The following is a 69,554-nucleotide window of genomic DNA, read 5'->3' on the forward strand; positions in this document are numbered from 1 at the left end:
GTGGACGAGATATGGAGGTACCAACCGGGGATAACAACGTCGCACCGATGCAGCCCGGGCTAGTTGGGCCAGCCCTCTTGCAGAGCGGCCTGCATCCTTCTTTCCGTAACATCATGCCACATCTCTTATTTTCCATGAATTTGATACATATTTGGTCAAAAAAAATACCCTCTCGGATTCTGTTCTGCAACGAGGGCTGGTTTAGGAGCCTGAAATACACCTCACCTCCCTGTTTCTATACTACTGTGCCATTCGTTGAATCAAAGTCACTTCCAGGAAGACACAGAGGGAAACTATTTTCCCCTACGACGTCATATGAGACTATTGATGGATTATGTAAGCAAACCGCCAAATCACTAGCTGCTCATTAGTTCTAGGACTTGAGCTGGGCAGCAACCTTTGCTGCCCACTCCTCCTTTGCTGCATCAAGATCCACCTGTGATAGGACTCATATAGTGTGTGTTAGTAGTCGGAAATGCTCCCCGAGCATCACGGGTAGGTTTGACTCGTTGTTTTCTATGTGCCATGAATAGGCGACATGACAAGAAATAAAAGATTTTTGATGGCACATGATAATTAGTCAGCAGAATCCGCCAAATTGGCCTTCATTTCGGCCAACTTGAAGAAAATAAAAATTTAACCCATAGGGCTCAAAGGGTATCAGGCTCTGAGTATATTGACTCTTTCTCATTTCTATAGTTGTACATCCTCAAGTGCTATTCAATATCTGAAATTCCCTGTTCGGGCTTGTCACAAAGTGTTGACTCCCTGTCGGGGAACCCCTCATTCGACCCCTCGGAGACGCATCCGATTCCGGTCCGATTCCGATGGTGTTTCTGGTCCAGCCCTCCATCTCGACCGCACAATCACCGATCCATCAGCGCCCTCCCGACGGTCGCCCTGGGACCTCGCCTGCGACGCCGCCCAAGCCTTCTGTGCCCGACAGCGGCAGCTACAGACAAGCAGCATATAGCCAGCTCCCTAGCAGGCGGACCCTTAGAGTTTCTTCTCTTTGGATCCTCCCCTGCTACATCAGCTTCATTTGTATTCACTTACCAATGTTCACACTTTGGATCCTCCCCTGCTAGGACCTTGATCTCAGGCCTCCGGGGTTGCCCTTACACTCCCACCATATATGTAGCTTATTCCTCAAGATCTTGAGCATGTTAAATACAGTTACTGATATCTCACATGTCACATGTCACATAAAGTGACTTAACTTTTTTCATGTCTGAAAAAATCCCAAAAATCACATTTAGATAGTGAATTCAATGTTGAATTACAATTACTTGTCAGACCCTCCGGGTTGACCCTGAAAGGGTCCAGGTTTGGCCAGGTTCAGAAATTGGTGTACCCTGACCCTGACCCATGCTCTACCCTATAATGATATATATGGCTTTATATCCCTTATTTAGTGCATTTATTTGCTACAAATCATAGCCACAAAATAGTCAGCTGATATTGGATTTGAGTGATGACTTAATCTATGGCCCAATTGCCTACAAATCAGGGCTACTTCCCTGGGGTTTTATTTGTTATCTCTGCAAGTTGTGACAATATGCATATTCTTTGTTCACCATTTATCATAGACAAATCTCACTTCAGGGCCCATTTTTTTGACAGAAACCCCAGTGTGTATCCACGCGAAACATTTGATATATTTCATTACTTGTCATACTTACATGAGCTCTACTTTTCTCTCAGAGCTGACACCTCATCCTGACATAGAGGTACTTGAACTGCACTACGGAATCGTAGTAGTATGGATGATTTGAGATGATTATATTCTTGCTATTATAACAGCTTCAAGTACGCTACTCTCCGGACAAATAATACACAATAAACAGTCAAATGAGTGATGGTCTGTCCTCGGAAAATAAATTATCACACAGTTCACAGCCCGCTCGGCCCGTCGGTGAACTGCACGTTAAATCGCGTCGGGTCATACTTCCTGTACGTCTCCTTGAGGAACTCGTACCCCGCATAGCTCTTGAACACCTCCTGCTTCTTGTCGCACTCGTTGATGAAGAGAGGGAGGCCTTTGCTCGCGGGCACCTGCTTCAAAAACAAGTCCATCCCCGCCTGGACGAACGGCGGGATGTCGCTCACGCCGGGGAGGAACTGCTCGCTGAGCTGCACCATCAGGAACGGGTGTTTGAGGTCAGGGGATACCATCACGTTCCCGCCCTTGGCGCGGCCGGCGGCGAGCTGCGACGCGAGCACGGGTGTCAGGGTAAGCGCGGCGTTGCCCATGCCAGACTTGGACTTGGCGTTGATAAAGGTGGCAGTGTAATTCAGGTAGTGCGTTAGGGCATCCTGGACAAGCGCGTCGCCCGCGGGGTCGGCGGGGGCCGCTGGGCCGGAAGAGGCGGGAGGGAGGGTCAGCGCGGAAGAGGACACGTGTTGGACGAAGCCGCGGGCGGATGAAACAAACTGTGGGGGGTCGGTCTGCGGGAGGATTTGTGTCCAGGTGAGCGGGGTCAGGCTCTGTTGCAGACTAGGAATCGCGAGGAAGTCGCCAAAGATAGATTGGGGCAGAGATGTCCCGCGGTAGAACATGAACAGCACGCACACTTGTTGTACTGTGCCGTTTGTGATGGTCGTGGAGATCGTCGTAAGCAGAGACGCTTTCGAGTCCGTGACGGTCCGAGTGTACTTGGCAGTCGCCTTCGCCAGAGCTGGGGCGGCACTGCCGTCAAAAATCGTGACACCACCAAAGAACGGCGTGTCCTGCTTCGTTCCCACGTTCACAGCGCGGACGGTGTACTTGGTCGCGATCCCGAAGCGGTTGGCGCCGCCCTTGAGTGCCTTGAATAGATCGGAGTACTTGTTCGTCCCAGTCGCGGTCACCAGTGTTCCGTCAACCAACACAATGTCAACCGACAAGAAGTTGTCCGCTGCCCACCCTTCGGCGGGAGACAAGAATGAAACACCGCCGCCCAAAAGGAGCCCGGTCCCGACATCTCCCACGCGTCCGCCAACGACAGCAACACCTTGAGCAGAAAGCTGGTCTGTGGCGGCACCCCAATGGACACCAGGCTCGATGGTAACAGACTGGGCTTTGGCGTCGTACGAGACGGCTTGCATGTGCGAAAACGAAATTAAGACACCATCTTGTACCCTGCACACGACATGAGTCAACTTGAGGAAATCACCAAGGATAAACTTACGTATTCCACCCCTTCACCGCACTGTGGCTCCCACTCTGAACCGCGTAGCGCGACTTCGCCTTGAATATGGCACGCATAGCAGTCTGCACGTGCCCTGCGTTGCGTGGATACACGATGCATGTCGGAGCGAAGAGGGTGTTTTGAAAGTTCCACGCATTGTGTTGCGTAAAGTTATACTCGGAAGTGCCGCTCGACAGGACGACCGCGTTGCCAAGAGACTTGCTGATCGATTGGCAGGCTGAGCGCGCTGCGGAGGCAGGAGATGATAACGAGTCCGCAGAAGGACGGGGAAGCGATAGTAGAGACGAAGAAGAGGGGATAAGGGAGGACGATGAATTCGAAGGTAAAGAAGACGCTAATGCCGACGCCGCAGAAAGGAATAGTACAGGAAGGAGGGTCATCGCGGGTCGAGTGAGTCGCTGGAGATCCTCGTCCTGTCGTCTCTGTCCTTATAAAGTCAGATTAGAGCTAAATTCAAAGCTGTGTGGGCTCTGGAGTCAGACACATCCCAGCATTAAGGCACCGTCGCGCCTACAGTCTCAATTGCATTTCCTGAACATCTCAACCCGAGGCCGACCGAAGGCTGGGTTGGGCCAGGGCCGCATTCAGTTGCGCTCGGAGGCCTCTTGTGACTGGTATGTGTTCTGGCGCGATGCGACCGCCGCTGCGCATCCCCGATTGCAATCAATCAAATGATGTCGCGAAAGTTTTGCGAGGGCCATTTAGCAACGATAACGGGTCCGCCATTGTGTTGTATCATCGTACAGCAACGAGGGGGTGTTGGCAACGTAGCGAGTTTAGTTTGGATAGATGTGTGTTCCCTGAAGTGAGCCTGCGCTGTTTTCGGCAGGAGTCAGTCAGCGCAGGCCTAAACAGCACACTACGGACTTACCCTCAGGGGCGTCGTGTGGTTCCTAGGTGTGCTACATGTAGCATCGGGGCTGACCCATCGTAGGAGTGTCTCACATGCTGTGGACACATTTCGGCGAAACCCAGCTGAGACAGATGTGTATCGACAGCGTGCGTCGCGATAGAGGGCGGCTGACCCGCGCGGAGGCTGAAACACACACCTGCAGATCCTGCTCTACTCTGGGTTAGTCTCCCCTCGCACTCCCAAGTCACCGATAGCTCACTGAGGCCGCATATAGTCTCTAGATCTGTCCCGGCGAGCGGCCGCGGGTCGCTTCGGGCAGAGTCCCTCGCGCGGTCTAGTCTCTAGTAAGCGCCAGTCTTGCGTAAACGTCGGGATGCTAGGTGCCTAGCGTGTTCTATCTTCAAACTACGGAGACAGTTCCAGTCGAGGTAGTTGTCGGAAGAAAAAATAGGTTGATGACGTGGCCACAGCCGAGTGACGTGCGAACTCTGCGCAAATCATTGATGGGTCCGTGATGCCGAGCTCGGTCTAACGTTTAGACAGGGAAATTGGTAAAAGAATCGCAAAGGAAGAAGAAGGTATTCCAGTATTAGTTTATCTTATTCTCTTTAGATTAAGAACTAACTCGGACGGATCACCGCTTTTTGATGGAATCAAAGCCGCCCAAAAATCTGAAAAATTGAGAAAAAAATATTCCCGGTGTTTCCAAAAACTCGGCATGACTGTGGGTGTGACCGTGACATGCCAAATTGATCGAAATAGTACAGTACTTGTTCTTCCACATATACACACTGGCAATTCAATACAACTTTTAAAAATTTGCCAATTTGATTATGATTCCTCAGGGTGCCAGTGCCTGGACTGTTCTTTCAATCTTAAACTGGTGAGGGCCATGCTAAACCTGTACATATGTTCTGTTCATATATATAAGAAGAATAATCTCAACAGTCCTTGGTCAAGCCTTATTGTTAAACTAGTTAAAAAATTTACAAATAAGAATGTATAGAATTGTATTTGACTTTCAATACAAAATCAGTAGTATTGATTTTCCAGCTATAATGTGAAATGGCAGGATTCCTCTAGTAACCTCTTTAACTTGTCTCTTTACAGATCCGGGGCCATCCCAGAATCTCATGAAAGATTTCAAAACACCATCTTCTTGTCCACGCCATAATATACCCATGAGCTACAGACAATTAGTATATAGTCAGCCACTTGATTCAAGTTGATTGATTGCTCAATGTGTCTTGCCCTGATCAGGGTCATTCCCACTTAACAGCTTTATTTCTTATCACTGGGAACATCTGTCGGTGGGGATGGGTACGGGCCACCCAGGATTTACCCGCAGGTGGCCCGTGACGAACATTAGCAGCGCAGTGATGCGATCACAAGAAACGGAATCAGGCCAGAGACATCTCTGAGGGGCCGAAAGGGAGCTTCGTCTGACATAAATTCAAAAGAATTTTTTTTTGGCTATCTTGGAGGCCAAAAAATTCAAATTAAGTACTGTACTTACGGTCGGATTAGTACTATAATCCAGACACCCAGCCCTGGGCTTAGCAGAAATCTAGATTTATACATTCTATCCAATATCCAATCAACCAGTGTATTATCTTCAAATTTGGTGCTTCAGTAGACATAAAGTTCAAGTTTCAATTTGGACTCCTAAGCAACTCCTAAGTCAATCTGAAAGATATACCAGTATTTCCAGCTCAACCTAAATATGTCTCATAGTAGAAATATCAGTACATACTTCAAAGTATTAAGTCACTTGTGTTCAAGTCACTTGTATGGACAGTCTTTGGCCATATACTAGTAATGGGTGTCCCAATTTACAGTATATATATCATATCATATTACTTGATGCACTATTGAATTTTCAAGTTTATTCATGTCAACCCGGCAAGCTCTACACATTTCCCGACATCTTCATCACAAGGCCTCCCAAAGCCCTCCGTGTCATGATATCATATGCATCTACCTGACATCGGGCAGGGGCCGAAGCCCGGGGACCTCAAAGGGCATGTAGGAATAGACGGCAATGGGAGAAGCTCACGGCGAGCTAATCTGACACCGGGCGTTTAGTAGAATTGAGTGTCTTGACAGATATGATGGCGGCGTCGGCCGGTATGCGCATAAGGAATCTAGATTCAACAAGTCGAGACGGCAGCGAGATAGCCTGATAGCGTGACGCTGACTCGCGCTAGGTATTGATTGCTTCGTCGCTCCAGGCTCAATCCATTGCACGCAACGGTAGCGCGGGCAAAGGCAGCCCCTGGCAGGCTCCCCTTCAAACTGCTAGCGCTGAATCCTGATTGTGGTCGCGCACTTTCACCGAGGGCTGCCACGGTCCAGGCCCGCGCACGATGTTCGGCATCGGTGTTGGTGCGCCGCGAAGCTACCCATGTGGGATCGCTCCGTCAGCCATTCGTCAGCGTCGCCAGTGCTGTCAATAAATTTAAACTCTCCATATATCATCCTTCACTACTAGTGCAGCGCGACACCCGTTATCGCCCAGAAGCCCTGCAGGGGTGATCAACCGCCAGACTAAAATAACACCGCGATGACTGAGCAGCCGCCTCGGGGACCGGTCGGCGAGCGGGGAGTGCGGAAGGAAGGGGGTCGGGCGTCCCTGCTGGGCCACTTAAAGGATAAGTGGCGCGGCGTGTTTGGGTCTTCCCCTGCCGACAAGTCCAAGTCCTCCGCACAGAAACCCAGCTTGAAACAACCAGCAAGTCCAAAACAGAACGTGAAAATGGCCGAAACCGTGCTCGTGACCGGGGCGACGGGCTTCCTTGGCTCGCACGTCGTGCTGCAGTTGCTGGAGAAGGGGTACTCCGTCCGCGCGTGCGTGTATCCACTCTACTCCTTCCAGCCAGTCGGCTTACACACAGCAGCATTGCCCGCGGGGACAAGGCGACTCAGATCCGCACCGCCTACGGCGAATTTGGCGCGCGGTTCGAAGTCGTAGAGATCGCGGACCTCGCAACGGAGCAACTGCCCGCCGAGAAATGGACCGGCGTTTCCGCGCTGTTGCATCTCGCAACGCCGATGCCGGGCCGCGTTGCCGTTGATCGGCAAATTCAACTTGCGATCGACGGCACGCTCAACATCGTAGTCCAGGCAGAGAAGGCCGGCGTCAAGAAAATCGTTGTCACCAGCTCGGTCGGCACGGCCCGCGGCAGTGACGGCGTCAGCGACAAGCGTGCGTGCTCCACTGATTGTTGCATTGAGCGGGTGTTGATTTTGTTTCAGATTGGAGCCCGATCACGAAGGAATACGCGCTCGGGAGTGGCAACCCGATGCTGGTCTACGTCGCCTCCAAGAAACTGGCGGAGCAGGCGCTCTGGGAGTGGGCTGACGCGCACCCGCATGTGGAAGTCACGACCCTTAACCCGACCTTCCTTCTCGGCCCGTTCACCAAGTACTTCCCTGTGCCACGCACACCCTCCCCGCGCGACACCAACTGGTCCACCGTCGGCTTCTGGTACCAGCTGCTGTTCCCCGACGGCGCCTTCCTCGGCATGGCCACCACCTACATCGACGTGCGCGATGCCGCAGCGGCACACGTGGCCGCCATCGGCCCGAACGTGCCGGCAACCGCCACGGCGGGACGGAAGCGCATCCTCGTCAGCGCGCCGAACGGCTGGCCAGCTACGAAGCTCGTGGAATATATCGGGAAAGAGCGACCTGCGCTGAAAGACCGGCTACTCGCCCACCCGGAGGCGGTGAAGACCGAGGCAGACGTCTTGACGCTCGACTGGGCGAGGGTCGAAACAGTGCTTGGCCTGAAGAAGACAGACTTCCACACGACGGAGACGACGGTGCTCGACACGGTGGACAGCATTACAGCGATAGAGGACAAGTGGCGTGCCGATGGCCATGAAATTGTCAAACCGTCTATGGGTTAGATAGGATGTAGATATCTATACAATCAACAATTGAATGTCATAAGAGACCCCAATAATCAAAGTTATTTGAATAATCCGGGATGTAAACATCGGTTGTATTTGTGTTTTATTGTATTCTTGTGTGCTAAGTTCCCAAAAGGCTTTTTGTGAATTTCTGTAAGGGGCCAGGGCAACCCCGGAGGCCTGAGATCAAGGTCCTAGCAGGGGAGGATCCAAAGCGTGAACATTGGTAAGTGAATACAAATGAAGCTGACCGAGCAGGGGAGGATCCAAAGAGAAGAAACTCTAAGGATCCGCCTGCTAGGGAGCTGACTATATACTGCTTGTCCGTAGCTGCCGCTGTCAGGCACAGAAGGCTTGGGCGGCGTCGCAGGCAAGGTCCCAGGGCGACCGTCGGGAGGGTGTTGACAGATTGGTGATTGTGCGGGCGAGATGGAGGGCCGGACCGGAGTCGGAACCGGAATCGGACCGGACAGACGCGTCTCCGAGGGGCCGAAAGGGGGGTTCCCCTGACAATTTCCTGATTACTTACTTCACCAAACTTTTGATATTCAAGTTCTTTCTAGCAGATGGTTTGTAATTAACATTGATGTGGCACAGTAGCTTTAGTAGCTCATTGAAATCCTCTTGTTGAATTATATTTAGAGAAGTGACTTTCAGTTGCATATTTGCAGTGAATTGCCTTTTTTGGATTATTGATTACAAGAGTGTATGTTGTTTATTTAGGCTAAACATCCTCTCACCCCAGTGATTGATAGTCAGATATGTGAGTCTTCTCAACTGATCATATTTAGACTCGGGGCCCAAAGCAGAACTTATTTGTAGGAAAACCGGCACCAAATGTGGTCATCCAATTGGATTTAAATCAAGGCCGCGGATTTCCGCGCATGTGACTTGGAAATTACCCGATAAGGTTTCCAAGTCAATCGGGTAATTTCCAAGTCACGTGCACCCAAATCAGGCCCATAACAATCGGCCCCAGTTATTTGGGCCTGTATCTGCCACCAATAAGTCCAACTTTGTGCTGCTTATTTTCACCAAAACCCCAATGTGTCTCATTACATCGACTGACATCTGTTTGTATTAATCATTAATCCCCAGCCGGGAGATTTTAACATAATTGGGTTGTCTTGTGATATAAAAACAACCAATATGTTGATAAACAAATAATAGATATCATATCTCATATGTGTAACCATGTAAATATATATTTAGGTCTATTGTCATTGGAATCAGTTGTAGTAGTACGTATGCAGCAGAGTTACTTATTGGCAGAAACAACTTTTGTTCAGAGCTTGAACTGAAGCAAGTCTGGAGAGTTAGCCTGAATATATTAGTTACAAAAATTAACAACATTTATGCCAGAACAACTGCTCAATTTTGTCTGATGTGAAGAGGTATTTATAAATAGTTTTAAACATTTATTAGTGTTTCTGGTTTTGTTGTGTTTCTTTTTTATTTTGAAATCTTGACAAACCATTTAAAACACTCTGAGCCCTGAAGGGAATATAACAAACATCTTTGAAAGTTTAGACATACTGAAAATCTATTCTCCATGTTTTCTTTGTTAGTGTAACACAAACACCAAAAATATTCCCACTATGGATATAGGGCCTGTACAAAAACAAAGTCTTCACTTCCGGACTACTAGTATATAGCTTGACATTGAATTTCAATCACTCCTGCCCCGCCTAAGCGACATACACCACCACCGCAACATTCACCACCAACTTCTCCAACAACCCATTGGATACAAAATGCACACGCGCCTTGCCGACAGGTGTCTCTTCCCGCCCACCCGGCATGCCCACACCGACACCTGCTTCATCTAATCAGCACTCTTCCGCGAGTACAGAACAACTTACCCTGTCCTGCACGCCAGTCCGTCAGCAGCTGAACGCCCGCATCGCTCAGCGGGACCGCGCCACTCGCCTCCACACGTGCCCGGAGCGCATCGGCAGGCGGGGGCGGGGCATAAGCACTGCGCGCCTGCGGCTCCTCGTCGAAAATTTCCACGGGCCGGTCGAGCGGCCAGAGGTACCCGCCGGCGGTATAGTGCAGCGCGGGCGTGAGCTTGAAGTATGTTTTGAGAGTTATGTGGAGAAGCGCGTCGCCGCCTTTGAGCTAAGGAACTTGTTTAGTATGTTGCTGAGTGAAGAAAGCGAGAGGAAAGCACCTGTGGGACGAGGCTCTCCGCCAACGCCACAGACGGGTCCACCTCATAATCGTGCGCCAACAGAAATGCGATTTTCCGGCCACGGGACATCTGCAGCACCGGTGGGAGCAAGTCGAGGAAGGGCTGGTTCGGTGTAAAGAGCGGGAGGCTCGACACAGATTCAGGGACACGTCCCGAGACGAACGGCGAAGCCGTCCCAACTCCCCCAAACGTCTTTGCGAACACCGCGTACGAGAGAGACATACGGCAGCCGCGGGTAACCACATCCACATCATGCTCGCATTCGCCCAAGAATGCCGTCCATTCCAGATCAGTCTGGCCGGCTGCCGTGCCGACACTATCCAGCCGCTCCACGCGCCCATCGAATGGGTAGCGGACTGTCAATGCACCACCCGTGAAGCGGACGGGCAGCGTGATATTTAGCGTGGCGACGCGGCCATCGCGACGAGCAACAGCCTGAGCAGAAGGCTGAGGAGGGAGACGCCCTCCAGCAAGAAGAATGTCAAGGCGGTCGCGCGTGGCGGTGAGATAGGTTCCGACTGGGAGAGTGGGCAGTAATGCACTCCGAATAGCGTCGAGGAGAGGATGGTTCGCGATTTCGACCGACGGTGTCAACGGCAGGTTGGGCGGATAGTAGTAGGACTCGTGCGCAATGCCAGTGTCGTGTGCTTGGTGTGTCCTGCATGCAGAAATTAGCACGTCGAGTGCGGGTGGGGTGCTGTAGTCGATATCGATGGGGAAGTCGAGGGAATGGGATGTACCAGTCTGTGGGAGACGATGAGCATGAGGAAATTATTGGTATACTTGCAGGAAACGCACCTTCGCCCGGAAAAACAACACCAAATGGGCCGGATCGAGCGGGATCCGTCCCGAAACGCTGAATGGACGGGTCTTTGCGGCGATGAGCTTCGAAACATTCTCGCGGTAGACGAATTCGGGGTCGTACGCCGCTCCTCCTCCTACACCACCTGGCATCATACCGCCCATTCCCATTGCCGATGGCGGGCGCGACACCCGCTCCACTTCGAATCCCCCACCGCCCAGAGTGGCTCCAGACAAGTTTGGGCTCGCCCTCCCGAGGTTGGGACTGGTGCCCAGCAGTCCCCCGCCTGCGAGATTGGGGCTATATCGCCCATCGATGGCACCTGCACGCGGAAGACCGTAGATTGGCTGGGGGTTGGGAGAGTGGCGGCCAGGAAGCGGGGCTGCCGCAAGGTTAGGACTATAGCCTGCACTCGCGCGGGGTGCCGCGTATATTGGCTGGGGTTGATTTGGGTTTGCGTACATGGGGAGGAAAGGAAGATTGCGAAAGGAAGGTCACTTGAATCGATAGCGTGCCGGCTCGGCGGTGCAACGTGGCCGGGCCAAGGACGCCATCTGGCCTCTGAAATGGTAGCGTTATACAGGACGAGTGTGGGTCAGATAGTTGGAGGACGGTAGGCACGTCGATGATGCCGCGCTGCGCCGCGCGTCGTGGAGGAGCAAAGGAAAGCGGGTCACAACGTGACCCGTACCAATCCGTCGCACGCAGCACCATTACTTACGACATTTTTCTCGGTTCTCTTCCGCTGAAGGCGAGCTGATGATGTACAGGCCGCCCGGGAGGTCAGGTCGTCCACGGTCCTCGTTCTGCAGGGTCTGTCACTCATTGTGATCATCATCGTGGCATATATAAATAGGGCATCTTGTCCTTGCTAATCTTCAAGTTTGCGGGTCAGTTGTAATGCTTGATACTATCCCTTTGCATTCAATCGGGCAGCACAACCAGAACAACTAATAGACATCTTTTCCCGATATTTTCGCGCCATTCCATCATGCTGCCCAACCTGCACCAATGAATAACCTGGATCCATGATCCTTCTGCTACTTTCCATGATCAAATCCAGTGCGTCACTCTCACCAAGCTGCTTCCCAATACAACACTGCTGCAAAGGTACCTGTCCTGAGACAGTTCCCATCCGTCACTGGCAGGCAGTGTGTTACCATGCTTCGCTTGGATGATCACATTCACAACTTGAATCCCCGCAACATGAATACATGCGCTGGTATTTAAGAACATAAGGTCTGGACTCTTTCCTATTCTCTTCGCCTTCCCCTTCCATGGCATTGGATGCTACTGACTTAACATCACTCATCTGGGGACAGTAGGTCTTTCTGTCTCTCTCTCTTATCTTTGTTCTTATCATATCTCAGCCGCTGGACAAATATCTGGTAAGTACCTTGTACCTCTTGGTTTGCTCTCTTCTATCTAGGCTTGCTGCCATTATATAATCCCTTCCAGTCATCTTTCTTTATGACTACCTTCTCACCATCTCAACTGAAATTGAACACATCTGGAGCAAGCGCAAGCACCTCAGCTTCTTCCTCTTTATCCCTCTGCGCTATCTTTCCCTTGCGAGTAATGTATACATGGTTATACTAACATTTGGAGTTATCCCAAGTGATGTTGGTTGCTCATTTCTATTCTGTATTGGAAATATGACCAGTGCATGGACAGAAATGTTATCTCGGAAATCTAATCAAAGATGGGCTATTGCTTATGCAATGCCTCATTGTTGGTGGTATAGTATTTCATATGAGAGATCTTGAACCATATTGATGAAAACTGCTGCAGTCATACTAGTCCTTCGCATCTATGCTATGTATAACTGTAACAAGTGGACATTTGCCATCCTGATTATAGGCACCTCTATCATCCTCTCTGTTGCTGGTGTGAGTTTCTTAATATGAGCTGTATCTTCAAAGACACTAATCTGTGAAATGTAGTGGGCTATTGGTGGGCAAGCTTGGGTGCTGGCACCAGGCATGTCTGGATGTCAATATGCACTTCCACAGACTGTGTATGTTGATTGCTCTCTGGTTGATTTCTCATATATCTAATATTATGTGTCTATAGTGCCCACAGTATGTTGTTCCATATCCAGGCCAATATTGTGTCACTTATGCCTTTTAGAAATGGCAATTGCCTGGGAGGTTGAGTAAGTGAACTTATTTTTAAAAAAGACTATGTATCAACTGATTGCAGACTTATCTGTGATCTGACAATATTTGGATTAACTATCCTACGCTCTGTCTATCAGAGTGCAGACTTCCACTCCTCAATATTCATAACCATGGTCAGAGACGGTGTCTTATATTTTGGGTTTGTTTGTGCATTTCTTAGTGTGACCCCCCAGTTGAAGATATAATAGGGTTATTGCATTGGCAAACCTAGCAAATATCCTGATGTTTTATGTCAGTTCTTTTCCATATTCAGACATCCAGTTAATCACTGAGCTCCATATGTAGCTTGGGGATGTAAGTACTACATTATCTGCGCAAATTCTTTTTAAAAGGATACAGCAATGGACTGAAGATAGTCTGGCATGGTTTACATCTACGTATATTCTCTCTGGCTTCAATTGGTCATCCCTTATTGCATATAGAATATCTGTGGTCATGATCACAAGGCTCATGCTCAACCTTCATCAGAAAGCAGATATTGGTATTATGACAGACACAAGCATAGGGATACATTCTGATACTGTAGGACTCCAGCTTAACACTATGTACTTTAGCAGAGCTGTTACAAGTGAAGTTTAGGATTAGGCATACTGTACTTAGAACTGACAATTGTTCTGGTGGTTATATACAATTTATTCTGATAATTCAAATTTCTAGTACTAGTGTTTTAAATTTCAAAGGGAAAAAAATCATGATCTACCATGTATGATTGTTGGGCACTGGTGATTGCAACGTAATTCGGCCACCAGGTGGCTCCTGGTGGGACATCGCAAACTCTCTATTGTCAGGCCAAGTTGGTATAATGTGTGACTGATAAACTGATCAAAACCATTCAGTAAATTATATACACAACATCCACAATATATACATATTCTCTATTTAGCTTGACCCACCTTCAGCTAAGATCTTTGAAGTCACTGCCACTACTGTCCAATGTTTATTTATGCCCTTATATATTGCTCTGATATCTGCTAGTATTATCTATGCAATGCTATCACAGAGGGTGATTCAGAAATTCCAGAGATACAGTGTGTCATGGCACCTGTTGTAGGGTAAGCACCTTGTGGATCAATATATTTCAATATATTTTAAATTCATTATTCGTCAAACTCGATGGAAAAGTCTGACAGCTGAGATTCAAGAGGTTTTTTTTTTGTGGAAATCGTCGAAGACGCCGACGACGCAGCCGAGGCGCACGGAAAGCCGCTCGCACGGGTTATCACGGCCTCCGCATGGTCGCATGCCCCATTGCCTAGGGGCGGGGCAATTATGTGTGAGATGGGATCCCCGCGTGCGTCGGACAGGAATGGTGTGACGTCATCGGCGTGTGTCATCGCTGATCGCAGTGCGTGGCTTGCGTTTCACCTTCATCCACTCTTTTTGCTCCTCCTCACTGACGCCTCCTGGCCCTTCCTCTTCGATACTATCAAGCCTGGTCAAAGACAGCGAACACACAGGGATGCACTCAAATCTGGAGCGAATGCAGCTTGCCGAAAGTGGAGCTACTAGTATTTGCCAGTGGCTGGCGTTGGGTGGGGATGCGAATGCGAACGCCGAAAATAACTAGCTATTTGCGTTGGAGGTGAGTCGTCTACCCTCTTCTGCCAAGACCCTGCTGGACTCAATCCACTAAATAGGGGATATCATATCATCGTTAAGTTGCGCGAAGACGGCCCCAACCCGTATCGCGGCAACGGCCCAGCCAACGTTCTTCAAGGCTCTTGCTACTTAATGAGGCGTGAGCCTCTCACGCTCACGGACGCTTAAATACTCGGATTTACCCCCTCACACACACCAATAATGCTCCGTCTACTTCTCCTCTCCGGCATCCTGTGGCTCCGCCCCGCCCTTGCCCAGGGAAGCCAGGCGAAATGCGAGGCTGTCCAGTCCTCAATCCACCTCGAAAACACGACGATCTTCCAGGTCGATTACATCCCAGCGCCTGCAACGGTGTCCATACCTGGTTCTTGCGGGACAACGGCACAGGTGCCCACCGGCTCCGCCCCGCTCTGTCGCGTCCAGTTCTTTGTTAACACAACCGCGACGTCGTCTGTCCATATGGAGGCATGGCTTCCAGACACCTGGTTCGGGCGGTTTATGGGAACAGGCAACGGGGGGATTGGAGGATGTGCGTGATGCTTTCACTGGATGCCCTCCGTTTGGTACTCAGCATCTTGTAACAGGCATCGACTACACCGCCCTGGGATACGGCACCTCCCTCCACTTCGCGACGCTGGGGCACGACAACGGGCACGACGGCAATAATGGCATTGTATTCCTGAATCACCCGGAGGTTATCAACGACTTCGCCTTCCGCGCGGTGCACACCGAGGCTGTCATCGGGAAGCAGCTCGTGCAGGCATACTATGGCAGCAAGATTGGCAAATCGTACTACCTCGGCTGCTCGACCGGCGGCCGGCAGGGCACACAGGAGGCGCTTAAATTCCCCGGTGATTTCGACGGGATATTAGGAGGCGCGCCGGCGACAGACTGGAACCACCTGCAGGGCTGGTCCGGCTTCCTTTCGCATTTCGTCGGCTCGCCCAACTTCATGGGCAACCCGAAGTTTCTGCAACCTGCCGACTGGGCCACTGTCTCCGCCTTCATCCTCGCTGAGTGCGACGGCCTTGACGGGGTGATGGACGGCATCATAACCGAGCCAGACGACTGCCACTTCGACGCAAACAAGCTGCTGTGCAAAGCCGGCCAGACGAGCGGGTGTCTCACGGCCACACAAGTCCAAGCGGTCAAGAATGTGTTCACGCCTATGTTTGGCACTCATGGCGAGCTGCTGTACCCACGCTACACGCCCGGCGCGGAGGCAGATCCAGCTCGGGCAGCGCTGATGGGCGGACCGTTCTTCACATTCGCGCATGACTGGGAGATGTTCACCACGCTCAACGTAACGTCTCACGACTTTACTAACTTCAGCCTGGTCGATGTCGACCTCATGGAGCGCGTCAATGCGGGCGGGATCAAGACGTTCAGCGGAGACCTGTTCAAGTTTAAGGAGCTCGGGGGCAAGTTCATCACGTATCACGGCCGCAGAGACCCAGTACCGTGTTCTTTCTGCCTTGCTGTCCACCTTTCTTAACCAAACGCAGCTCATTGCTTCGACCAACTCCAAGCGGGTGTATGACCTGATCCGCGCAACAATGCTCATGCCCACACTCGACCCGTTTTACCGGCTGTTCCTCATCCCGGGCATGGGCCACTGCGGCGGCGGGCTCGGGGCCCCCGCGTTCGGGCAAGGCACATCGCCCACGTCCAACGCCGTCAACGCGTCGTCGCACAACGCGCTGCTTGCCCTTGTTGACTGGGTCGAAAAGGGGAAGGCGCCGGACACGATAATCGGCACGGCCATTGACGGAAGTGGCGCGGAGCGCGTGCATTGCCGATATCCGCAGCGGAGTGTGTTGGTGGCGGGAAAATTCACGTGTGTGCTGTGAACTTGGGGTGCGAACACTCCGGCGTAAAGTAACTTTGTATTCACTGAGCATCGAAAACGACTTGGCTGCTGTTCTTTCACTTTATTGCATTGAATGGGGTACTCCTTAAATAATGGAAGCTCTCCAATAATGGAAGCTCTCCAGTCGATGGGCTTGACTGAAAGTCTTACAATATCCATGTGACAGTGAGTCCAGTGACAAATCTGTCGTGCAGAAAAGATTAGTAAGGTCTTTTCCAAATCATAAGTAAGACTAGACAGGCTGGGGCTACGCCCCAGCTTCAAATGTTGTTTCACAATTTTTTGCAGACTGAATGTGCCAATTTTATTCATGAGTTTATGAAATATCAAGGTCTGCATGCCCTCTATACTGATATTACAGCCAAGAACAACATCACAAATAGCCTTAGATTGGACTTGTTGATGGTACTTGATGTAAAATCTTGATTTTACAGCTTTGTGTCCCAATTAGACTTCACAGCTTTTCTTACCAAATTCGGGTTTCAACAGCAGTGGTCCCAAAAGTGGAAATGTGGAGTAAATAAATTGCTAAAGCTGATGCCAAACATGTGCATACATTCACACGACATCTGCTTAATAGAAGAGTAATCTAGGATCTTAGGTCTTTTGCATCTTTTTAGTCCTCAATTATATAGCTCACGTATCTCGTGTACTTCAACTACATTCAATATATTTCAACTGGTTTCTTCCAGTCAATTGAATGAACAAACTGCAGTAAGTAGATCTACAAATAGTGTACTGATCATGTTTTTTTTTTCAGAGATTGTGGCCTGAAAGAGAGAGTTGTTTGTTCAGGCTGTACATCCTTTGATAGTGAATCATGATTGATACTGTAAGATTTTATTCAATTCGAATGGCCCGGGGGGCTGTGACACATTGATGTCCGAAAACATTCGTATGATGTTCCCCATTTGGCAATTTGGCGCGCCGAAGGCACCGGAATTGTGAAAAATTACCATTTTGGGAAGCCAAAATCCACTTTTTGCTGTGACATACGAAAAAATTTCGTATAAAATCGGTCGTGTGACATGTGACATACGAATTGAATAAAATCTTACAGTAGTCCAGTACTGTATTATCACCAACAATGAGACTATTCACAGGAGAAGACATCTAAGTTACTAGAATCACATATTATAATATTTCATGTTGAAGCTATAGTAATAACATAATGATCTTATAACATAATATAATATTTATTCTGGCCACTAGGTGTGATATAATTCACATAATAAATTATTGATAATACCAGTATCATATAATAATACATTGTAATAGAATAATCGCCAGCAGTACTAGTACTTTCTTATAAAGCTGGCTGGTACCCACATGTGATACTCTGTAACTGTTTAGGCTAAAAGTTAGTAAGGAAGCTAGTTTATCTTTCAGGCTCACACTCTACACATGTCTAGAACATACTGTAGCATTTTATTCAGTTTGTATGTCACGTGTCACACAAGCTATAAAATTCGAAATTTTCCGCATGTCATGCCATTTTGCGCAAAATCCTGTCCGAAAAAGGCAGTTTTTGACATTTCTGGGCGTCTCTGGCGCCAAGAACTCTTCCCAATTAGGAAATAATTCGAATTCATATTTTTGTATCAGATATCACACGACTTTTGGCATTTGAATTGAATAAAATATGACAGTGTTGAAGGATGTATTTTGCATAGTTTGTATTGTATTTCATACCTTTGAAGAGTAGACTTAGAATATTCAGTGGTGAAAAATTAATTCTGTTGTCACAAGGTTCTGCATATTATATAGGAAGTTAATTGAGGTACAAAGCTTCATTATTCATAGAATTGCACATCCTAACATCTTTTTCCTTACATCCATACATTGTACAATATTTGACGATAAAGCTTGGAGGTAGACTATACTTAAAGGCTACAAAGAAAAGATATCCTATCTGCTACAGATACTACAGAATAAATTACCAGTTTTTGTCTCTCTTACCTACAAATGCTATATATCACTATATTTTGTTATAACTTGAAACCAAGTGCAGATCCTATAATGACTACAAATCTTCCCATCTAGCTACTGTGGGAAAACTTTTTTCCTGATGAAAGTACTCAGCCCATCCATCAGTTAAAAGTTTGCTTCAACATGGACTTCATGACAGATCCGGGATCGATGATCATGGATAGTGCTAAGTGACGTGGTGACAGTGGTCGCCTTTTGCGTTGTGCTTCCAACCCACTTGGACGTGCGCGAATCCGTGCTGACAGCGGCGCTGACAGGCTGCGCCGCTCCGCGGATGATCGATGAGGCACCAGGCCCTGACTGAGGGCGTATAAGTAGCGCGGCGGGGGGTGCTTCTGCGTTTTGCGTGCCTGCTCATGCCCCCGTTTGGTGCTGGTGCTGGTGTTGCGCTGCCCCCGATCCGCGAGCTCTTCCCGGAGTACCTTCTGCATCACAATCCCGCGTTTGCGCCGGCGCTCCCAGTTCCCATCCAGGCAGGCTCACTTCAAGTTGAGCCTTCGTCGTTCTTTCCAGAGCGGCCCCGGTCTGTCCTCATGGAACCAGCCCCGCCATTACCCATGTCCCCCCGGGCCACGACCGATACGCCATCTCCCGTGCACATCGATAGCGACGCCCCGCGAAAACACGCCTGCAACCACTGCGGGAAGCGCTTCAACCGCCCGAGCAGTCTCCAGATCCACATGAACTCGCATACCGGGGCCACTCGTGCGTTTTGCTCGCTTCTATTGCTCTCTTTGTAACTGACACCCCGCCAGCGTACTCATGCCCCTACCCGCGCTGCGGCCGCACGTTCAACGTCAACAGCAACATGCGCCGGCACTACCGCGGCCACACGTACACCGAGTCGCTCGCATTCACCGTCGTGGCGCGCGCCGTGCTGCCGCTCCGCGTGGGTGATCCGGACGACACCCTGACCGCTGATCCGCGATACGAGCTCCGCCCGCGGCCCCGCGCGCCGCGCATGCCGGTCCCGGTCCCGCCGCCGCCCTATTCGTAACTGCTTCGGCCGACTGCGCCTCTTCGCCTTGACACGCTCGAATCCTGGACTGCGCATCGCGGGCGGCGTCGATCGCTGCCTCAAACGGCGGTGGCGGACATGTACACGCCGCATGAGCATCTCTTCTTGCAATATGTGATGTCGATGGAGATTGATCGCCACGGCACTCGCTCGTTTGTATGCCCGTATCGTACTTGCTAATTGATATTCTTGACATGCAATGCTCGATGACGCCCTCAATGACATCATGCAACACGGCCCCGGCGCGCCATCGTTTGCGGCCACGCCTGTCCGCCGCGGCCTGGGTCATCGCTGCGCCGGGCGCGTGCGGGACGTCGCACGACGGTACGTATGATGCGCCACATGTACACGGGCAGCAGTGGCATTACGGCTCCAACCGTTTCTATTTCCAAATATTCACAAATAGTAATAAACATTTCAATGATCATTTTATTTGTGAACTTGGGCAAACACAAATGGATAAGGCCGCAAGCGGCAGAGAGCTGAACCGTGACCCTGCTGGACACATCATGTGATCATTGTGATGCTGTCCCAATAAGGGTAATCAAAACACAGCCACTCCCAATTTGGGGGGGCTGGTTTTCATCTTCACTTATAGAGCCGAAACTTTGGTTTAGCAATGAATGGCTCCAATGGTTTTCACTTCACACATACTCAAAGCAATATCAAGAGTGCAGTTCAAGTATTTCTAAACTATAGAAACACTTGATATAAATTACATCTCCTTATGTCATCACTGAACAGCATTTTATCTTTCTCAATTTGGTAATATAATCAATAAGAGGTTTATTTCTGATATTAATATTATATGGAAAAAGCCTTCTATAGCTCGAATGAACACACCTCTTATTGGCAGATCCATATAGGTCATAAAAATTGAGAAAATATATAATAAAACCTTAGAACAAACCACTTAATTTTATCTGATGTGAAGAAAAATTAATACATATTTGTAAACATTTATTACTATGCATATTTGTCTTTCCAGTTTATTTACTGTGGCATGTATCTAGGCTCCTAGGATTTCCATAGGCTTCAATCCCTGGCCTAGATCTATTCACAAGGAGATGCAGAGGTAAGATGTGATTGGAGTACAGGCTAGGGTTAGCCTATGCTCTCAAATCACACTGACAAAGGCAAAATATCAGCTAGCACTGAAACGCGCACAGATATTGCGGATCAAATCGGAGCAAACCCGATTGGAGCGGTTCAGCGGGCCGGAATAGCCGCACCAATCGGGTTGCCTCCGGTTTGATCCTGCATTTCTGTGCGCGTTTCAGCGCGACCTGATATTTTACCTTTGTTGGTATGAATAGTAGCTTATCCAAATCCTTCTGTTGGATTAATATTGTGCTTGGAAGAGACCTTCACACAGCTGCAGCCAACAAATAGTGCTCTAAGTGGAATGTATAGTGAAGAAACAGTGGTCCAAAACAATGGCTTTTTTGCTCCTTTAATAAATATGCACCAAAAATTGCAAAAGTTGTATCTGATATACAAGAAATCGAGTTCTGTATTGGGGTATCAAATATGGTATATATTGTGACTACCCCCTTCCTGACCATGTTTTCTGCACCCCATTCAATGCCAAATATTTGTGAAAAAATAGTAGCACATGATTATTACGCCAATTTATCAAATATCAGGTGATTCACACCAGGGATTTGCGCAAAAAAGGCCACCCGAAGTAGGATTTATATGTGACAGATATTTGTCGAAATCAATGGCCCTGATTGGTCGTGAATCAAGGCTCTTGATTCCAGTGCACGTGACCAGCAAGTTTCCTTATTTGGAAATTTGCCGGTCATGTGCATTTACATCAGGGCCTTGATTTGGCGGCAATCAGCTGGCCATTTTTAGCACCAAATCTCTGCCATATAAATATAGCTTCGGGCCGCCCTTTTTGCCTGAATCCCGGTGTGATTTGTGATATATAATGGCAATTTGTTATTTCTAATATATCAGGTACACTTTCATATCAGAGATTCAGGCAAAAAAGATGGCTAAAGGTGAACTTCGTTGTGTAAGGGCAACCCCGGAGGCCACCTGTGCAGCCCAGTACCCACCGTGAATTGTCGGGTCCACCCCGGCGGGTTGGAGCAGACAATTCACGGCCGTTTTTCTCTCCACCATAGTAATGAATAATTAATGAAAAGCAGAATGAATAATTACGAGTTCCAAGGCTTTTTCTCTCTAAGTCCATTGGGTATAGATAATTATGAATAATTCTGGCACTATAGGACTCGGACAACAAGATGTGACACTGGTATGTGACATCTACAGGCTTGTTATACTCATCTATATTATACTATATATATTGATAATCAAACACTAGTTTCAGCTTCTGGACATGCTGTTACACACTGTTATATGAGGTCACAGGCATGACACATCTCCCAAAAAGGAAATTTCCGCCGTTTGACTGTATGATCATCAGAAAGTGTCACACATCGTCACAAAATCAAAGTTGTGTGTTTTGACTATACAAACAACTTTCATTAAGTAACCTATGGGAGCAGCTCAATAAGTATGTTAGCACTGACCCATCACTAGCTCATGTATAACTGACAGGCCTCTATATCCATACCTGCTTGAGCTAAAAGCATGAATCAAGTACTAGCAGAAAGGGTCTCAAAAGCACTATTGATTCATAAGGTATTTGGTTTACTATCGTTTGATATGATGGCAATATTGACTATTCAGTTATGAAAAATTGAATATTTAGTACTTTAAAAATGTAAGGTGGCCAACTTGTACGTTTAGCTACTCTAACATAAGGCTCTGGTATGTATCCTCCTAAGTCCCACTGAATGGGGCACTAAGAATGCAATGCATTCACTCATCAGTGGCCTTTGATCTCCATCACCTCTGAAAGATAAGCATATATCGCCAGCTAGCCTTCGTGGATAAAGCTGGGAGAGAGTTCATTGGGAAGATATACTATCCTACTATCTTTTGAGCTTCATCAGCCATGTTTTTCTATATCATTATCTGCATTTATTCACTCCCAAGAATACCTAAATACTAAGCGGAGCAGTATTTTGCTGATATCTTGGGACTACATGCATGGAATCTTATGATCCAAGTTGATATGGAACCATAGTATGGTCTACCACATTTCTATCCATTTGTAACCACACAGCAACTGTAAGGATCAGTCAATTCCCTGAGACCTTGGGTGCTATATATTCTAGGATGGAGATAAGCTACAAGGGTGAGAACACCATTTTCTGGGAGGTGCATGAGACCCCTACCTGTAGATGTACTGAAATCAATGAGATTTGCAAAGGCCATACTATGGTGAACTCATCATTTTTGGGTTAGATAACACTGATAATGGTACTGTGAGAGATCCACATTAGCTATAAGGTTGATTCAAGTGCTGGACAGGTTCATTTGGGGGTCCATACAATCCTACATTCATGTCTTAAATCATACTTGAAATTAATTTCTGACCAGTTGTAATAGCGAAGACACTCTCTTTTGCTCTATGGGTACCTACCCTCTCTTCAGCTACCTTCTGTAACACTTGCCAGAACCACAACTAATTACAGTACAGAGTCTGAGTAGACATCCAAATACCCCTATACATGCATCCAAATGTCCAGTGCTCAGTCTATAGACCCCACCATTCATGTAAACCAGTTCTGCACTCAACTCATCTCGGAATATTCACCCCAATTCAACCTCTAAGAGTATATAGAGATCCATCAGAGTATGTGGGTAGATGTATACACTTCATTTGCCAAGTTTTACATATTTGATCTATAATCAACTAGCAGATTACATCTGTATTACCGATATGATGTGCAGTACTATTCATTATTATAATGGTGAATAACAAGATTCTCCATTCATATAATATGGTGTGGGAAATTGAATCTCATAGGGGGACCCCTTGGTTTGTTTCCTACCCTTATACCATTGGGGATCCCTCACTTCTAAGTGAGTTATTGGGATATTGGTGCAATAAGATATATGTCATATATCGAGGTAGATAAGAGACCTAAAATTATGAGGAGCTCCCATATCTATGATGGACAGCTATTATAACAGAGCACAACTTAGATTATGCTTATCCATGGATTTCCCAGTGAGATATCAAGTGATCATTGAGTTTGATCAAATTTGACACATGAAAACTAGAGAAAAACAGTGTAATATCATAGTCTCAAGATATAAGACCATGATCACATCAGATCATATGAACACTAGGTTATGATCTACCTACCAGTACAAGAATCATCTGACTTGATGCAGGATTGGTAGAGATACTGCAGCATCAATGTAGGTGATGAAACATCATCAGATGATATAGCTATACTAATGGCATTTGATTGTCCAGGATATTGATCTTATTACTTAGGCACCCTTGGTAGTGCTTCAATCACCTTTATAGGTTGTCTACTCAGTGATATATCACTGTAATAAGTGTAGATCAGCTCATCATTGGTTAATCCCAGCACAATTATTCAGCTGCAACTATAGGTCACTTAATGAAAGTTGTTTGTATAGTCAAAATACACAACTTTGATTTTGTGACGATCTGTGACATTCCCTGATGATTGTGCGGTCAAACGGCGAAAATTTCCTTTTTGGGACATCCGTCACCCTATGTGACACATGTACTGTTTATTCCCAAACTCCCGCAGTGATTGTCTGCTGACTATCTCATGAGTATATGGTACTAATCCATTCAGTTTGCCAAAAATGATAGGACCAATCTTCGATGATTTCCACCAGGGACCAGCCTAGACCCTGAACCGAATATAGGGTAACATGTCCATATTTGGCAAGTCTGACCCAGGACCTATATTAGAACCTTCCAGAAGCCTGTACTAGAACATTCTGGAACCAGATCAGCAGATGAGGTCACATCGTCACAGATGATGTAATTAAATTGAGAGTAGTATATAAGGAGCTCGGTTGTAGTAGATAAAGAACGGAATCTCACCCCACTTATTACCATATTTGGCAAGGAAGCAAGGCAGCTAGGTCACAAGTGTGACAACCAGGTAACTAGGTAGCAAGGTAGCAGTCAAGTTGAGTCAGGTTAAGGCAAGTGCCAGGACAAGGACAGGGAAGCAAGGGATCTTGTTTATAGGAAACAAGTGGCTAGGAAGCAAGTTTGTTTGCATATTTGAGTTAGTATCTTGTGACAAGAATGGCAGATACATTCTCTTGTTCATTTTGTGAAGCACTTTGGAGGTTGAGCTTAATTGTTCCTTCTTCTGTGCTTTATAACAACAGTACAAAGTGATCTGTAGAAAGTTCTCAATAAGCAGATTCTATTGCTATATTTGGATATTCTGAATCCGTTAGTTGTTTCCTGCAACTCGAACCCCCGAACACACACACATATACACACAATTAGTGGATTAGTAGATTGATAGGATTGAGGTCTTGATTGAACTCCTCTATTAGTTCACTTCCCCAGTGTATTAGCAGTCAAAGTGGGAAAGTCTTTGTGAAAATTTCAGTTTTCCGCAACATTCTGAACAAAAAACTGTTTTCCGCAGCTTTATTTCCCAAAATTGTCAGAAAGTTGTGGATCACACCCATTCCCCAAATCCGTGAAACACTTTTCAAAAGTACATATTTTCCGCAACATTTATTTCTCGCAACATTTATTTCTCGCAACACTTTTCGCGACTTGACCTCAGTACAATATTTTCCTCCGGAACTCCCCTGGCAACTCGGGTGGCGCTGTCAGCTCCGACCTGCTGGCAATGAGTGGTGGCTTTGTGCCAACTCAGCCAACCTCCTGTGCTACCCTTCCTCATTAGCCACGGCATTGCTGCGAGTGGCCGTAATGGCAATCGAACGATTGCTGGCCTCACGGGTCCGCCGGCACGGTAATCACCGCCTCTATCCCACTGGTACCATGTCCATGTCAATAGCCCTGCCGACTTGCCGGCCACGCAGGCTCCGTCATAAACATCGTGTTTGGTGGCGCCCCTCCGATGCATGGGGTCGGTGGGGCGGGTTCAAGCTGTGAATGGGCCTGGTATGTAGTGGCTCTTCAAGGCATAATGACTCAATGGCAAACCCTCCAGCGGTGCAGGCAGTTCGTGTATGTCCGAACCCCGGACCGGTGCCAAATTGGGGGACATCAACAACGCCGGGGGTGGCGGGAACTTAAAGCAGATACTTAGTAGGAATGACTGGTATTCAAGATAGAAAAATGTTACAGGAAAAAATCTCATTTGAAAATGTTTCACGGATTTTGGAAATGGTTATGCCAATCCGCAACTATTTGTCAAGTTTAGAGAATAAAGTTGCGGAAAATGGTTTTTTGCTTAAAAAGTTGCAGAAAAGTGAAATTTTTATAAAGTGTGTGGAAATTTAATACTTCCCCACTTTGACCGCCCTAGTTTATGGGCTCACATGTCACACAATTATTTTTTTAGTTTTATTTTATTTTATTTAAATGTCATCATTTGTGAAAATAGCAATAAAAGGCATGTGCAAATCAGGCACAAAGTAGAAGGTTATAAAATGCATAGTTAAACTGGAAGTGTTATGTTCAGGTGGCTCTAAATCATGATGCTATCAGATTGAAAGTCCAACACCAACTCCTTCATGAACTCAATTCTAACAGCTAGTATCTTTTATATACTATCTTAATATGCTCTTATTGATCTGATTCCTGATTTTGCTCTTTGGTAGTTGTTTCTGTTTCAGGCCTGAGTCATTCTAAAATGTTTTGGTGATGTTCAATCGCGAAGAACTTAGAGAAGATAAAAAGGCACAAAGGGTTTTTTCTTAGCAATACTGTACACGTAAAAATACAATGAACATAGGCTGCCTTTGAAATTCAATGTTGGACACAGAAGCGGGAGCTGCTTGTAGAAGAAAAACATGACAGGTGCCATGCGTTGAGAGAGGATGGCAGTGGCCACGGAGCTTTGAATGAAAGATTCTGAAACAGGATTCTGGACGGATAGTCAATTGCGAGTTGTCACCGACGAAGAACGACACACCTTGAAGGGACACATTTATGCTTCTTCTTCTACTAGTGCTGGGGCCGCTGTCCTGTTCCAGTGACCGAGTGCCCAATACCACACGCCCCGGACCGCCAGTCCGAACCCGATGAACAACACTGCCCCGATCGCGCCGGCCCAGAGGTACTTGAGAACATCGAGGAACGTCCAGGCCTTGGGCGCCTGGTTGTGCGAGGCCATACGGTGGCACAAAATCGCTAGCGCGAAAAGCAGTCCGCCAAAGGAGGTGAGTGCGCAGTGTGCATTGTGGAGCTCCGCGGCCCACGTGAGGACCACGGGGAACATCGGCGGCTCGTCCGACTCGGAGTTGGGTGCCTCGTCGGGTACTTTGCGGGCAGAGGTCGCTGCCACTTCCGCACGATTCATCATTTCACATATCATCCGGTCGCGCTGGGCCTCCTCGTCTTCCGGTTCGTCGCAGAGGCGCTCGCAGCCCCAGATGAAGACGTTACGTGCACCACACATGGTGAACAAGAGTCCATAGCCACCCACCCACTGCTCCAGGATGTGGGCAATGCGCCACACAAGCGGGGTGTCAGCCGCGAGATGAATCGCGATGCTGTCAGGCTGGATAAGACTCGTGTGGAGCCAGAAGGGAGACATGGCGAGCCCGACGAGCACCGCGAGCCGCTCAAAGCCGCGCTCGGAGAGGCCTAAGCAGGTTGGAGGGGGAGACATATGTGGGCACACAATAGAGGAGGAGAGAAAAGAGAAGAAGGGCTGTGCTTATTGACAGCGAGCCCGATTTGCTGATTGCTATCTGTGTGATACTGCCCATTTGATCGGCCCGGGAGTTTCGGTCCACGTGTCTGCATAGAACCTTCCTTCAAGTTCCCCTCCCACAGGTGACAGTATCGATGTGAGCGGTGCCATCAATGGTCACCCAGCGTTTTTCGATAGCAAGTCTTTCCTATGTAAGATGAGGTAAGATGTCCCATCGATATTCCATATGTCATCACGCCAGCCAGCCATCATGATGGCTTGGCCGATCACGTCATCTTTTTTTTCTCTCTCGCTCACCACGACGACAGCATGCACTTCGGCTCAAGCTCTGCCAGAGATCGCAACAGAAGTACTAATACCTCGCAAACTTCGAGATGCAGCTGCTCGGAATTCACCCATGGGCCATCTCGGAGGTCTTCGTCCCCAGCCGGCAGTCGCACCTGTCACCTGTGTCGTCTCTTGACTCCCTTCCCTGGCAATCCTGCATCGAATTCGTCTTGCAACATGAGGCACGTAACGCATAAACTCCGAGTCCCCCGCCCAATCCCCAATGCCACGTGGTGCTGCTCACGAATGAAGAATCACGCCATTTTTTCACTTCCTTCTCCAGCCGCCACCACCAACGACGCATGCACGACTGCCTCAGACACTTCGAGCTACGTCTGCAGATTGTTGAGCATATACCTCTTCGGGATCGCAACACTCTCTTCGCACTCGCTCGTACCTGTCGTCTTTTCGAAGAGCCTGCGCTTGACAGATTGTGGTCGGTCGCGGAGCACGATACTTTGGGACACCTGATAGCCTGCCTCCCTCCGGATGCGATTACGACGACAGAGAAGCCGTATGGGCCCTATCTTAACCTGGAACTGGTGCGTTATCAAACCACTGTCGAACTTCTGTACCCCTGACTCGCTCTTTCGAGACGACGTTGCGGGCCTTGATGTTCAATGACTGGGAGCGTTTCCGCTTACACTGCCACCGGATTCGTGAATTCAACGACGTTACCTGGCTTACGTTTTTCAGGTATGGAGGGGCTCTGTCGTCGCTCGCTAGTTGGCTTCCTTGGGATTACTTGTTTCCACGGCTAAGGACTTTGTCCTGGCATATCTCTCCCCATATCGCGATGGATGCTTCCATGCATATGAAAAACTTGAGGATGTTTTTGTCGCCCACCCTTCGAGAATTTAGGTTCTCCGGCACCGTGTTGGCAGAAATACTTCCCTCGTTACCCGTCGTCGCCCACAAAGCTCCTTCCCTGACCGACATCACGATTGCTGCTGATGATTTCGATGTCTCAAGCTACACTACGATTGAACGAGCCGCAATAGGTGCATTCGTTGAGAAGTTTCGGTGTCTACGTCACCTCAACGTTCCGACTATTAACATCCACGCCTTGGAGCATCTCGCCACGGTCGACAATTTCTCGACGTTGATTGTGGACGAGTTCGACTCCGATATGTTTCCTCAACCCTCTTTCTCGGCCCAGTCAGCTCCCGTATTCGCAGCATTAAAATCGGTGAGCATGTCATGCGCTCACCTCCCTAGCGCGATACGCTTCCTGCGTGCGATCACCGGGCTCGAGGACATGTCACTGGTACCCATTCTCGACGAACATACAACCGAGCACATTTCGGAATTATTCTCCGCGCTTGTATCGACTGGTTGCCATCAAACGCTCACTTTCATCTCGCTGCTGATCTGGCGGGACGACCAGGCTCCCGTGCCGATCAGACGGGACGTTTTTGTGACTCTCGCGCAGTCGTTTGCCGCCTTGGAGAGCCTGTGCATCAGGTGGAATGGACCGCTCGACATCGATGACGCTACTCTGGCCTTGCTGGCTACCAATTGCCCCCAGCTGCGGGTCCTCCAGATTTGCAGCCAGATCAATAGATGGGAGCCCCCAGTGTTGACGCTTGCGGTGCTGCTATCTGTTGCACATACCTGCAAGCATCTTGAGACCATCCATCTCACTCTTGATGCGACGACGCCCCCTGCCATCCGCCGGGGCTCGGCAGGCGAGCAGCGTGTCACACAGTGCGCGCTTCGCACAATCAATTTTACCTTCTCCACCCTCACGGATGCCCATCCGGTAGCCTCGTTCTTATCGAGCATTTTCCCCGCGTTGGAAGATACACGGACGATGTGGGAGGAGGAAGAGGTTATGCAGGGTCGGTGGCAAGAGGTACAACAGATTCTGCCTCTAGTGCAGGCGATTCGGCGGGATGAGCAGGAGTGGGCCGTCGGGCCGTTGTCAACCTAGTGGTTTTGTGTCGGATTTTGTCTTGATCTTTTTTTTTTTTTTTTTTTTGATTGCACAAGTATTATGCAAGTATTATGTATGGTGTACCAAGTAGTAGACGCGAATGTGAGTTGACAAGTCGAATAAACTATCGTTAGCGCCGGCAAGCGGCGGTCCCCGACTCTCAAGCTCAAGAAACAAAACTTCGCATTGAGCTCGTGAGTCGTAGCCAGTCCTAAAAGTACACATTTATTCAACAAGAAGCCATATAGGTGCATTTGCCATAGATATTGTTCTACGAGCGGATGCTCAGATATATGGTAGCGGGCAAGGGGGGCGCAAGGTGGAAATTACATACATAGGACATATGAAAGGCCTCCTAAGGCCTCCTAAGTACCTCTTGAAGCATCCCTACACCAAACACAAAAGTTTTTTTTTCTAGGCTCTGGACCCCCCTGCCCCATAGCCGTGATAGGCATCTTGCGCCCCCCTTGGTAGCGGGTGCTAAAAATAATTGGGTTTTGTAGGAACACAACGGGTAGGCTTTCTGGTGCAAATTCCAAGTGGTTGCAGAAGTAAATCTTCAGACAAAGAAACAGACAGAAAGCAATCGAAGGTCTCATCTGAGTATATACGAGAGTAGTGGGACTGGGACTGGGACAATGGGACTCGAGTCCCACTTTTCCCAGTCCCAGTCCCATCCCCGAGGGCCCGGAGTGGGACTCAGTGAATCAATATCATCCGCGTTGAGGGATCGAGACATGTCGCATCACGTCGGTTGCGGCGCCGGCCGCGACGGCCGGGGTTTTCCACCCCGGACCCCGACCAGGGCCTTGCCCTGGACCCACCCTGCCGGGGGCTTCCGCTCGCCGCGTGGCCCGCTGCGCGGAGCGTGGGGTCCATTTCCGGCGTGTTTCATCCTCTTTTGGATGGAAGCATGCAGAGTGGCGGCGCCGGCCGCGACGGCCGGGGTTTTCCACCCCGGACCCCGACTAGGGCTTCGCCCCAGACCCCACGCTGCCGCGGGCTGCCGCTCGCCGCGGAGGCCCACTGCGTGGTGCCTTGTACATCTTTTTTGATTGATTTAAATTTTTGATTGATTCTGATTGTCTTGCTAGTCTTCGGCTAGGTGTTCTCGGCGCCGCGAGAGTGAGACTCACCCCATCAAAGTGGGACTGAGCGCATCAAAGTGGGACTGGGTCCCATTGTGCGAGTCCCAGTCCCACTACTCTCGTCACTCCTCGTCTCATCTGTAGGTGTGACATGATGGCTCAGTGACATCAAGGAGTTAAAGTGACCCGAAATGTATTCAAATGTCTATTCAAATGTGGATCAAAATAGCTAACTGCGTCGTTGGCGTACGGATGGCGATTCCGCCAAACCCTCTCTGTTGACACAGAGTCGGGGATTTATTCTTTCACAGAAACATATCAACCTCTGTCCACTCTGTCTCTGTAACTAAGCCACGCTCCAACAAATGCCGGTCCTGAATATGCGGTACAATAGAACGATGGGACCATAGCTTGACAATCTGGGGCGTATCGTTTGCGCACCGCTTGCACCGCAGCGTGGCCGCATGGAGCCCCTCAACCATGGGAACCGGCCGGCGCCGGCCCGGGCGTGTGTCCGCATCAGGGAGCGCGATGGGCAGGAGATGCTCGCCTTCGAGTGGCGAGTCAATGGCGTGTCTATTACGCTTGAGCACTGATAATGAACGGGATCAGGACTTACTCGGTTGAGAGGTGTCGGGCCTGCGACCGTCTTGTCCTCAGGGTCGCGGGGTACACATCGCACACGTTGCAGAGCCAAATTGACGCGTCGTCGAGGTTTTCTCTGCCCTCCTTGCATTCCCGTCGTCGCGCATCGGCGGCAGCAAGCGGACTAAGCCGCAACCACGCCGGAGTCGCATGCGACACCCACGAGCCGGTGTTTTGTTCGACGTCATGCGCGATCTGCAGAGCCATCAGCCTCGAACAACAACGATAACGCTAACGCACGCATTCGCGCCAGCTCAATGCCTGCCGCCGATTCTTCCCAGACAGCGCCGGACAATTCGCGCACACGAAACGCTCATCCTTCGCTCGCCCGTTCATTTCCTCCAAGGTCACCTCCTCGGGGGCCTGGAAGCCCACCATCCTTGCCAGCGATACGGCGGTCCCCGCTCCGATCGGGCAAAATGTGACTCTCCCGTCGTCCGGCACGGGGCCGTCCGCAGTGTCCTCGGAAACCAGCGGCGGACCGCGACACCAATGAAGCGCCGTGCGTGCCTCCTGCCAGCCGAGCACGGGGAGCGTGTAATAGGCTCCGCGCGGACCCGCCTGGGGTACTTGGAGCACGCTGATGATCCGGTCGAGGGAGGGCGGGGTGGAGGACTCGCCATTCTGAGGCAAGAACGTGAGGAGTTTGGCGTGAATGTCAGACCACATCCGGTCCACAAAGCCCCGCGCGTGGTTGCTTTGGAGGATGGCCACGAGCCGCGGGTCTGTGCGCGTCAGCAGAGCTTCCGAGGGATCGTGCCGCAGCTCGACAAGCGGCGGATAGGCCGAGGCGAAGATATATGGGGGAGGAACCACAAGTTTTGAGGAAGTGGGGGGAGGAGAGTGTAGCGAAAATGAAGCCGAACGGATCGTTTCCAGTCGTTTCTCCGAACGTTGGAGGCGTTCGGCGGCCAGTCGCTCCTCACGGACCTTTAGGGCAGCAGGCATAATGTATGGCCGTGCGAGGTTCCACACTGTCGGTTGTCAATACGGGAAGGGAAACCTTGGGAAAATGACGGCGCACCAGTCGAGGTCAAGCGCGGCTTTCTCCCAAACACGTGGCACTCCCAGATAGCCTCGCTAACAGTCCAATCGTGTGTATCGGAGGCAGAGAAACCCTCCCTACGCAGACGCTTCTGCACGCTATTCTCACATTAGTACACAAAGTCCGGCCTAAGGCGACGCAAACGCACGCTCGGATGATTCTATACCGTCGTGCTTCGGCTTTTGCTGTCTGCGCCTCCTTGTGACCTTGCTCCCACTCCTGGCACATCTTCCCGACCTAAGAAGACATTACTGTGGGCATAGTAGTAGTTGTCGCACCACACTGACCTCTTGTATCTTCGCCATCAGCGTCTCATCCCCACAGCCGGTCGGTTCACTCGGCTGCGAAATGGTGACTTTCAGGACTCTGTGTGATGGGGGCACTGCGCCTCGGCCCTCACATGCCGCGATACATGGCGAGCACAGCCTGCACCAGAGAGAGTAGTCCACGTCGACACCAGGCATGTGGCAGGCCTGCCCGGGACTGTGAGCGAAGCTGCTGGGAACAGGGAAAGCCTCGACGCACTTCACACTCCCGTGGGCCAAATAATAGCGCCGTCCACCGGCGCGCGGAGAATCCCGCTGGACAGCGCGGAATGTGTGGGTCGATCATAAAAGCATTCCGCCATGTCGAGTCGGCAACTGGGGCCAGCAGAAGTTCACGCAGTGATTTGCAGACGCGGGAAAGTTGGACGAGCTCGAGTGGGTGGAGGTGCAACAGGACCTCCAGCAAGACGTCGGTTTGCAGGTCCGGCAGCAGGCTGAGGCTACGGGGGGTGAATTTCGGGCGACTCTTGCGGAGGGTGGCCCAGGTCTCTACGGCGCTGTCGTTTACTAAGGGAACGTCAGCATAAAATAAGAGTCACTGGTGGGCAACGCACTCAGCGCCAAATCGCGGCTCAGGGTCCAGGAATCATGCTCGTTGACGAAGGGCAGCTCGTCCATACAGCGATGGGTCGGTGGCGGCGGCACACAACGACGAATTCCTTTATGAAGGGTCGTCACTGGTGTGTTCTGACTCACACAGCGTCCAGACGGATGTCGTGTCGGTGCCGTCGTTGGCAGAGGAGAAAAAGAGAGTCACTAACACGTCACCGATAATCACATGTCATGACCAATACAATATTTTACTGACGACTGTTCGAGACCTGGTGCAGGCAACTTATTTCATCGGGTTTTCTCTGGCTGTGCTGGATGCATATGATGTACTTTGAAGTCCTTGCTCAAAGTGAGAGAGTTCAAAACTATTTCCATTTTTTTTTTCTCGTGCGTCGCTGACAGAATACAAACATCGTCACCGTAAATATATCCTTTACAGGCATTGCGAATACTACCAGAGGTATGAGCTGACTTAACAACCTTTGTAAAGCATGTACTTACCCATTGGTTCGAGACCGTGCAAACGTAAGGCGACACACACACTGCAAACAGGTCAGTCGAGGAGGGCATGGGCAAACCGCATCGGCTTACCGGTTCCTCCAGTCCAACCCTCGCCACCGCACTGATCCCAATGCTGCTGGGTGCCTCCGGTGCCGGTAGGCGGCTTGCTGGTTGTGGTGGTCGTGCCTCCGCCATTGCCTTGTGTCGTGGTAGTGGTGCCGCCCTGCGCAAGGAGGTTGGCGATAGCAGTGTAAGCCGCCCTAGAGAATGTATTAAAAACGGCAAATTTGGATATGCAGGCAAGCGCACTTGGGTTGCCAGTTCGAGTCGAACAGGAGCGGGTTTGTGGAGGCGCGCCACGAGTCGGTATCGCGGACACCCCAGACAGTGATGGAGACACACTTGGGGACGTTAAGGCACGCCTTGACAACGTTGGTGTAGTCGGCCGCTGGCGCACTGGCGATGTCAAGCTCGGTAATGGCGACATCAACGTTTGCCGCAGCAAGAGCGGTAAGCGCAGCTTGTGCGCCGCTCGAGCCACCAGCACTAAGATGCATCTGGGTGCCGATACCGTCGACAAGCTTAGTTCCACCGGAGTTGAGTTGGTTGACGAGCTTGACGATGCCTGCGACCTTGGCATTATTGGAGTCCAGGTTGTAGTCGTTGATGTACAGCTTGACGCTGGGGTCGACCTGGCGCGCTGTCTGGAACGCGATGGTGAAGACGTTGTTGCCGAGGACTTGTGTCCAGTGCGTGCTCTGAACGAAGGTAAGTGGCAGACACGGAGGTCAATCGGAGTAGACCTTTATCGAGCCGTCTTCGTTCTACAGGCAATGGTCAACAGAAGACAATATTGTTCGGAAGTATGACCCACAATGTGCTCGTTGACAACGTCAACGGCATCTATCCGGCAGAGATGAGTTTCAGAGCGTCGGACAGATAGACGCACATACACATTTTGCCCTTGTACCGTGTCATAACTTGTGTGATGTGGTTCTGGAGCCATAGGTTATTGGCTCGTCAGCAGGCAGTAATGAGGCCTTACTTGCAGCACCGATGTCAACGTCGAAGCATCGTTGATTGCGGTTACCCAAGAGGGCAATTGCTGCGCCCATACTGTCAGATGTGAATTTCGTGGATGATGAATAGTGGAGGAAGAGCTAAGTACCGAAAGTGTGGCCACGGATGAGCTTGTTGTTGGTTTGCGCCCACTATAGTGATCTCAGTCTAGAAGCAAGGAGCCGCAAGAAAGGCCACGCACGTTAACAAGGTAATCGAATTGGCCCCAATTGAATGAGCCGCGCGAAGCTTCAATGGTATCCCACTGTGTCATATAAGCGGGGACAGAAATGGTGTGGGGAAGAGAGAGCGAGCCTTCATCGAGTTTTCAGGGGTGACGCCGCCAAAGTTGGCCTTGGTAATGGCAGCATCTTGAGAAACACTGACCACTACGTCAAGACCCATTCGCAGGCTTTAAGGAACGTGGAGACGGACCTGAGACGACCTTGGTCGGCAGCAACGCCCAGGAAAGCCTTCCCCTTTGCGCGGAACAGGGCGTCGATGCTGGTTGCTGCCTGCCGCTTTTCTTGCTCAACAACTGCGCCAGAGACAAGCGTAATGGCGAGTAAGACCGACGCAAATGACAGCCGCATGTTGGGTAGACCTCTGCACGGCGATGAGTTATCGGGTAGGGCACACTTTATAGCAAACGCACTGGCAAAAGCTCGGTGCGACACGAGATGGCGCGGTTGCTGTGCGGAAACTGGCGCAGTCACGTTGCAGAGATGGGCGGCTGTCAAATGACGAGTTGCCAAGAGTTTTCGGGGGGAAAACCTCCGAGCTCTCCGCGCAGGAGGGCAACGATTCCACTCGCATGAGTCTGCGTAGACACCACGCTGAACCAAGTGGGCCAGTCCGTTAAGCATATGTTGAGTAGCAATCATAATATATGCAGCGCACCTTGGGTCGCTGGAGGCTGAATGAGACGGAAGTTTTCCGGAAGACTGACATACATTCGCACTTCCTTCTTCGGGTGAAATACGGAGATTCACCGTCCCCAAGCCATAGACCGCCTGCCATCTGGACGACGCGGGCCGCTCGAGGATGTGAACGACGTGTTGAAACCCCAGACCATGTTGGCCGGGGCCCCGCAGCCCGTGCTCAGGAACGCTGACACCGGAATCCAGATGATGGTGCAGAGCAATGAGGGTCACGGCGTGACGTCTTGGCATCATTTGAGAAGACCACACAATCACCGCGCAAGACGCGTACGCCCACCTCAACAGCACGGGCCGCGACGGGAAGATTGTATATATAGCGCAGAAATCATCACGACCTCTTCCCTCTTCCACCAGGCCCTATTGAAGGACCAGCTGGCTGCGCCGGATCTGCGCCGGGCCGTGTGCTAATATATTGGTAATTTGTTATTACGTGACGCTCTCCCACGTCAATTTTTTCCCTCCCAACGATGACGACGCTGCCAGCAGTCCCTAACGAGCTCCTCCTCCAGGTCTTCAGCAACCTCTCGAAAGTTGACCTTTGCCATGTCAATCTTTCCTCCCGCCTCTTTTCCTCGCTCGCGCGCGAGTTCCTCTTCACTACTCTAAACTTCAAGCCTTACACCTTCGACAACGAGGCAAGCCTGCTGCGGTGTCCCTCAGCGGAGGACAAGCAGAGACTCCTCCAAAAGCTCGTCTTCTTCCGATCGGATGGGGTAGCTCCCTTTGTCAACTCCGTGTCGGTCAATCGGCTTGAACGCTATCCCGGCTTGCGAGACGCGCCATACAAGTACAGCCCCTTTGAGGCTCCATTCGCCATCGACGAGGACACACACTCCCTCTTGTCCCCCTTCTTTCACAGCATCACCGCCTTCCGGAACTTACGTACCCTCGAAGCTGAGAGGATCACATTCACCCCTATGGCAATCGAAGTGCTCGCCCAACTGCACAATCTCCACACGTTCAAAATCGAGGACTGCGCATTGATACTGCCAGTCGAAATGGCTCCTCCCCTCCCCAAGATCCATATCGTGAATCTCCTGATTCGCAATTGCAGCGGCCCCGAGCGCTGGCTGACGCTGCTGGCTCCCGCCAGGCTTCAGAGAGTCGAGTTCCTCAACATTTCGCTTGTCACCAGTACAGAGCTGATGCAGCTACCCACGTTCCCAAGCGTGACAGCACTCACCATACCACTTAAATATGACCACCTCGCTTCCCTCGTCCCCCTCCTCAATGCTACATTTCCGGCGGTACAATCGCTTCGGGTGGACGGTTATGGCACCACGCCCGCGGTCGCTACATCCACGCACGGTGACCTGATGTTTCGCCAGCTCCAAACCCTCCACGCAGCACGCGAGGTCGCTATGGCCTTTCTTTCGGTGTCCCCGCACCTCAAGGACTTGACAGTGCCTTGGGAAGAGGCCCCAGTGCTGCTCTCATCGCTTGCTGCACTGCACGCCGCCCGACTTTCGACGATCATTGTGTTAAACCTATGGCTAGAGGGCTGCACCAGCGCCACGCTCGCCGCCCTCTTTAGTCATTTTCCAGTGCTGGAATCGTTCGCAGCTTATCTGGCGCCCAACAACGTGCACCGCCGGGAGGACACCGAATCGGTACGGTTTCCTATTCGTCTTCTTTGTGCCTTTTCTCCAAATCAAGCGACTGACGGACCAACAGATGCTGGCGCTGACGAAAGATCTCCCCTTTATCCTTCCACCTACACTTCGCATTGTTTTGCTCCGCTATGTGGACTCAGACGACGATGAATCCGGGGAGGGCCTCGTTATACCGGACATCAGCATGCTTACGGCGCAGTTTCTAACCCGCTGCGCCGCGCTGAGAGCTGTGAGCCTCTCCGTGCCATTCTTTACGCTGGAATGGGACGTATCCGTTGGTCCCGGCACGGCACCCATACAGGCAGAAGACAGATAGACAGATTTCAAGACATGAAAGTGAATTCGAATTTTTTGTAAAAGATTTCGCCACTTGACATAGAACCACCGCCCGAATCCCAGAAAACCCGGACCCGGTTCGCCATCGCGTTACAGACATTGTGAGTACTAATGAGAGGTGAGCCTCAACTCTGAACCAAACGATATTGCTTACGTATGGGTTGAGGACTTGGCAGGTATACGGAGAGACACAAACTGTGCACCAACATCAATCAACATGGCGAAGAGACTTAAAACGCCACTTACCAGTTCCACCTGTCCAACCTTGACCACCGCATTGATCCCAGTGCTGCTGCGTTGCACCACCTGTGCCAGTGGCCGGCTGGCTGGTCGTCGTTGTCGTCCCGCTGCTCTTGCTCGTGGTTGCGCTGGTGGTTGTAGTGGTCCCGCCCTGGGATGTGGTGACAGTCCCACCCTGGTTGAGAAGGCTTGCGATGGCGTTATACGCCGCTCTGTATAGAGTTGAGCGGAAGCCCGGCGAAACAGCAATAGAAACGCACTTGGGCTGCCAGTTGTTGTCGAACAGCAACGGGTTGGTCGACGCGCGCCAGGAGTCGGAGTCGCGGACACCCCAGACGGTGATGGAGACACACTTCGGAACGTTGAGGCAAGCTTGGACAACGTTGGTGTAGTCGTTGGATGGGGCGTTGGCGATGTCAAGCTCTATCAACATCCCTGAGCCAACGTGTGACTTGTCATCGGCAAGACTCACCAGTAATCGCAACATCGACGTTGGCCGCAGCCAGGGCGGTTAGCGCGGCTTGAGCACCACTGGACCCCCCGGAGCTGAGATGCATCTGGGTGCCGATACCATCAACGAGTTTGGTTCCGCCGGAGTTGAGCTGGTTGACCAGCTTGACGATCCCCGCAACCTTGGCGTTGTTTGAATCGAGATTGTAGTCGTTGATGTACAGCTTGACGCTGGGGTCGACCTGGCGCGCTGTTTGGAACGCGATTGTGAAGACGTTGTTGCCGAGGACTTGTGTCCAATGCGTGCTCTAATATGATGTAAGTATGCGGAATGGAGGCCTAAATGGGTATTTGCTCACTTTAATAGAACCATCTTCATTCTAGACGATGATCTCCTGTGAATAAATCTCGAGGCAAAACAAATGACACACGCACGATATGCTCATTCACGACATCGAGGGCATCTAGGCAACATTAAAACGATAAATGACGAATGATGACATGGAACGCACATAATTTTCCCTTGTATCGAGTCATAACTTGAGTAATATGGTTCTATAATATTAGCGTTTAGATTGTTTTCCAGTCTGCGGGGCAGAAAGTACCTGGAGAACCGTCGTTAGTGTTGAGGCATCGTTGATGCTTTGGACCCAAGATGGAAGTTGCTCGGCCCATACTAAGATCTTTTAGTGATATCAACGACGGAAAGCATCGTAGCTCACCAAAGGTATGACCACGAATTAACTTGTTGTTGGTCGTTGCCCACTGTCGGCGTATTAGACGCGGCAGCATGATTAGACCAAGAGCAACATACGTTTACGAGGTAATCAAATGGTGCCCAGTTGAAAGAACCCCGTGAAGCCTCAATGGTATCCCACTAAATAGTCGTTAAGCGTCAAAAAGGCACATGTCGTGCGAACGTGCCTTCATGGAGTTTTCGGGGGTCACACCGCCGAAGTCAGCAGCTGTGATCGCAGCATCTTGGGAAACACTACAAGAGATCCGTGAAGGCACTTGAGGTGTGCAACAGAAAAACACACCTGAGACGACCCTGATCAGCAGCAACTCCGAAGAAAACCTTCCCCTTGGCACGGAACAGTGCATCGATACTCGTAGCCGCTTGGCGCTTGTCCTGCTGCTCCCGCTCGACGACCGCGCCGGAGACGAGAGTGATGGCGAGTAAGACCGACGCGAAGGAAAGCCGCATGTTGGGTAGCCCCTGCGGCGGTACGCAAGGAGCGAGGAATACTTTATAGTGGATGGAGCGGATCTTTCGTGGCCGGTAGAATTTCAGCGCTGGGGAAAGGTCGGCGCCCGAACTCGAGATGGGCTGGGGGAAATTGGCGTTGCCAAGCCCATGACGGGATCGACGGGTGTCAAATCATGAGATGCCAAGACAATCGATGAAAACCGCCGAAGTGAAGGTTAGGTCTGGTTAGGTCGGATGGAAGCAAGGGGTTGGTAATGGAGGCCACCGTGATGTACGCCGCCCGCCTGTCTGTGGAAACAACCGTCAAATTGTGGAAAAACAAAGCGGACACCAGCGCACCCTGTCTACTACCTTTACGGAAATTTCCCGGAAAACAGACGCGATTTAAGGTCTTCTGTCCTCGGGTGCAATAACACCCGGGAGATCGTCCATGGCGCAAAATGAATGCCATTGGCAGCGCGGCAGGAGACGTTGCGGATTTCCCAGTCAGTGACGGACGTATGGCACGTCATGTTGACTTTCAAGTCTGTCCTAGGTAAAGGCCGGGCCCGAAGGCAACGGCTCGAGCACGCGTTGAAGAGATGGTGGGACAGAGAAAGAATGGTCATAGTGTGACAACCATCATGATCATGTGGCACACGTCATGATTACGTTTTGGAATCGTACGATTTCTGCTTCATTCCACGACGTTGAGCAGACACGACACAGCAAAGGCTACCTACCTATGTCTCGACGGTTGGACGACTAGATCTGCTTGTATTGCAGGAGGATGCTCGACCTTCATTCTGATCACATTCTGCCTTTTGGTCCGACACCGGCAACTTATATACTGGTAGCCCTCCCATCCAGCCCGCCAGCATGCCGTCGACCTAGTATTCACCATACCCTGGTCCTTGACTTCACCCTGGTCTCAGGTGGCTATAAGAATGTATTCTGTTAGATAGTATGTGATGCATCGAGCCTCCTCTGCATTTAACGATGAAAACTGCTTTCAAGCTTGTCGTTTCCCTCGCCTCTGTTGCCCGCGCCACCGCATACTTCATCACATTCTGCCCCGATGCTGAGGCTGGGCAAGGCGCTCAGACGGACTGCACCGCGTTCATGAACGAGCCCAGTGGCGGGTGTCGTGCGTCGTCCTTGACCTCTTCGACGATGGATAATTACTGATGTTCTTCATTTGGCAGAGAATCTCCCGTCTGTCATCGCGGCGCAGGCTAGTTCCGTGTCGCAGTCAGGTGTGACATGCACTTACTTTGCGTAAGCCCACTCCTTGTTTGCTTGGGGGCTTGGGCTAATATTCGGGGTTGCAGAGGTGCAAACTGCCAAGGCTCTGCATTCACTACAAATGCAATGGTTATATTTAACCTTGGAAATGATGGGTTTAATGACCGGATTGTGTCGTTCAAGTGTGACTAGTTACTACTCTGGATTTTGTGGAAGTTTTGCACTGTCTTGGTGAATGAATATGTAAGGGCACAAGCTCACTGCCCCCACCCCCCCTCCCAATGCTCCTCTACCACCACATCCCATGATGCTTCGTGATCTCAATCTCCAGCCTCTCTGAGTCTTTATACCTCTCCTCCAGCTCAGCGAACAGCGTGGAATCCTCAATCCATCTGATGATGCTCATTGACGAAATCTCCAGCGCAAACATCCCTTCCGGTGGGCTGGCTGTGCGCTGGTCAACGAAAGCGAATAACATGTCCTTCTGGAATTGCATGTTTGTTATGAACCTGGCACGCCTGAGCTGCCAACGCGCAGTGTTCCTCTGCCCGCACTTATTTATAGCAGGTGATGTCAAACCCTGGGTTCAAGAAACCTTTTTCTTCGCCATTTAAACCTTTTATTCTGGCCCTGGTTGATAAGATAAGACAAGGCGGAGATAAGATGGACGATAAGATGGTGATTGGATCATCAGATGTCAATGTTGATGTTGATTGACAGCGTGGAGTTGGACATGAGGCAGACAGCATGTAAAGGCATAGCTAAAGTATGATGTCATTGCCTCTTGTATTAGGCATGGTAAACACATGGTAGTAGTGTATATAAGTAGAGTAGATTTTGTCTTGTACCCCAGTCTTCAAATTGCATCATCTTTATGATATCTTTTCACAGTGCTTCTTGCTTGCCTTCACTGGCCAACTGACATCCTCTGAATTGGTGTTGTTTGTGACAGGTGATCATTCTTAGCTCAGTCATGGGACTCATAGCGTATCTATAGTATCAAAGAGCTGAAAGTGAGTCTGTAAAACAGATATATATATATATATATATCCATGTGAAGTTTTTCCAAAATGTCAATTTCTGTACCGCTTTTGATCCCATCATTGGTCACATGATGTGAGATCTGATCTTACCGTGAGAATATATTACCTGATATAGTAAGGGAGGGGCAGGGGCCCGGAGGGTTCACCTATATAGCCCACCTACCCCCTCTAAATAGAGGTGGTAAATATATATTTTCCCCCCTCTAAGTAGAGGGGGTAGAGGCAACTGCGGCTGAGCAGCTTAATGTCAGCTAATTAGCAACGCTAATTAGCAATCCATCACCTGTTGCCACAGGTGATTGACGGGCTGTCCGGCGCCAGGCGGAGCATCACCCGCATCAACACCATCATCCAGCGACCCGGCGCGCCAGCGCGACATGTGAGCAACGGGCACCCGGGTACCGGTGCTTGACATCACCCGGTACCCGGAGGTGGCATTCCCAGAGCATCTGTCCCCACTGAGCCGGATGGGTAGGAGAACTCGTCAGCGGGTCGTGGAACCCAACTGAGCTCGTTCACCGGCTGCTCAGAGCGAAACGTCCCCGGCAGATATGGCGTTGCGGAGTTGGCGATGGGGGAAAGACCAGTGGCCTGGTGGCCAGTTGATCCCGAGGTCGACTGTGTGGGCAGTGTGTGGTTGTCGTCGAGAGCGGGGGGCGTGATGGTCGCTTGGTTGTCTGTGGCTGACGCAGCCGTGGGTAGAGATGGCGTTGCTGCTGTTGGCGTGGAGGTAGCGGCGGCGGCACCACTTGTCTCGTCTTCTTCATCTGCCGTGGCTCGCTGCTTGTTCTTCCTCGAGACGCCCTTGTCAGATCGGGGAGCACGCGTCTTCAGCGTTCCTCGTCCATTCTCAGCGCGTTTGGCGTCGTGTTCTGTAACCAAGGCAGAGTGGGCCTTTGCATCCATCTTCACCACTCGGATTGTCCCATCGCACAGCAGCCGATGGAAGCTGCGACACGCTTCCGAGCTCCATACGCTTGGTCGTTTGCGGATGTCGATGTTCTCTGGTACCCCAACCAGTTCCAGCCCAAGGTTCTCCCGGATGTCGATGTCGTAGTTAGCCCACGACATGTCAGTCGCTACTCTTGTAAAGTCCTCTGTAAAATGTTAGATGGTGGTGCTTTGACACCCTCGTTGCTAACGCACCAAGTTTGTCAGAGACCATCCTTGAAATCTCTCCCCGGATGGTGTCAATGGCGTTCTTCTTCACTGGGGTGTCGTCCTCGTCGACGCACCACGCTTCGAATTTGGTGACAAATTCGAGCTCTGTAATCTTCAGTCGTTGAATGAAGAAGGCGAGTGCGTTGCCAGAGCCGAAGGTGTAGGGCAAGACGGGGTCGCGAGGATGACCCTGCGAGCAGACGAAGATGAGGCGGATACCGGTCCGCAAGTACAGCTCGTGGGCCTACCACATATTAGCTGCTGGATGCCAGAGCGCACGGGAGAACTCACCAGTTCTTCAATTTTCCTGATGACCTTCGTGGCATCCCCAACATGGGACCTGTGTGTCTTGCGAATGCCCGTTTTCTCCAATTCCCGCTTCTCTTCCAGCTGCTCCAGTAACCTCTCCTTCTCGTCGTCGTCGATGTTCTCGTAGTCGAAGTCTTCAGCCTCAATGTCCTCCTTGAGCTCTTGATGAAGCGTGCTCAAGTTTTTGGTTAAGCCTAGCAGCAATGACGATGAGACAAAAGGAAGAGGAAAGTATTGCTCACCAGCAGCCTTGGCTTGCAGAGAGCGGTCGTGGATGATAGCGTTCCACAGCTGACCCTTGCGCGTCGTTTTGATGTTGGATTTCGCAATGAGCAGCCCCATGACATCGTCGGGGGACTTCCCAAATTCCGCCGCAATGCGCAAGGCTTCTTGCTTCCGCACCTCGAAATGCGCCTCAATGGCTGCATTGAACGCCTCCTTGCGGGCACGAGCTTGGAGGTGTGCTGCCCCCGTCTCCTGTGCTGTCGCTGTGCTAGCCACGGAGCGACTGCCACGCGCCCGCATCCGGACCGGTTGCGTGGCACGCGTGGGGTTCCTAGTGGCATGGTGGGAGGGGCGGGACTTCGACTTCGATTTGGGCGATGGCATGGGAAGGAAGCAAGAGGCTGTGGTTTATGTCAGCCAGTGTGACCTGGATCAAGAATCAACAACGTGTGGTCAGCAACGGCGTGGTCAGCAACGCGTGATCAGCAACGCGTGATCAGCAACGCGTGATCAGCAACGCGTGATCAGCAACGCGTGATCAGCGACGCGTGGTCAGCAACGCGTGACTAGATGTGTGACCGCCATAGCCAAGACGCTATGATATACCATCAAAATATTCCATGCACAAGATCTTGTTAACCTAGTGGCTAACACGACATGCGCATTTTCTGAATCATACCCTTAGTTGTGCCTGCCACTGGGCTTAACAAGATCTTTTGTTCAACCCTCTCCCTGCACCTTTTTTTTTTTTTCTTGTCAATTCTCTCACTAACTTTGCACACCAATGAATCTCAAAGAAAAAGTGTCCACATTTTTTAACAAATACAAAAAATTATTTCCGACCAATCTGCTCCACATAGCCCTTCCACTTTTCTCCCGTCGCAGTGAGTGAGGGCGAGGAAAAATATCCTGTGAGCTCCTCCTCGTCCTGGAGCTGGCTGGCGTAGCGGTCCGCGTCGCTCCTGGTTCTCATTAAGTCGGTTTCAAAGGCCAATGGTGTCACTTACTTGTTCATGAAGAAACAAGCACTGGCCTTGCCAGTGACCAGGTAGTACACCTTTTCGTCCTTGAGGACGAGTCTGGTGGGCATGGGGATGGAGCGAGAGGGAGAGGACATGTCTGATGACATGCGGGCGGCCGTGGGGTGTGCTGGTTGGTCCAGGAGCCTTGGAGCCGCCAGCCTTGATTCGGAGGGGGACTGAGACGGGTGGGGGTGGGGGTGGGACTTCCTTCGTTGCTGGCCCGGCAGTGGCGGTAGCAGTGTCGGGTGGCAGGAGGTCGCGTACGCCCCGCTTCCAAATGTACTCCGTGAACTCATTGACCGCCCGCAAGTAGCCTCGCCTCTTCTGGTATGAGTTGCCAGAGTATCCAACGGTGAGGGTATGACAATCCTCCCTGGGAGACAAGGTGCTTAGTGAGAAGATACAAGTATTGAGACTCACCAATTGAAGCAAATCTTCCTCTCGCGGGCCTCGAAGGTGATGTAAAAGGTCCCATGGAGGTCCCAGCCTTGAGGCGGAAGATCCCGCTGGTAGATCTCGTCCCGCAAAGCGAGGTATTTGGCCCGGTCCAGCCGAGGCAATGTGTCCGCGAAAGAGGGTGTGGGCAAGGCCTGGCGCAGGGTGTCGAGGTGGAAGGCCATCGCGATAAGTAGCTAGCAAGGAGTGTCACTCAAAGTCACGCCAAGTGAGTCACGCACTGCAATCGATGAATCTTTCAAGTCCATTGTCTGTTAAGTTGGTTCACTCAGCATGTCTGTTAAGTTCACTCGTGGACGGAAACAACCCAGAAAGATCATTGTGTCTGTTAAGTCTTGTGTACGGAAAGCACTGTGAAAGATCGTTGTATGTATAGAGGTATGTACTTTAAGGCTTCTTCAACATTACGCGACCTGTATACGCAGCATTGCACGAGTATCCCAGCTCCTCGCCACAATATAGCGGGGCTCCTCCTCATTCCACCGAGTTCTCAAGTCTTCGTGCACCCCGTCGTTCTCCTCGTTTTCCTCCGCCAGCTGCATGAAAGTCGGCGTGGAACCACGCGAATGCACCGTGTCCCACACCCGCTCGTCGATTTCCTCGTCGTTTGCCTCGTCGTTTGCCTCGTCCATCACCACTACATCTTCTTCTCCCTCCAATGGCGGTAGGAAGAGAGGCTCTCTCTCCTTGACGATGCCGATCCCCTCCCAGAACTTTTTTTGCCTAAGCCGGCGTTGACGACGGGGAGCGACGAGTTGGTGCGGTCGGCGGCAAGGGAGGCGGCGGCGGGGATGGGGATGGCGAGCTAGTTTGCTCGCGCTTGCGTCGCCCGCGTGGTGCCCCGCGTGTGATGACCTCGCCCGCCTTCTTTCTCGCCCGAAGGTCTCGCTTAGCCGCAGCTTGTTGAGCCCGGTATTCATCCAGAAGTTCTCCGCCGATGGCCTTGATATGGCCCCGTCTCCTGCTCGTGTGTCAGTCAATGGTAACATTGGGGAGGACTACTCACATTCGCATTGAGTCACGACACAGCGTTCTCTGCAGCTCCGCATTCCTCTGACTCCAGTTTCCTTCGACGACGGGTTCCGCAGCTGGTGGTGGTGGTGGTGGTGGTGGTGATGGTGGGGGAGAGGGAGAGGGAGCAGGAGTGGGAGACCGTGATGGAGTAGGCGAATTTCGAGGCGATCGAGACGGCTGGGCGATAATCGACCGCCCCCCGTTTGCGTTTGGCCATGGTGGTTCTGACGAAGAAGAGTTGTGACAAGCGTCACAAACGCCGATCAACTGCGCACACATAACGCGAACCGCCATGATAACACAGATCGTTCTTGCTTTATGCTGCGATTGCTGGGCTCTTCGGTCAGTGCATTCAGCAGTCTTAGACCTTCAATATTACTCAATTTCAGATGGTTTCAACGACTAGTTGATCTATGGTCTCTCTGAGTGTGAGGTATGTAAATTTCCAACTTCCAAACGTTCCTTCTTCAATGATCGTCTCTGGAAATAGGTGCGTTATGTCGAGGATATATAAATGAATATTCAAGCTGACTTACACCTTTGTCTGGGGCCTACATGTTCCCACAACCACTGGCCAGACCACGGCCAAACTGAAGTACCTAACAAGTTGTTGCACTTGCCCATTGCCTTTGAAGGCTATGAAAGGTAAGTAAACCATGCTTGGATGGTTCATAATGCTAAATGAGCAGTATTTATACAGATCTGAGCTGCTATGGACCTTGGTTCATGAACCACAGTTTCACTGGGTTCTAAAAGACAGTATATGCAACACTGCATTGCTTGAACCCATGTCATATCAGACACTTGGGAATGAAGAGTTTTTCTCATATGGGAGCTATTTTGAAGAGTATCTCATACCAGATGGGTATTAATGGTGCACTTTGTAAGAGATTCAGATATGCAATGACCAAAAGACATTAGATTCAAGGTGGTGTTTCTTGGATTCATACATGACTCAACAGCTCAGGAAACCACAAGGGAGTGTCAGACTAGCTATTATAACCCATATTTTACTATACCAGAGCTTGGTTATCTCTCCAACCACAAGATATGGAGATGTCTGTTAAGTTGAGATGTCTGTTAAGTTAGCATGTCTGTTAAGTTGAGTCAGATCCAGGTCAAGGTTCACTTCAGCAGGGTCAAGTGTATAACGTGGTAGTATTACATTATTGCTCGCATAGTTCGTCTAGAGTACTCCATAAAGAAAGTCCCTGCTGCCATCGTGTATCCTTTGCTGCTAACATAGCTTCAAACCCCTGCTTGTCCTCTGCTTCAAACTCATCCTCTGTCCGGAACCCGTTGTCCACAAAACGAAAGATGCCGCCCGCAGTAAATTGAGTGAATGATGTCCGAGTATCGCCCTTTTGCACGGGGATGTTGGAATGCGAGAGCGTTGCTGAAGGAATAAGGATGAGCGCCCCAGCAGGGAACTTCGATAATGAGGTTGAGATCCCAGAGAATTAGATGGCCACCTTTCTTGGGGTCAAACTTGCCCAATGCCTGAATTGCACACTATCCATAGGGAAGATTCAGCACGTCTCGATGTCGAAAGGTCCAGACATCTGAGCCAAAGTTGAACGCCCGCGCAAGAAAATACAGATTTCATGAACGGGCGACGGAGAGGAAACCGCGTGCCAAGTTGCTGGTTACACAGAACATAATGTTTGTGAAGACGCGGGGCCCACATTCCAAACGCCGCTGAAAGTTTTGGTCAGGGCTTGGAGGGGTTTGTAAGAGAGGAACGCACCACTTGCAAAGGCAGCCATCCTGGTGTTGAGACTCCGCTCCGGCTGAGCGCGGAGCAAGACATCTCGGCGCTGCGTAAGCAGGCTTTCGTCATCACGCCGCGGCATCACGCGCATCAAACGCGTTCCCGCGCTCAACGGCGACGCGTCCCCGCCCATCTGAGTCCTCGGGCGCGGCCCAGGAACTTCGGTCTGACTCGCCCTCTGAGTCATTTCATTTCATTTCTGGTATATAAAGCCCTGTATTCTGTAGTTCAAGAAGTTTTTTAGCTCCCTGCGCGTTCATGATTTAAGTTCCGTTGCTATCTCCGATATGCCCGTCCGATCCGGAGCCCTCGCCGTCGCTCTCACCTTGTCCCTCGCCGCCGTAGCCCTTGCGCCACATGCACCCAACACGACATATCATTCCACCACCACCTGCCCTCCAAGTCCTGGGTATGGATTGACCCTCGCACATTTACTTAGCTTATGGCTGCTGGGAGTTGTGTTGCTGACCCATTTTGGGTTAGCTCGCGCTCTCGAGCATGCTTACAGCGCATCACTGGCGATATGAGCATTTGAGAGTAGATCTTCACATATTTCTTCGTAGTCGTTTTGAAGCCATGTTGGTTTCGTTTGGCCTTGACCGTACGAGATTCCGACGTTGATTGCTGCAAAGAGCCCCCGCCTGTGCTTGCGCATTGAGGCAGGGAATTGGGCCAGTTTGCCCGCATTCACAATGGCGTCGTAAGCCATCGCTACGGAATGGGTGAATGTGGGATCGTCGGGCTGGCCAGCCAGGACCGCAAAGACTCGCCCGTTGGCGTCAACCAGCGGACGCGGATCTCTAGCGAGTGGTGTAAAGTAAAGATAAAAAGTTTCGAAGATAGAATGTCACTCACCTGCCATTCCATTCGACTACTTGAAAGCCACGTCTACGGAGCTCTTCAAGACTCCTCTTCTTCTTTCGCCCATAGCTTTTGGTGGCACCTTCTAAGCTTGCCACATAGGCCCCAGCAGCAGCAGGTAGGGTGTCCGTCTTGAACTGAGTGTGGATTTGAGTGGCGCCATGGACATATTTGGAGGTCGCCGCGGCGCGTGGTTTGTGTCCACCCGCGACAATTCGCGCCTCACGCCTTTGCGCGTCTCCGTCGATGTGAACCCTTCAGAGGCGGCTGAGTTGCGGGTTCTGGGGGTTCCAGCTTGACCCGTTTGGCAGAGGGGAGGAGTTCTGGGGGCTCTGTCACTTGTGCTACCAACTTCGTCATCCTTCTCGTCCTCCTCCTCGCGATCCTCTTGCGCGTCGCATTCCTGTTGAACGGCAGTCGCCAGTGAAGGCGCGATGGAGAACTGGGTGTGCAGGAAGGACGCAAAGACCGTGCCACTGCGCGTCTATAGCTTCATGAGCACCAGCAAAAGGTAATGCCTTAACATACCGTTCGAGAAACGGGTAGCCAAAGCATGAAAGATCTGTAGAGTGAAATGAGAAAGATATGGAATGGGTGTAGCTACTGCGCGTTGACTGCCCAGAGTGCCAGAGTCCCATGTCTGAGTCTTCAAGGCACGAGGCAGCCAACGCGCAGTGGCTACTGGGAAATGCTTACCTCCACAGTGATCTGTTGCGAAAGAGAAAGGAGGAAGAAGTTGTTGAGTCACACAGCGTCACACACTCGTGATCACACTGCCATGGCCTCACGACGTGGCAAGGCCAAAGCTGGTGTAACTGGGGGAGCCACCTCAAGCCGCATCCGAATGAGCTCCAGCGCCAGTAGATGGGCAGTAGGAACTGGTCCTACTGTGCGTCAGCAAACGCTCAACCCCACTCAAATCGAAATGCACAATCAGCAACGGCAGCAAGAAGAAAAGGAGCGTCTCTCAGGTGCGTGGTGGAGCTTGCTTTGAATTGCTCTTTCTCACTGCATCATTGAAGCCCTCTCTGCTCTTCAACGACTTCAAGAAGAACGTCAGTCAGAATGGGAGGACATTCCCTTCGACAACGACATCTTAGAGGGGCGTACTGCTCTCGAAATCAGCCACGCAGGCGAAGGGGATGTGGGTATGGACGAAGACGGACCAACGGCCGAGGACAGCGCTGAGGACGCGCTACTTGAAGAATTGAGGGCTGAACTGAAGTAAGTCAGCCAGCCTAACTGTCTCTGCTTATCTTACACCATGTCTTAGGAAGCTGCATAATCAACCTAGACGCGACCTCCGCAATCGCTCTAACCGCACACAACTGGTCATCGACCAGTTCCGGGTAGAGCTAGACCGGATGACGGACAATTACATGGAATGGGCGCGCGATACTGCCACAGATGGCTTTTCGACACTCTTCCAATATCCCGAAGACGTTCAAATTGAAGGATTAATGGATACAGTGGTCGTCGACATCTACGGTACGTTTGCTTCTAGACTGAATAGTTTGAGGTAACTTAACAGACACATGACAGGTACTGAACGGAAAGACATTCCACTTGCTGTGGGGCAAGGGACACTGGCAGCCTCTTGTGCCCGCCAGGGCCTTATTCCCTGCTCTGCGACCTCCTGCTCTGTGGTCTTCACTATCCGAACCCTCGAAACCTTCCGACGACTCGCACTTCGCTGCCCGCGACTAGGAGTTCAGGCCTTTTCCAGAACACTGAGCGACTTACATGGAGTCGCACCACGGAGCAACCTTGGGCCACAGTTTCGCGTCGCCCTAGACGTCTACCTGTCCATTCTTCGCAACGTTGACAAACGAGTCAAAGTTGCTTTGAACCGAGACTCGGAGGGGTGGAGGCTACGGAATGCCTGCCCCGCATGCCTCTACAAGCTGGAGGGTGAAGAAGAGCTGGAGGTCGACGTGCTCATGACCATCGACGGCAACAACTCGCTCAAGCGATTCAAGCGCCGTCAGGCAAAAACCTTCACTGCCGATGGGGTCAGTGTTGCGGGTCAATCAAGCGAGCGGATGGATGACCGACCGCCTCCGGGTGACTACTACCTCTCTCCAGAGGAAGTAGATCGATGGGCGAAGGAAGGACTTGAGCAGCTGAAGGCGGCTTTGCCACAAGAGGAGGAGCTGCCGCCATTCGATGAGGAGCAAGATGGTTGTGAGGATGAGCGGTGGAAGAACATGCAGGAGGACATCACCAGTCGCGCGCTGGGAATCTACGACGAGACGGGAATCGTGCCAGCAGTCTGCAGACATGGATCTGTTTGGCTGATTGTGGATATGATCAGAAGTGGCGAGATGTAAGTCAACTTAACAGACATCCAACTTAACTGACATCACCTTGATCAGGCACAAGTACGGCTTTGCCTTACTGTACAGGCTTATACTGGGCCTCAAGCGGCTTGGCCTAGGCTACGACATCGGCTGCGCATTCTACCGTGCTATTCGCAAGCACCCCCGTCCTTGGGCCACTAGCGCGGCGACAAGGCTTCCAATGCCTTGTAGGTGCCTTCCACGGCCCAGGCCATTCAAGACGATGTCAAGTTCGAAACCTCCCTCGGTACAGGAAAGGATTTGGGCTGGAATCTTTGGAAACCTGCGAGAACTGGTTCTCCAAATCAAATGCGCTGGCTATGACGACTCGGTATGCCTCAAGATTCCATCGACACCAAGCCATCGTTAGATATATCGAACATGCAAACATTGCAGACTCATATGGGGGTCTAGGTGAGCTTCATACTCAACCTCTAAAGCTTGTGAACTAATAATCTATTAGCCAATCTATTATACAGCAAGTATGAAGAGGCGCTTCGAATCAAGAACACTGCTACTGCCCTTGATGAAACGCTGCACGCGATGGGAGTAGAGAGCCGAGAAGCCGTTGAGGACTGGCTGGAGAAGGAGCGGGAGTTCTTGGATGGTTTGACCAAGGAGCCACCCGAGGAGACTGTGCAAATGGAGTACTACCAGGCACTGGTGGTGTTCTATGACCAGCAGTAAGCATGCACAGTGCTTATGCAGTCTCTTACTGACCTTGTTTGAAAGGGAGAAGGTCAACAATTTAAACCAGCTTATGCCCTTGATTACCGTCGTCGACTACGCCACCGACGCCGCAGAAACGCGGAAAATAGAGACGCAACGACGGCATGCTACCGAAAAGCTCGCGAAGGCATTGGAAAACGTACAAGCCCTTGAACGACGACTGGAAACCCATCGATGGCAGCCAGGAGAGCCAGCGTGGGAGGCTGCTGCAAGGCTGGTCCGGTCTAGACGGTTCAATCGAGCGCTGGATGAACTGGAGGGGCTGGTGGTCTCAAGAATGTTTGAGCTCAACAAATGCCACATGGCAGGCACTGGTGAGTAGCTCTAATGTCATGTTTTGCAACTGACTGATGCCTTTATAGCTTACAAACTTAGAATGCACATTTCCAGGGCTTTGCAGACGCGTTCTAAAGCAGTCCGCGCGTCATTGGACCGATACAATGCTGCAGCCGCCGCCTCGATACCTCCCAAGAGGCAGCTCTCATGGGATGAAGTGGTGAAATACGCCTTCATCGCTGACTTCGATCTGCTTCGAGAAGGTCGAATCGACATCCGCAACGAGCTGTGGGCGCAGCCAAAGGGCCGGGCAGCGATGGATATGTATTTCAAGCTGTTGCGAGCGGACGAGGAGATCAAGCGGCTGAACATCGAGATACGACGGCTGATCACGTATATGGAAGATGAGTCTGCCTTTCTCCAACACCATGAGCAACATCTGGTGGAAGAAGGCCAGGCTGCACTTGCATATCAAGTGGCTATTCATCGACGAGAGCAAGAGCGATTCGACGTGCATCATACGTGGAAGTTACAGAAGTTGGCCCGTCTTCCAGGATTCACAGGCTCTCTGGTGCCGGGGAGGAGTGTCAGTCGTGAGCGGGATGTTCCAACTGGCCCAGTAGCTATGGACAGTGGTGCTGGTGAGGAGGAGGAGGATGATATAGTGAGCGAGGACGAGGACGAGGACATGCTGGTAGAACAAATGGACAACTTAATGCGCAGTGTAGAGGACTAGTGTAATCATATAGCAACTTAACAGACATACCCAACTTAACAGACACGTCAACTTAACAGACATTGGACTTGTGAGAATGGCAAGTCAGAATGATGATGTAATTGATGTGGCAGATTCAGCGGGCTATGGGCTACTAGTAGATGGGCGGGAGCGGCGGGCGCGCTCCAAAGATGGAGTTAGTATGGTAGCCGCAGGCGTTGGCGGGGCGGGCGGGCAGGCGGGCGCAAGGGGAGCAGTGCCAAGGGCAGGGCGGGGCGGAGGGCGGGGCTCCCGGACCGAGGCGATCCCTCGGCGTTACGGGGACGGGATCCGAGCCCCGCGATGGCTTGGCGATGGCTCGGTCCTGAGGGACCGGGCACCCGGGTACCGGGTGATGTCAAGCACCGGTACCCGGGTGCCCGTTGCTCACATGTCGCGCTGGCGCGCCGGGTCGCTGGATGATGGTGTTGATGCGGGTGATGCTCCGCCTGGCGCCGGACAGCCCGTCAATCACCTGTGGCAACAGGTGATGGATTGCTAATTAGCGTTGCTAATTAGCTGACATTAAGCTGCTCAGCCGCAGTTGCCTCTACCCCCTCTACTTAGAGGGGGGGAAAATATATATTTACCACCTCTATTTAGAGGGGGTAGGTGGGCTATATAGGTGGGAGGGTTGGAAAAAAAGAAATCCGACCCCATATCCGGGATTTGAATCTTGAACCCCTTTTGGCAAAGCGGGTGAGGGCCGCACAATCAACTTGGAGCCATCCATGGCACGTCTTCAACACAAGCTTGTCAGCCGTGGTGTTGTGAAGAAGCTGAGGATGGGCGAGACCGGGTATTGGTTACGGGGTATCTCCTCACAGAAGTTGATGAATAGATTGAGGGAACTCCTGCTTTGGCCTCCTTCGGACCGTCCGAACGCATCCGAGGTGCATCCGACTGGCGCCCCCTCGTACGCTCCAACCCAATCCGACCCTGGTCCTCGGCCTCCTTCGCCCGCACAATCACCGATCCATCAAGGCCCTCCCAACGATCACCTTGGGACAGAGCCTGCGACGCCTTTCAGGCCTTCTGCGCTCCACGTCGGCAGTTATGGACGACCAGTATATGGTTGGCGCCCTAGCAGGCGGACCCTTAGAGTTTCTTCTCTTTGGATCCTCCCCTGCTAGGCTTTTGTTAGAGTCTCCAGGGTTGCCCTTACAGCAGAAGAAACTCTCTACAGGATTAACCGGTCAAGATTGCCAGGTTTGGCGCTGATTCAGGCTCGGAGTACGAGTCCATACCCCCCCTCGTCACCGCCCCTGCCACTTGACCCCTCCTCCTCTGCTCTTGTCGTCCTTATGCCCACTATGTCAACCGGAGCTGATTCGAACACTGACGTGCGCATGGATGCACTCGAGGCGAAATTAGACAACCTCACTAATATCCTCACCCATCTTGCTTCCCAGGCTTCCGCTACCGCACCACCTTCGGCAGCTCCTGAACCGACTTCGGCATCTCTGAATGCCCCCAACGCGGACGTGTTATTTGGTGACATTACTGTTGCCTCAAAACTGGTCTTACGACCAAACCCCCCTCCTTTGCGTTTAACGGAGATTGCAAACACAGCCGCACCTTTCTATACGCGGTCAAGACTTACGCCCGGCTTGCCCCAAGGCCTTTGTGGTCAACAGAGAGCCAAGCGAAGAAAAGGCCGTCCGCTACGCCATGTTCTATATGGCGGAGGGACCTGCTCAGCAATGGGCAGAGTGTCATGGGAGCAAAACCCCTTTCCCCTTCCCTGGGTGGAACCTATTCCTCTCCAAGTTCTGCCTTCGGTTCGTTGAGGAGAATGAGCAGGACCTTGCACTTGCTAAGCCAAGCCGGAGAGCGTGGGCTATCACATGGGAACGGGGGACATCTACAGATACACCGATGACTTCGAGGACTTAATGGACCTTGCCGGATTCGAAGACGTGTTGGTTAAGGTGAACAAGTACTGCCATGGACTTGACCCCCTGATCAACAACGGTATTACGTCTTCAAACAACCCCCCAAACCTCTGTGACTATCTGGTCTGGCGCACTCAGGCCTTCCGTCAATACGAAGCCGTGGTGCAGGCGAAGCTCATCAAAGGAACAACCCCGCGGACGCCTTCGCGGGCTCTGCGTGGCGCATTCTCTATCGCCCGTTCCGTTCGGCAACTCTGTTCCCCATCTGCCCGGTGGCCGCACCTGCACCACCCGCGGCCCGCGGCACACACCCCCCATCTCAGTCCTCCGGCTCCTGTCCCAATGGAGCTGGATCGTACTAGGGCTCGGGGCGCCCCCGGTCGAGCCTGCTTCAGATGTGGCGACCCCAACCACTTGGCTCAGGATTGTCCGCTCCCCGCCGACGTTTGCCATATGGATATCCTCGACGAGGTAATCCAACAACTCGGCGACGAGATACTAGCAGAGTTGGTTGCCCATTACTCTGATATGTGGCTGCCCTAGCACAAACACATTCAGAGGTTCTGGTAGAGGATTTTCTCCCCCGCGACAAGTGACTGGTGTGCCCTCGTTCGCATCCATAAATCGTTTCACTTGTTTGTATGATGAATCAACTCCTTTGCCCTACAACGAGCCTGAAACAAAAGATGCACCCTCTACCCCCTCCGAAGCCCCCGTTCGGATTCGCCAACTTGCCTGGGAGAAAAATCTGCCTGGCAGCTATACCATCTCTGCCACACCTGGGGCTAACTCGCTCCATGTCACGGATAAGACCTGGCCTGTCCTCTCCGGGCGCTAGTGTCGGGCCACTGTGGGCCCGTAACATGCAGCACGTGACAACGGGGAACATGCGCCCCAGTAGGAGGAATGCACACGTGGGAAGCACGTGACTGAGAACGACACGTCAAGCCGTTGGCAAGCCCAACTCGACACCAGGGGACTGGGGAGGAGTGCTAGGAGGGTAGGAGTAGCGCTTGGCCCGCAAGGGATGTATGATCGTCCCCTCTGCAGCCAGGAACAGGAGCGAGGAGGAGCAGGAGAGGCCAGGGTGTCCGATCACCCCTTGCGTGCCGGCGTATATAATGCACGATAGTATACCATGTACTCTATCGCTTAGATTGTCTAAAGAACTACCTTTCTCCGTTCAAGGAGGTGCCAACGACTCATCAGGCCCAACATGACCCGATTCGAACCTTTGACCACCAACAGCGACAAGGGACCGAGTTAACGGGCCCTTTCGGTTTCGATCTACCCCGCTCGCTGTACTCGCGGGCCCGACTATCTGTCTGTTCTGTTCCGGGCGCGTGCTATTAGGAGAGGTCCTTGCACGGCCCGACCTGCAGTCTGACACTCGACCTCCCTCTAGAACTTGAGTCCACTGAAAATGCGCTCAAGCTCTCCCTCTCAGGTCTGGTCGACTGTGGAGCTACTTCGGACCTCGTTCTGCGGTACAACGGAGACTTCAAACGCATTCAGCTGGCTGTGACCCACCTTGGGAAACAAGACCTGATACTCGGGTACTCCTGGCTCAAAAGGCATAACCCCGAGATCAACTGGGAAACAAAGGAGGTGAAAATGAGTCGTCTACCTGCTGAGATGAGGAACGGACCAAACACGCAGAGGTTCGGCACCTCTGACTCCTCAAATCACAACTACTCACAGGTGCCGTCCCTACCATCTGCACTGTTGACATTGCTAACCTAGATGATGCGGAGGACGGATTTGGAGCCGCTTCAGACACCCTGAACCCCTTGCCAGATCTCGACGAGGATGAGCACCTTGACGATGGCGACCATATCTTCTACACCTCCTTCCGCCCAGTAGAAGAGATTCGTGCTGGGAGTACGGTGTCCTTGCAGAGGCCTTTGCACATAACTTCGGCCCCCCCGCCTTTGGAGATCCTGGACTGGGCCAAGGAGTTCCAAGACGTCTTTGACAAGGAGTCCTTCGACACACTACCAGAGCGAAGAGCCTGGGTGTATCTGTCAGGGGAAACCCTGATGCCGTCACTTGATCCCATCAAGCGCCGCGTCTCCGCTCGCGTCTCCGCGTCTCCGCGTCTCCGCACCCTGACGCTCTCCCTCCCTCCACTGCCTGCACCACATCCCACATCCAGTGATCCCGAGTCTTCGACTTCCCTGGCCACTCCCCTCCGGAAGTCCATCCGGAATCACCATCATGGATCACTAACGCCATCGGAGACCTCTCCGGATGTGGACGCACCACTTCCCTCCGAGACCTTGAGCCTATGGCCTTCTAGCCTCTCCGGGCTGTTACTTATCAAGGTCTCCCCACCATCTCTATCCGCTGGACCTCTTGGGTGTCCCCAACCTATGTCAGCATTCGGGCTTACGTTCGGATGGCTGAGCTTTGCCATGGCTCCGCTCTCTACTCTGCCACCACAGCCCCTGTCATCGGGTCTTCCCCTGGGTGAGGCCTACTGCCGTTAAGGCTCGTGCCTACTGCAGCGCCCCAGGCTGCACGCCCTCACACCTCCACCTCTCTGGAGACGTCCGGGGACGTCTCCGAGTGACCCCTGTCGCTACCCTCCAGTGGTCATGGCTGGCCGCCATTCCCATTGGTCCTCTTCGACACTCCCCGGCCCTTGGGCTAGACCAGACTCCTTCCCTTTCCGCTCCACGCCTTCCCTCTCCGTTTCCGGCCGTTACGTCACGGTCACACACCCGGAGTTGATTCCGATTCCGATTCCGATTCTGATTCCAATTCCGGTTGTCACGGCACAGTCACAAGCAGAGACGCCCAGAAGCAGCCTGGACCTCCCGAAGCCCTTCTTGGGCCTTCTAGGGATGCCTGGGCCCCTCCCTTGGCATCACGGTCCCAAACCTGCCTCTCCGGAGCTTTGAGGGCTACTCGACACTCACCTAGGGTTCATTAGCGACACCTGACTTCTCCAACCCGTCATCCGTCGCTACGCAGTCACTCTATCATTACTCCGGTCACTAGTATATAGTAGTGCACCTGGGCAGAGGGCTCCTTGGCTTGTTCTCTAAGGATTCCCCCTCTGCTCAGGTGAGTCTGTAGCATCCCTTCCTGTTGTAGTAGTTCACTAAGGATTCCCCCTCTGCTCAGGACTCTGATTTCGAGCCTCGCGAGGTTGCCCTTACAGTATCCGATCTCTCCCCTTGAACAGCGCGAACTCGACGCGTTCATTGAGGAAGGACTTGCCACAGGCCATATTCGCCCTTTGAAATCTTTGATGGCTTCCCCCGTCTTCTTCGTTAAGAAAAAGGATGGAGGACTTCGGTTTGTCCAGGACTATCGCGCCCTCAACGCAATGATGATTAAGAACTGGTACCCCGTTGATTAATGACCTTATCAACAGGCTCAAGTGCCCGCTACTTCACTAAACTTGACGTTCGTTGGGGCCTTAATAACGTCTGGATTAAAGAAGGAGATGAGTGGAAGGCAGCCTTTCGGACTAACCGAGGGTTGTTCGAATCTTTGGTGATGTATTTCGGCCTGACGAACTCCCTCCCCCTGCGATGTTCCAAACAATGATTAATGTCAGGGGAACCTCCCTTTCGGCCCCTCGGAGACGCCTCCGATTCCGGTCCGACTCCGGTTCCGTCTCCGGTCCGGCCCTCCATCTTGCCCGCACAATCACCGATCCGTCAACGCCCTCCCGACGGTCGCCCTGGGACCTCGCCTGCGACGCCGCCCAAGCCTTCTGTGCCCGACAGCGGCAGCTACGGACAAGCAGTATATAGTCAGCTACCTAGCAGGCGGACCCTTAGAGTTTCTTCTCTTTGGATCCTCCCCTGCTAGGTCAGCTTCATTTGTATTCGCTTACCAATGTTCACGCCTTTGGATCCTCCCCTGCTAGGACCTTGATCTCAGGCCTCCGGGGTTGCCCTTACAGCAGAAGAAACTCTCTACGAGATCAACCCGACAAGATTGCCAGGTTCGGGCGCTGACTCAGGCTCGAGTACGAGTCCGTTCCGCCCTCGTCACCGCCCCTGCCACTTGTCCCCTCCTCCTCTACTCCTGTGGTCCCCGCACCCGTCATGCCGTCCGGAGTCACTCCTACCGCAGACGCCCGGCTGGACTCACTCGAGGCGAAAATCGATAGCCTAACTGAGGCCCTTGCTTTACTCACCAACCAGGCTTCCGCTGCCGCTGCCGCCGCTAATAATGCTGGCGGACCCCAAACACCATCGCTGGAGACGTCGATTCCGACTCCGACTCCGGTCCAGGGCGACTCCGAAGCCCTTTTTGGCGACATCAACCTCGCCTCAAAATTGGTCTTGCAACCAAACCCCCCGTTCACCTTCAACGGCGACCGGAAACGCGGCCGCGCGTTCCTCTACGCGGTCCGCACCTACGCCCGCCTTGCCCCTGAGGCCTTCGTGGTCAACGGAGAGGCGAGTGAGGAAAAGGCTGTCCGCTATGCCATGTCGTTTATGGCAGAAGGACCCGCTCAGCAATGGGCGGAGCGCCACGGAAGCAAAGCCCCGTTTCCGTTTCCGTCCTGGGGCTCGTTCGTTTCCGAGTTTCGACTCCGGTTCGTCGAGGAGAATGAGCAAGATCACGCTCTCTCCAAGCTGGAGACTTCCGCCTATCACATGGGTACAAAGGATGTCTACCAGTACACCGACGACTTCGAGGACCTGATGGACCTTGCCGGATTCGAAGACGCGCTGGTCAAGGTGACCAAGTTCCGCCACGGACTTGACCCCCTGATCAATAACGGAATCACGTCCTCGAACGACCCCCCGGACCTCCGGGATTACCTTAGCTGGCGCACCCGGGCCTTCCGTCAATACGAGGCCCTGGTCCGGGCCAAGCTGATCAAGTCAGCCGCCCCCAAGACGCCTGGCGGTTTGATTCGGACTCCGTTTCCGGTCAACCGCATCCCGGCTCCGGCCCCTTTCCGCCCGGTGGCTCCGGTCGTGCCACCCGCGGCCCCGCCCCGCTCCGGCGCCTCCAGCTCCCGTCCCTATGGAGTTGGATCGCACCAGGGCTCGGGGTGCCCCTCGTCGCGCCTGCTTCAGGTGCGGCGACCCAAACCATCTCGCCGGGATTGCCCCCTCCCCGCCGATGTCCGCTCAATGGACATCCTCGACGAGGTGATCCAACAACTCGGTGACGAGATGTTAGCGGAGTTGATCGCCCGCTACACAGACACAGCTGCCCTGCCGGAGACGGCAGCGGAGTCGATGGCCGGAGAGGATTTTGTCCCCGCGACGAGTGACTGGTGTGCCCTCGTTCGCGTCTATAAATCGTTTTGCGTCTTTGTATGATGAATGCAGTTCCTTGCCCTACAATGAGCCCGAAACGAAAGACACACCCTCTCCTGCCCCCGCTTCGACTCCGTCTCCGACTCCGCCCGCGACTCCGGTCATCGTCCTCCGCCGCCTCACTGCCTGGGAAAAGAAACTGCCCAAGCAGTACACCGTTGCCGCTGCCCCTGGGGCGAACTCCCTCCACCTCCCGTTAGAGCTCGAGTCCACCACCAGCGCGCTGAAGCTCTCACTCTCTGGGCTTGTCGACTGTGGTGCCACCTCCGACTTCATTGACACGAACTATGTTGCTCGGAATGGCATTCCGGTCCGCACCCTCGATCAGCCGATTCCGGTTTTCAATGTCGATGGCACCCCCAATGACGCTGGCTCCATCAAACAGATCGCGGACTTGGTCCTGCGCTACAAAGGGCCATGCCGAACGAGTTCAGCTGGCCGTCACCCATCTTGGCAAGCAAGACCTCATCCTGGGGTATTCCTGGTTGCGGAAACATAACCCAGAGATCAATTGGGAAACCAAGGAGGTCAAGATGACACGGTGCCCCCGCAATTGCTCGACCTGCCGTGAGGAAGAGCGCGTCGAACGGACCGAGTTGCGGCGACTCCGGTCGCTTCAGAAGCGTCTCCGCTCCGGCCCGTTCCCCTCGGTCTGCACCATGGACCTTTCTGGGTCTGATGACGGAGACGATTCTGTCTCCGGTGACGACTCCGGCCTGCCTGATCTGACGCCGGACTCCGACGACGACGATGACGATGGTCAGCTTGAAGATGGTGACCGCATCTTCTACACCTCGTTCCGCCCCTCGGAGGAGATACGCGCTGGCAGTACTGTCTCGCAACGCCTGGCCGAAGCCTTCGCCAGGAACTCCGCCCCTCCGCCCTCCGAGATCCCGGACTGGGCTAAGGAGTTCCAGGACGTCTTCAACAAGGAGTCCTTCGACACGCTACCCGAGCGGAGAGCCTGGGACCACGCCATTGAACTCGTCCCCGACGCTAAGCCCACCAACTGCAAGGTGTACCCCATCTCGCCCCTCGAGCAACGCGAGCTCGACGCGTTCATCGAGGAAGGGCTTTCGACGGGCCGGATTCGCCCCTCCAAGTCTCCGATGGCGTCTCCGGTCTTCTTCGTCAAGAAGAAGGACGGCGGACTCCGCTTCGTCCAGGACTACCGTGCTCTCAACGCGATGACTGTCAAAAACCGGTACCCCCTTCCGCTGATCAACGACCTCATCAACCACTAACCGAGGCCTGTTCGAGCCCTTGGTGATGTATTTCGGCCTGACAAACTCTCCCGCGACGTTCCAAACGATGATGAATGACATTTTTCAGGACCTCATCCTCTCCGGAGACGTCATGATCTACCTTGACGACATCTTGATCGCCCATTCCGACCTCCGGAAACACCGGCAGATTGTCCAGGAGGTCTTACGGCGACTCCGGGAGCACAAGTTGTACCTTCGAGCGGAGAAGTGCGACTTTGAAAAATCGTCAATCGAGTACCTTGGAGTCATCATCTCCCACAACCACGTCGAAATGGACCCCGTCAAGGTTGCAGGCGTCTCCGCTTGGCCGACTCCGGAAAACAAGAAGGACATTCAGCAGTTCCTTGGGTTCGCTAACTTCTACCGCAGGTTCATTCGGGACTTCTCGACCCTTGCGCGCCCTCTTTTCGTGCTCACCAAGAAGAACCAGCAATGGACTTGGGGCGACGCGGAGGCCTCCGCGTTCCAAGCGATCAAGGACGCGGTCACCTCGGGGCGATTCCGGACGACACACGGCCTTTCCGACTCGAGGCGGACAGCTCTGATTATGCGACGGGGGCGGTTCTTTCACAATCCGCCCCGGACGGGAAGTGGCACCCTGTAGCATTCTATTCCAAAAGCTTAAATGATGTCCAGCGCAACTACGAAATCCACGACAAGGAGATGCTCGCGATCATCCACCGCTCGAGGAGTATAGACACTTCCTCGAGGGCGCCGCGCACCCTGTCGAGATTTGGACTGACCATAAGAATTTGGAGTACTTCAGGAAGACGCAGCACCTCAACCGGAGACAGGCCCGGTGGTCCCTGTACCTCTCCCGGTTTGACTTCACAGTATAATGCAAAAGATGTTGGCAAGGGCTAGAAATTCAGGTTTATTCTAATATTTTTTGACTTTGTAATTTATTTTGAGCTTTTCTGGGCCTTGGATCATGATGGGATTGATGGCATCTAGATATGTCTTGCCATGTGGAAGCATTTTTGATGAAGTACCTCTCCTGGTTCGAATTCACGCTGCACCACAAGCCTGGCCGCGATATGGGTCGGCCTGACGCCCTCTCCCGGAGACCTGACCACGGAGTCGATTCCGACAACTCCGATGTCGTCCTTCTGCGGCCTGAACTCTTCCACGTCCGCGCACTCGAGGGCGTTTCCGTTCCGGTCCCGGCTCTGAACTCCTCCGTGACATCCGTGATGCCCTCTCCGGTGAGCCTGACCTGGAGGAGCCCGTCGCACTAGCGGCCCGGCAACTTCTTAAGGTTCAAGGTCAAGCTCGAGGCCCCCGCTCCTCACGTTCTGACGAATGGGCCGTCTCCGGCGGTCTTCTCCATTTCCGAGGAAAGATCGTCGTACCAAAAGACAAGGACCTCCGGAGACGCATCATCGAGCTCTGCCATGACACCCGAGTCGCCGGACACGCGGGTCGTTTCAAGACCCTGGAGTTGGTCTCCCGGAACTACTGGTGGCCTCAGATGTCTCGCCATATCGGCCGGTATGTTGCGACCTGTGACTTGTGCTGTCGCACCAAGGCACTCCGGAGACTGCCCCACGGAGAACTGCACCCCACGGAAACGCCCCCGAACGCTGGCATACCGTCTCCGTCGACTTCATCGTGAGCTTCCCGAAGCCCATGGGTACGACCGCGATCATGGTCGTCGTTGACACCCCTCGAAAGCGCGCCCACTTCTCAGAGTGTCATACGACGGTCGATGCAGTAGGGGCAGCCCGCCTCTACTACCCGGAATGTCTGGCGGCACCATGGGACTCCGGAGAAGTACGTCTCCGACCGCGGCTCGCAGTTCATCGCGGACTTCACCCGAGAACTTTGGCGTCTAATCGGCATCAAGCCCGCCACGTCTACCGCGTACCACCCGCAGACAGACGGTCAGACAGAGCGCGTCAACCTGGAGCTGGAGCAGTACTTGCGGATCTTCACCAACTACCAGCAGGACGACTGGGATGAGCTGATTCTGGCCGCGGAGTTCGCCTACAACAACCACGTTCACTCCTCCACGCAGCAGGTCCCCTTCATGACGGACACGGGACGGCTCCCGCGCATGGGCTTCGAACCCGGAGTCCGTTCCGCCATGGAGTCAGTGAACGAGTTCCGCGACCGGATCGCCACTGGTGTTGCTGAAGCCAAGGCCGCGCTCACTAAGGCCAAAGAGGAGTACAAGCGCTACTACGACCGGAGACGGACTCCGTCTCCGGAGTTTAAGGTTGGCGACCGTGTTTGGCTGGATGCCTCTGACATCAGGACGACTCGCCCCTCGGAAAAGTTCTCCCATCGCCGCCTTGGACCGTTCAAGATAGTCAGGAGATCAGCAAAGGTGCCTACAAGCTCGACCTCCCCCTCCGCTACTCGAAGCTCCACCCGGTCTTCCCCGTCGTCAAGCTCGAGCTCGCTCAGGACGACCCCCTTTGACGGACGCCCGGCTACGACCAGCCCCCTCCGGACCTCGAGGACGGAGTCCCGGAGTGGGAAGTAGAGGAAATCCTGGACGCAAGGGTGAGGTATAAACGGCTGAACTACTTCGTCAGATGGAAAGGCTACGACGCATCGCACGACCAATGGGTCCGCTTCGACCGCGTCTTCGCCCCGGAGAAAATTGCGGAGTTCTATCGTAAGTACCCTGGCAAGCCCACGACACATCGCCTCCGCGACCTTCGACTCGATTCCGTTCCGGTCTATGCGTCGGGACGCCGCATTCAAAGGGGGGGTGATGTCAGGGGAACCTCCCTTTCGGCCCCTCGGAGACGCCTCCGATTCCGGTCCGACTCGGTTCCGTCTCCGGTCCGGCCCTCCATCTCGCCCGCACAATCACCGATCCGTCAACGCCCTCCCGACGGTCGCCCTGGGACCTCGCCTGCGACGCCGCCCAAGCCTTCTGTGCCCGACAGCGGCAGCTACGGACAAGCAGTATATAGTCAGCTACCTAGCAGGCGGACCCTTAGAGTTTCTTCTCTTTGGATCCTCCCCTGCTAGGTCAGCTTCATTTGTATTCGCTTACCAATGTTCACGCCTTTGGATCCTCCCCTGCTAGGACCTTGATCTCAGGCCTCCGGGGTTGCCCTTACAATTAATCACATTTTCCAGGACCTCATTCTCTCAGGAGACGTTATGATCTACCTTGATGACATCCTTATCGTGCACTCAGATCTTCACAAGCACTGCAAAATTGTCCAGGAAGTCCTTTGGCAACTCCGAATGCACAAGTTGTACCTCTGCAAGGAGAAGTGCGACTTTGAGAAATTGTCAATCGAGTACTTGGAGGTCATTATCTCTCACAACCACGTCGAAATGGACCCCGTTAAGGTCGCCGGGGTCTCTGCTTGGTCTTCGCCCAAGAATAAAAAGGATGTCCAGCAGTTCCTGGGGCTTGCTAACTTTTACCGCAGGTTCATTCGGGATTTCTCGGCCCTTGCACAGCCTCTCTTTGCGCTTACCAAGAAAGACCGGAAGTGGACCTAGGGAGACGCCGAAGCCGCCACCTTTCAAGCCATCAAGGACGTGATTGTCTCAGAACCTGTCTTAGCGAAACAGACAGCTTGGATTATGCAACAGGGGCGGTTCTTTCACAACAATCTGCCTCAGACGGGAAATGGCACCCTGTAGCATTCTATTACAAGAGCTTAAATGATGTCCAGCGCAACTACGAGATTCACAACAAGGAGATGCTCGCGATCATCCGCGCACTCGAGGAGTATCGGCATTTCCTTGAGGGCACCGCGCATCCGGTCGAGATCTGGACTGACCATAAGAATTTGGAGTATTTCCGAAAGGCACAGCACCTTAATCCTCGGCAAGCCTGATGGTCGCTGTACCTTTCTGGGTTTGACTTCACACTACACCATATCCCCGGTCACCATTTCTCGATAGAATGATTGTTCATCGTTCCTCTAGAGATTACACAATGCCATGTGGCTTATCAGGTCCAACCCACCACTGGTTTCCGATAAATTTTCGAGATATATCACAGATTATGGCCCATAAAATCACCATTTCGAAAATGAATGCACTATTTTTTCAAAAATAAGTGTTTCCTTTGGGACCATTTTTTTCTCTGGAAAATGAAATCATTATACAATGTCAACTATTAGCTAATAACATACATCGTGTGCCGAACATCCAAGAAAGCCCCTCTCTCACCAAGATCGTACCAGAAAGCTACACAAAATCAGCCCAAGCGTAGGCGCTTCACCACATGCCCTCCGTCCAGCCTTCGCGTGGCGTCGGCGGCGGCGGCGGGAGCGGGACGCGTGGGGGAGCGGCGCGGGGCCGCGGCCGGAGCTGGTACCGATGGCGGGTGCGGCGCCGGCGTGGATCGCCGTGATCCGCGCCATCGTGGCTGTGGTCGTACCGCTCGTGGTCGCGCATCTCGCGCTTGAGCCGGAACAGCGCGCCGCACCCGAGCACGCCGCACCTGTACGCTGCACAAGACGGTCAGTCACGGGTACAGAACGGAAGGAAAGAGGGCGGACGCACAGCCGGAGGGGGAGCCGGTGGCCGGCGATGTGCTTCTCGAGGTTGCGCCGGTTCACGAAGCAGCGGCCGCAGAGAGGACAGGGGCCGCCCGTGGCGCGCCGCGCGGGCCGGGAGAAGCCGGAGTCGCCGGTTGGCCCGGGCGGGCATGCGCGGTCGTTGCGGCGCACAACAGTCCGCAGCGCCGTTTTCGCGCACGCCGTCCGCAGCTCAAGGCGGTTCGACACGCAGCCGCGCCGCGCCGAGGTCGGCGGCCAGTGGTGGAAATGCACCGTCCGGCCGGGGGCGGGGTCGGCGCCGAAGGCCGAGGCCGGCGGCGGCGACGGGCTGTGGGGATGTGAGTTGGCCGCGTGTGTCAACTGGCGGTGCGCCTCCGGAACTGCTCTTTCTGGGCTGTGCACCCTGACACGGGCGTCGTTCGGTGCCGTCATATGCCCAGGCGTGATAGGCACACGGGAACGAAACATCGTGTCGTGCTCCGAGTCGGCCGACGGTGCCAGTGGGTTAGAGCAGTGGTCCAAATTCATTGCACCTTTCCCCCGTTGGACACAACGCCAACTTGAATCCGAATTGAAGACCGACGGGCGAGGTATGGGGCTGGAGTTCAAAATATGCCGTAGCCCCGGCGCCGTCCTGCGCGGCGTACCACCTGTCCCGTGATCCCGATGCGGAGGTGCCGACCCGGGGCCAGGGCCGAAGACGGGCGGGGCGATCGCCGAAGTAAACGGGGAGGGACTCATAACAAGAGCTGCAGTGAGCGGCCCTTCAGGAAGCGCCGGAGTAAAGACGGCGGGCCGGAGCACGGTGCTTTTCGCCGCCGCCATACCGCGCGGGTGCCGAGCATCTGTAGTCTTGTCGGACCCGAAGTGCGGGCGGGCGTGGCGCGCTACCGGACGCTCCACGCGCGGTGCACGTGCTTGCTTCGTGGGTTGGGGGAAGACGATGGGCCGAAACTCGATGGGATTTTGAAAGGGCTGCGACGCGGGGGCCGGGGCGCCACCAGTACTGAAAAACCGCGAGGCTGCCGAGGTTGGCGCTGAAGTGGGTGGACAACCCGACGGAGCAACAGCAGGCCGAGGCGCGCTTCCATAGGATACTCGCTCGCGTTCGCTTTCACCGCGCAGCATCGCGATCACGTTGTGAGTGGGCGGGCGGGGTCGCCCGCCGACTCGGATAGGGCTCTTGTTTGAAGTTGGGGTGGGGCATGAGCCGGAAGCGCCGGGATAGGACGGAGGGATATAATGCGAGAGCGCCTCCTCTGATGGGCTTATACGAGCAGGGGGGTGTGCCAGTGGGGCGTTATCCACTAGCGGCGACGGGCGTACGCTTGACCGAGGGAAGACAGAAGAGCCATCGGCGGGTATCGGCGCTTCCTGCTCGGCCCGGCCGCGTGCCAGTGCAGCATCGACGGGAGGGTCAGGAAACCCGAACCGCCTGTGGCGAGTCTGGGCGAAATCAGGGGCGCGATTCGATTGGTAGGATGCGGTGGGAAGACTCTCGAGAACGAGCGGCGCCGCTGTGGTGTGCCCCCGGCTTGTCAGCGGGAAAGCAGCAGCACAGCCAGCGACGCCGGGCCCTTTCAGGATAGACGCGAAAGCGCGGGTAGCAGACGGACTCGGATGTGGCGCCGGCCTCACTTGTTGGGCCGGTCCGGCGGAAAGCGTCGACGGCGCGCCATGTGCACTAGTAGCAAGTGGCGCTGCAGTACGTGGCGGCCAGTGAGGTGCATTGCGAGCGTCGCTGGCGGGGCGCGGTGACAGTCTGTGCGAAGAGTATCCGTGGAACAGCTCGTCCAGCGACGGGAGAGGCATAGTCAACGGGGGAAAAGAAAGAAAAACGCCCCATCCAACCCCCCGGGGGGTCGTTTTAAGCCGCCGCCAGCCCCAGCTCTTCTCCGCGGAGCGCTCGCGCGCGTGCCAAAGTGGGGGGAGAGAGAAGCGGGAAGCACGAAGCAGGGCGGATGTCACAGCGTCACGTCGAGCGCCCGCTGATAAGTGACCAGGCGGTGGTCAGCGCACAAGATGTTTTCTGCTCCTTGTGCCGCGTTCCAGGCGTAGACGCAACTAGGAAAGACCGCGTGAATAAGCTTAAGGGCACCGGGCCTGGGGAGGGCGTAGAGCTTGACGAGCGTCCGGTGCCGAGAGTCACCCAGCCACTTCTTCGCCGCCAGTTCCAATTACGCATGGGCGGCGACGTCGCTCAAATAAGCTCACTTCCGCGACGCTTCTCGGGCTTCTCCCCATATCCAACGCGCGCATACTCGTCCGCGATTGCGCCAGGGTCGCCGGGTGTGCGCAACTATTGACTATTGATTATGGGCCCGCAACCAGCAATGGGAGGAAAGAAGGTAGGGATGCGTGGCATTGCGTGCAGATGACTTTGTATAGTGCGGCAGGAACGAAGAGGAAGTTCGGACCGACAGGCTGGGAGGCAGCGCTGGAGAGAGAAAGTGAGTCAACGGATGACGAGACATGTGTAGCTGCTGGTACGCACCACCTCCGACCCCGCTTCCGTGCTGTTTGCGCCGATCCTCCGTTTTCCAATGAACAGCGCTCGCAACTCGAAGGTCGCTGGCAAGCCATCCAAATCGAATGCATGGCAGTGGGCCGACGCAGGTGGAAACTTGAAGCGGGCAAGTGGGGCAACCAGGGGGCAAGACGGGATGCAATAGCTTGCCGCTCTTTCAAGGTTATGGGAAAGAAACGTATGCCTCAGTTGCACAGACACAGTCGGGTAGATAGCCTGCGCATGGCGTGAAAAAGATGAGCAAAGGGCACGATGACAAACGACGGCATTGCAGCGCACCATCTTCCCGCCAGCACAAGCACCGGTTCCGACGCGAGCCGCTCTGAAGCTTTCCTGCAACCTGCGCTCGCCCTTCGTTAACCAGAGACAAGAGACCAGCTCGCAAGCCCTTGCACCCCGGATTGCGCGCCGTGCCGGGTATGGCTGCGGCCGAGGCAAAGCGCGTCGTAACACCGCGCTGAGCGTGAATGTGTCGTTTCCGGAAGAAGACGGGTCGGCATTGAAGAAGAAAAGGGAAAAAAAGAAGTGATGTGACGTGTCACCGTGTCAGCTCGGCAAAAAAGTCTTTTTCTTCCCTTTCGAGCCCTTGCTTTACCCTACGCACAATGCCCGTGCGCCAGTCGCTCAGCCACCAACAACCATACTAGTCGCAAATACTGGCATGCGGGAATGTTCCTGAGCACTGCCTCACGTCGATCAAAGACTCGGAACACGTGGCGTGGAGAAGCTGTATCTCTCTTTGCTCTTGACAACGACCATGGCAAACCCATCGACGCTGAAGGGCCAGTCTCGGCGCCAGGGAGCACTATCTTCGGGGTAAGCTGGGCGCTTGACACCCGTCTCGTTGCTTACATATCATTATCAAGGTCCAAGCGACCGTCGATGTTCTCGGGTGCCGAGAACGTGCGCATCTCTGGCGGATCCTTTAGCATCGACAATCGCACCTTCCACATATCCGGCCCTATAACATCTTTTTTCATTGTTTAATAGTGTAATGAGGTTTTTTGCTCTTTATGAGCTTGTTGAGTAGTGTTTCTGACTGATCTTGAGGTGGTTGGGATGTGCTTTTGTCCAGAAGTGAAATATGTGTCCTGATAATTTGAAGGTTTGTGTTTTCAACTGTGAGCTTTGTTTTTTCTGGATTGAAGTTCGAGTGATGTGTCTTGAGGTAAGCAGATGGTGGTTTGTGGTTTGAGGTTGGGGTTGTCTGACAGGGATTGTCATCAGATGACAATACATCATGATCAGACCATGATCAGACCATGATTGACAATGGTCTGTTCAATATCTCATTGCTGA

General features: G+C 52.6%; 11 protein-coding genes across 11 annotated transcripts; 4 read left to right on the forward strand and 7 right to left on the reverse strand.

Moving 5' to 3' along the window:
* Positions 1–1,893: 1,893 nt before the first annotated feature.
* On the reverse strand, positions 1,894–3,571 carry MIND_00982600 (FAD-binding domain-containing protein; the record flags this gene model as incomplete). The annotated part of the gene is made up of 2 exons (XM_037366435.1): positions 1,894–3,121; positions 3,171–3,571. 2 exons carry the CDS (start codon positions 3,569–3,571, stop codon positions 1,894–1,896), a joined length of 1,629 nt encoding a protein of 542 aa, XP_037217847.1.
* Positions 3,572–6,607: 3,036 nt separating this feature from the next.
* Positions 6,608–7,955, forward strand: MIND_00982700 (Epimerase domain-containing protein; the record flags this gene model as incomplete). The annotated part of the gene is made up of 3 exons (XM_037366436.1): positions 6,608–6,891; positions 6,942–7,249; positions 7,300–7,955. The coding sequence occupies 3 exons, from the start codon at positions 6,608–6,610 to the stop codon at positions 7,953–7,955; spliced, it is 1,248 nt and encodes a 415-aa protein (XP_037217848.1).
* Positions 7,956–9,646: 1,691 nt separating this feature from the next.
* On the reverse strand, positions 9,647–11,418 carry MIND_00982800 (uncharacterized protein; the record flags this gene model as incomplete). The annotated part of the gene is made up of 4 exons (XM_037366437.1): positions 9,647–9,777; positions 9,821–10,079; positions 10,132–10,896; positions 10,951–11,418. 4 exons carry the CDS (start codon positions 11,416–11,418, stop codon positions 9,647–9,649), a joined length of 1,623 nt encoding a protein of 540 aa, XP_037217849.1.
* A 3,516-nt stretch (positions 11,419–14,934) lies between these two features.
* MIND_00982900 (Carboxylic ester hydrolase) lies at positions 14,935–16,583 on the forward strand (the record flags this gene model as incomplete). The annotated part of the gene is made up of 3 exons (XM_037366438.1): positions 14,935–15,262; positions 15,318–16,189; positions 16,239–16,583. 3 exons carry the CDS (start codon positions 14,935–14,937, stop codon positions 16,581–16,583), a joined length of 1,545 nt encoding a protein of 514 aa, XP_037217850.1.
* Positions 16,584–18,948: 2,365 nt separating this feature from the next.
* MIND_00983000 (C2h2 conidiation transcription factor) lies at positions 18,949–19,589 on the forward strand (the record flags this gene model as incomplete). The annotated part of the gene is made up of 2 exons (XM_037366439.1): positions 18,949–19,297; positions 19,348–19,589. The coding sequence occupies 2 exons, from the start codon at positions 18,949–18,951 to the stop codon at positions 19,587–19,589; spliced, it is 591 nt and encodes a 196-aa protein (XP_037217851.1).
* Positions 19,590–26,608: 7,019 nt separating this feature from the next.
* MIND_00983100 (uncharacterized protein) lies at positions 26,609–27,292 on the reverse strand (the record flags this gene model as incomplete). The annotated part of the gene is made up of 1 exon (XM_037366440.1): positions 26,609–27,292. One exon carries the CDS (start codon positions 27,290–27,292, stop codon positions 26,609–26,611), a length of 684 nt encoding a protein of 227 aa, XP_037217852.1.
* A 674-nt stretch (positions 27,293–27,966) lies between these two features.
* On the forward strand, positions 27,967–29,597 carry MIND_00983200 (uncharacterized protein; the record flags this gene model as incomplete). The annotated part of the gene is made up of 2 exons (XM_037366441.1): positions 27,967–28,206; positions 28,260–29,597. 2 exons carry the CDS (start codon positions 27,967–27,969, stop codon positions 29,595–29,597), a joined length of 1,578 nt encoding a protein of 525 aa, XP_037217853.1.
* Positions 29,598–30,993: 1,396 nt separating this feature from the next.
* Positions 30,994–33,442, reverse strand: MIND_00983300 (F-box domain-containing protein; the record flags this gene model as incomplete). The annotated part of the gene is made up of 8 exons (XM_037366442.1): positions 33,259–33,442; positions 32,904–33,211; positions 32,666–32,851; positions 32,527–32,615; positions 32,358–32,476; positions 31,574–32,307; positions 31,308–31,528; positions 30,994–31,264 (listed from the first exon to the last, which is right to left on the reverse strand). The coding sequence occupies exons 1-8, from the start codon at positions 33,320–33,322 to the stop codon at positions 30,994–30,996; spliced, it is 1,992 nt and encodes a 663-aa protein (XP_037217854.1). The 5' UTR covers positions 33,323–33,442.
* Positions 33,443–33,689: 247 nt separating this feature from the next.
* MIND_00983400 (Carbohydrate esterase family 15 protein) lies at positions 33,690–35,991 on the reverse strand (the record flags this gene model as incomplete). The annotated part of the gene is made up of 16 exons (XM_037366443.1): positions 33,690–33,707; positions 33,758–33,798; positions 33,848–34,017; positions 34,067–34,515; positions 34,561–34,581; positions 34,632–34,660; positions 34,711–34,753; positions 34,803–34,873; positions 34,926–34,968; positions 35,019–35,081; positions 35,132–35,198; positions 35,252–35,422; positions 35,472–35,549; positions 35,591–35,652; positions 35,717–35,725; positions 35,770–35,991. The coding sequence occupies 16 exons, from the start codon at positions 35,989–35,991 to the stop codon at positions 33,690–33,692; spliced, it is 1,557 nt and encodes a 518-aa protein (XP_037217855.1).
* Positions 35,992–37,796: 1,805 nt separating this feature from the next.
* MIND_00983500 (Carbohydrate esterase family 15 protein) lies at positions 37,797–39,603 on the reverse strand (the record flags this gene model as incomplete). Its single annotated transcript, XM_037366444.1, has 13 exons — positions 37,797–37,814; positions 37,861–37,901; positions 37,953–38,158; positions 38,207–38,369; positions 38,419–38,704; positions 38,756–38,776; positions 38,832–38,860; positions 38,909–38,951; positions 39,002–39,072; positions 39,119–39,161; positions 39,211–39,273; positions 39,345–39,387; positions 39,437–39,603. The coding sequence occupies 13 exons, from the start codon at positions 39,601–39,603 to the stop codon at positions 37,797–37,799; spliced, it is 1,194 nt and encodes a 397-aa protein (XP_037217856.1).
* A 28,424-nt stretch (positions 39,604–68,027) lies between these two features.
* MIND_00983600 (uncharacterized protein) lies at positions 68,028–68,768 on the reverse strand (the record flags this gene model as incomplete). The annotated part of the gene is made up of 3 exons (XM_037366445.1): positions 68,535–68,768; positions 68,223–68,471; positions 68,028–68,165 (listed from the first exon to the last, which is right to left on the reverse strand). Exons 1-3 carry the CDS (start codon positions 68,535–68,537, stop codon positions 68,028–68,030), a joined length of 390 nt encoding a protein of 129 aa, XP_037217857.1. The 5' UTR covers positions 68,538–68,768.
* Positions 68,769–69,554: the final 786 nt, after the last annotated feature.

This window comes from Mycena indigotica, assembly GCF_014461135.1.
Source record: "Mycena indigotica strain 171206Taipei chromosome Unknown Mind.scaff0008, whole genome shotgun sequence".
Classification (NCBI taxonomy): domain Eukaryota; kingdom Fungi; phylum Basidiomycota; class Agaricomycetes; order Agaricales; family Mycenaceae; genus Mycena; species Mycena indigotica.